Source organism: Astyanax mexicanus, chromosome 19, assembly GCF_023375975.1.
Source record: "Astyanax mexicanus isolate ESR-SI-001 chromosome 19, AstMex3_surface, whole genome shotgun sequence".
Taxonomy (NCBI): Eukaryota; Metazoa; Chordata; class Actinopteri; order Characiformes; family Acestrorhamphidae; genus Astyanax; species Astyanax mexicanus.
The window spans coordinates 10606763-10678851 of NC_064426.1; the positions used below are offsets into that span (position 1 = coordinate 10606763).

The 72089-nt window shown below is 38.0% G+C and overlaps 2 protein-coding genes and 1 long non-coding RNA gene across 3 annotated transcripts; 1 reads left to right on the forward strand and 2 right to left on the reverse strand.

Annotated features, from left to right (window-relative positions):
- The first annotated feature begins 16865 nt into the window (after positions 1-16865).
- Positions 16866-37313, forward strand: dlx4a (distal-less homeobox 4a). The gene is made up of 3 exons (XM_022666212.2): positions 16866-17296; positions 22664-22851; positions 36798-37313. The coding sequence occupies exons 1-3, from the start codon at positions 17053-17055 to the stop codon at positions 37047-37049; spliced, it is 684 nt and encodes a 227-aa protein (XP_022521933.1). The 5' UTR covers positions 16866-17052; the 3' UTR covers positions 37050-37313.
- Positions 37314-41852: 4539 nt separating this feature from the next.
- Positions 41853-48255, reverse strand: LOC111191379 (uncharacterized). The gene is made up of 2 exons (XM_022666226.2): positions 48096-48255; positions 41853-45876 (listed from the first exon to the last, which is right to left on the reverse strand). Exons 1-2 carry the CDS (start codon positions 48187-48189, stop codon positions 42083-42085), a joined length of 3888 nt encoding a protein of 1295 aa, XP_022521947.2. The 5' UTR covers positions 48190-48255; the 3' UTR covers positions 41853-42082.
- A 1016-nt stretch (positions 48256-49271) lies between these two features.
- Positions 49272-53703, reverse strand: LOC111191373 (uncharacterized). The gene is made up of 3 exons (XR_002649469.2): positions 53651-53703; positions 53510-53557; positions 49272-49670 (listed from the first exon to the last, which is right to left on the reverse strand). It is a non-coding gene; the product is annotated as an uncharacterized LOC111191373 (long non-coding RNA).
- Positions 53704-72089: the final 18386 nt, after the last annotated feature.

A 72089-nucleotide genomic window follows, 5' to 3' on the forward strand; every position in this document is an offset into this window, starting at 1 on the left:
AATTTCTAATAGTTCTGAGATCTTTTTAAAATAATGTTCTATACTCATTGCTATCTAGAACCTTCTTTTGACACCCTCTTTTAGTCTGCAGATGATGTGCTTCAGCTAATTCTAATTTTAGACATTTCATTTAGTAATAAATGTGAGGCGTCCTAAATGAATTTCTTTTACTTATAATTTATACATTTTGTTTAAAATACATTAGTTAATTGTATTTGTTGAGTTAAAGTACTTCCATCTTTCAATTTGTTTAAATTAAGATCAAATGTCTATATGTGTAAATATGTTTAAATGTAAAGGCGATTCTAAAATGTCATATATTGGATGTTTCTATGATGCCATATTTTAGATTTATTTATGGCACAATGCTCTCAGTCTTTGTAATATTGTCTTATTATATATATATACACATGTAATACTGTATATTACTTTTTATAAGTCATCCATTAAACAGCTGATAACTGAATACATTCACTCCATTAGCATATCTGGTGTATTCTAATGGTGTATACTATTAGCCGTAGCTAACACTTTTAATGAAGCTAAGCTAAATCATCTTAATTTCCTGAAGATACATACTATGAGATAAAGAAAAGTAAACACTCTCAATATTTTGTTATTAACTTAAAATATTGACTGAAAATAAAGTATTCGTTTAAAAACATAAATAAAAATAATTTACATAAACCATGATACATTCCTTAATGACTTGCCATTATGACTTGACTGTGCCATTAGCACTGATGCTAGGTATGTTTTGTCCTGTGCTTATGTTCAATGCTGTTACTCATTTAAGCCGTTCACAACAACAATATTACATTGTTAAAACATGTTTTTTACGTTAAAAACTGATATAAACCAAATTTTTCAAAATAAAAAAAATAAAAATAATAAAATCCTAATCATAGAATTACCTAACTCAGCCCTTCTGATGTTTTCGCTTCCTGGCATTTCTGATATTGTGTTCTCCGCTGATTCCTATCTGTGAAATGGACGGCCGGTGCTTGGTAGCTGAGCTTCCGTTGCAATTTACTGACCCCAGGGGACACCCAGGGCCTCAGCTTGGAAACAACTCCCATGTGTTCCTCTGAATAAATCCTTCTGAATAAAATACAAAACTGTGACACTGTTCAGAGAGACGGTTCCCTTTCATAACCAGGACCTTCTCCTGTCTGAAAAAGACGATTGTGTTCGGGTGAAATGGGAAACCGTGCTGAGGATAAACAGCCGAGGCGACCCACACAGCCAAGAAAGGGCAGTTAACACGCCTGCGATTTCAGGTCAATTTCAGGATTAAAGCGAAATTGTTCGGTTTGCGAAAGTCCCACTCTAAGGCCCAGGACGATTTCAAAAGCTGCATCTGAATACAGAACAGGTCCTAGTAGGAAAAAAAAGGTTTAAAAAATGATGGAAAAGTAAGAGATTTGTGTTGTATTGATTTAGTCATTCATGTGGATGACACTATAAATCATAGCCAGCCATGTGGCTGCGTGTACGTGTTTTTTGTTATTTTAGTCTGAGAAAGCTTAAAGCAAAGCAAAGCTCAAGGATAAGATAACCTCCGCCATGACACATCTGGCAACACTTCGCCGTAATTACTGCAAAACCCTGACGATCTGAGAAAAAATTCCAATGGCCTTTTTTTTTTAACTATGTTTGCCTTGTGTCTGAATTTTTGTAATTTGCTTTCTTTTGTCATCTGTTAGTCTACATTATCAGATCTTACTTTTTCAGAAAATGCTTACTAACATGATCATCCTGAGCTGTTCATCTCAAAAACCCTAAAATATTCAGACATATTGTTTCAGTTTATTTGGAATTTAAATACTGGTGATCTTGCTTTTGTTATGGATGTTGACATGTGCAATGATGCTTTAATAACTTCAAAAATGTTTTTATTAAAATGTCATCTAAAATCAGAAACCTCTGAGGAAGAAATGTTACATATTGCCTCTTTACTTGGTTACTTGGCTTAGCTTAGCAATAAAATCCTAGAGTACATTGGAATGTGCACTATTACTACAGTTTTGGGCACTTTTGGACAACTGTTAATATTTTTAGCAACTTCTAAAGCCTGGTATTTTGTAACATAAAAGAGAAAAAAAATTATATAGGGAAAGGTTTGTGCCTCTAACAGTCAGGACCAATGACTGTAGTAAACGTGGACAATGTGTTTCCATTTCCTTCAGTTCATTATTAGTGTCCGCCATGTTGTCAAATTTGCAACCAGTGTCTGTGCAGTAGAGGCCAGAGCCAAAGTCTGCATGTTTGGTACATCCGCCCTCTTCTCCCAGACAGACCAGCGGCCCTATTTTAGTGATCTAAAGTGCACTGGTCAATTGTGATTGAGCAGCTGGATTTAGAGTGTGTCAGTGTGTCTTTGGTATCATAAGGACGCAAAAAATGCACAAAAGGCGTGTACTAATTTTCTCAAATCATCATAGGTGTGTTTTGGGTTGCGTAGCGTAAAACAAAATAAAAAATCAGTGTGCTGGTTGACATTCCCTTTAAGAGTCAGGTGAGCTCTGACTTTGGTGCGTTTGTATCTTAACAGCGCAGTGCTTTGTTCTGTTTATTCTGTTTATTGTTGAGCTAAATGCATGGCGCACCTAGAGGACCTGTATGGACTGTTTTTAAGGTTCATTTCAGTCAGTGGAGCACCTGTGTTTTGGAATGGAAAAGGAATGTACAGCCCCTTAATGAAAGTGAGCTGTCATTCACTTTATTCCAAACGTTTCTTGATTTCTTACAATATTGCTGAATAACATTTTAAACACTAATCCTTGGGTAATTAAAAAACTGGCAAATATTAACACACTGAAAGCAAACTGTAGTTGTGTTAATCAATGTCTGGCCAGTTTAGAGGAGAAATGATCTGTTTTCTCACTGAAACTTATTAGGCTTAATAGAACTACACCTCACACTGCATCCAGCCAGCAGAGGAGCTAGGCATGTGGTGGATTCATGTTTGAGCTCTGTTGATTTGAGCTTTTTGAGTTATGTGCTTGCTGTCTACAGTCATTGGTCAGGATTTAGTTGCATCATCCCTTGTAGAAACCACAGCCAGCTGAAACGATTTGTAGCTTCAAATCTTTTAGTTCCTGTAGTTAAAAAAAAAGCAATTTTTTTAACATGTGTTTTGACATTTGCATTTGGGATTTGTTGATGTTCTTGGAATTCTATATTCACCCAATCACGGTACAGCATTTGCTACTTGCAGCAACAAAATTCAAAATCATGACCTTCATGCATCATTTTCCTAATTTAAACTCTACGCTTTATTAGACTCTCACAGTTAATATTTCCTTATTGGACACTTTTATTAAGAATATGTTTGTGTAAACAACGCTGCACAGTGGAAGAGTGGACCACCCTCCTAAACTTTCATGCAGGTTCCCTGGCAGTCCAGTGGGTTTTGCTTGTTTCCCCAGCATACCCACCGTTTTTTTGTCAGAGAGATTCTTTTGTCTCCAAGATCTTATCTCACTGGTCTGGACGTATAGACTTGCTCTGCTTTTTGAACAACAAATACTTTCACTTTCAGGTCTTTAAACAACAGCAAAGTTCCTATTTGACAATAAGATTTATAATTTGCTTTCTATTTTGCATAAGATTGCATCATTGAGGAGACAGATGCAACTCAAGTAAACAAATTATCATAAATAATGATTAGTTTTGGTGTTTGTTGCTGCACTCATACTTTTAGTAGACATATGCAATGCACATGCTTTATTTGCTTAAGAAAATATGTACTAGACTTCATACAACAGAATGGACTGCAATGTAATTTTCATATTTTTCTTGAAAAACTGTATATTGGTACTTAAGTAGTGCTCACTCCAGTCTTTTGCTTTCAAACTACAATACTAAAATGCTGTAAATAAATTGGCTATTGGGCATAAATCAGAAAGTACTGTTATGTACATTTATTGTTATGGTGTTATGATGTTACAAATATATTACTATATACCAGAACCAGACTGTGCGCTATTTCCCAAAAGATTCTTAAACCACTAAGAAATAACCTTAGATGGTCACACAAACTTGACACTGACTCTCTCTCTGTTCATGTTAAGATGTTCTTAATGTTAATTCCTTTAAGAAACTGGACTCAGAATTAGCTAAAGTTGAGTCCTAGTCAAAACTTGAAATAGATATTTTTGACAGGGACAGCATTCCTACTGGTTCCCATTTTTGATCCCAGCCTGACACTTTATGGTTTCAGTTTCAACCTGGATCTAGTCAATTGTGGTTCAGGTTTTGACTCAATCCTTCAGCTTTCTGGCTTAATTTTGACTCAAACTTAATCCTTATTGGTTGCAGTTTAAACTCAAGACTGATACTTTTTGTTTCCACTTTCAGTTTGAACTTTCTGGTCTTGTTTTAACTTTGTAGCTCTAGTTAAATCTTAGTGACACATTTTGAATGTCAAATCCTAGTTGAGAAAAAAAACACTTTCTAGTTTTATTTTTAACTAGGACTTTTTACTTTTGGCTTCTAGTTTAAAAGGGAATTTGATACATTTTGGACTGGTTTTGATTTAAACCTGTTTCTAGGATCAGTTTAGTCTTGACCATTTCTGTTTCCAGATTTGACTATAACCTAAACATTCTGATTTCATTTTGACTTAACTTGATCATTTCTGTGTTTACTTAGATGTTTGCAGTTTGTATTTTCCATTGTGACTTGTTTTGACTCCAATGACCTCTTTGCTCAGTGGACAGTAAATATGACATCCCTATTTCCAGAAAATTATAAAGCATTCTTTCCTGTTGTGAGAGCAGCAGATATTCAGTTCAGAGAGTTCAGCCGGGGCCACTGCTGTGCCAGATTGGCACCACCCTCCTCATGTTCTCCATGAGCCTGGGTGTCCTGCTGCCTGCGGTGACTTGCTGGTCCCCCGTGAAGCCCAGACGCCCACGGTGCACTGATTACAGAGAGTAATGAACCACAGCCACAGGAAGGGGCACCGCCAGTAGACCACCAGCTCCCATCTACCCCACACCCCCCACAACTCCCCAGAGAACTGGGCTAAAGCCACGCCACAGGTAAACATGCAGCGGGGCAACGTAGATTGGCATCTCCCAGACTCCACAGAGGGTCCAGTGCAGAGTCAGGGGGCAGATGTAGGCAGGGATGCACAAAGAGTCTGGGGCATCTTATCTCTGCAGGATTCATGCTGCCTATTTTAGACTCTACAAACGTGCTGGGTAACATCTGACTTCCAGTAAATGGTATTGTGTTTCTGTTTTTGTTGACATGAATTCTTGCACAATGTCCACAACGCACAGTGATTGTGGTTGGACGCTGCTCCAGATTTATAGCAGGTAGAAGTGTGTTAAAACTGTTTACTGAACAATTACTCCCTGGAGATCTCTGTTTAAGTAGAAACAGATATACTGTCCATCTTTATTTTCTGCAAACACTACCCCTACTTACACACTGCAAATATTTTCACTGAAACCCTGTGGAGTAGCTATAATAACAAACCCCTGTTTTTCATACCATAACTTTTACCTTCTTTTCTATAATTAAAATTCATGTCTCTCGAGATAGATCCGTCTTAATCCCTTAAGTGGTTTTCTTTGTACCTATTGTGCTATACTCAAGTGCCTCTGAAAGCAGATCTTTATAGAGAATGCCAATGGCAGATCACATTTATCTGACTTTTTCATTGGCAGTTGCCTTTTTTTGTTGTCATTTTCTTTGATATTAGAATTATAGGGGTTTTAATGGATATATCTTGTGCCACATTCCAATTCTTGGGTGGCAATCCAGTAAAAGCTCGTAAGAAAGAGGAGGAATATTTGGGCTCAAGCACTGTTGTGGCACACCTTATGGTAATACTATTCTAGTGGAACATATTGTGGTATTTACACAAAAACATTTTTGCTTTTTTATATAATTAAACAAATCTGACAATTTGAAATAAAATATGTTTCATATATGTTCATGTTCTTTTTTTAATGTTCAACATTTCCCTCTTCTGTGTCACTTGGAAATGATTTGTTACAATAATATGTATTTTTGATTTACGCACAATACCAAAAGTATACAACTGAAGGTATTTTTAGGAACAACAAGAATAGGCACTACAAAAGGTAAATAAATAAAATTATTTTATTTATAAAAGTATTTTAAATCAAGTTACCTATGAAATTGGTACTGAGCAATGTTTAAATTTACTTATAAATTACACCTTATGAAAAATACTCTCTTGGCACATTCTAATGAATTAAGAATTCCATTTAATTGAATATATTTTTTGTTCTTGAATGAACATACTGGAAACTGGATATTTGAGCAAATTCCTTAAGAAGAAAGAAACTTCCCTTCTAAAAACCTTTTCTTTAAAGTTCCTCAACGCACCTTAAGCAGTTCCTCTACAGTTTCAAATTGAAGATCCCCAAAACATTCTTCACAGGAACTTAAACTTTAACAATGTACAGCTGTACCTACTCTCTGCAAATGTCCATCATCTATCATAATTGTCTATAATTCATTTAAATTAGGCAGTTAGTGTATATGATGGCATTACATTAGATTTTATTGTGCTTGGCAACTTCATACTTGCTTGTAGTGATTAATATGCAATATTTAATCTGACTAACCGCTAAGATATATTGGTATAATTACTTCAGAGAATGGATCAGTTGTACAGAGGTTCTAGAGCTTAAATTAAATATTTTTTAGTATATATATCTTTTGTAGAGTTTATAATATAAGGTATGTGCTTGCCTCTTTAGGATTTACAGGTTGGGTAAAGAACTGGAGAACTGGTCCTGTGTTTGCCTCAGAGCTTCTGCCACTGAATGATGGATTTGAGGTACTTATTAATGCGTGGCATTTTTTTCTATATGAGCAGTTAAACAGGAGCAAAGCTTTTTGTACATTCTTGCCCCGTGCTTGCTATATCATACTGGACTGACCTAAATGGATTTGGATTTTGTACTCTGATATAAAATTTGATGAGTAAAACCTGCTCAAAACAAACCATTACACAATACAAACCTTTGTCATGAACATTTTATATGGTCACTATTTAGGGAATTTTGTAAGTAATTCTTAAATTATTTCATAGGACTATACATCCAGACCAAGAATATGTATTTTAGGAGTGTGGGGTTGCACTTTAAAGTCTATAGTTGAAGACTTGTCTGTGCTGCGAAAGATGCCCAAAAGCTTATTTGGCATGTTATCATTAGAAGAACCACTTTTAGTTCTTCACAGAAATTTCCTGTCGAAATGTTAATTTAAATCTATTACCAACTGTGGGTTATTTTTCTAGGACCGTATATACAAGTCACAGAATCTTGTATGAACCTTTATTTTTAGAAATTGGGGTTGATCCTCACAGTATATTCGGTTGCTTGCATGTCTTGCAAAATGTGCCAAAAAGGTATAGTTTTATTGCATAATGTCATAGAAAACCACTTTTGGTTCTACATATAAACCTTCAATGCATGGTAAATGAAAAGCATAAGTGTGAAGAACTAAGGCCTCTAGACCAATCTACTACCAACTGAGTTTTTTTCCCCTGTGACCACACATCCAAGCGAAGAACTCTTTGAACCTTCATTTTCGGAGTGTAGAGTTGTTCCTCAAAGTACAATTGGCAGTTTCTCTGCAGCACCAAAAAAAAGGTGCCAAAAAAGCTATTTGCCATAATGTCATAAAATAACCACTGTTGGCTTCCCACGTCTTTAAATGCTTGTTGTGTTGTGGTTTGGAATATACAAGTGTGAAGAATTAAAGCCTAAAAACTTCCATATATGGTAAAGCTTTCATACCAAGTGCCAATTCTATACCAATCTTCTATCGTTTGAGGCGTTTTCACCTTAGGACCATACATATGCTTGTCTGTTTAGCGCCAAATGCGCCCAAAGGTTATTTGTAACAATGTCATAGAAGAACCTCAATTACCTACAGCAATCAGATACCAGTTGAAGGACTGTACATCCAAGCCAAGAACGCTTCATTTGAAGAGTGTCGGTGAGACCAGTTGGAGGCTTTGCCCAAACATGGTCTCTTTAAAAACTGACCCCACCATATCATCCTCTGCCTTCTCCCTTCTTCCTCTCTCTCTATCTGAAAGCTGCCTCGGGCGAGGGTAGGCCTGCCAGAGCCTGCTCCCAGATGGCAGCATGAGGAAAAAGAGACGGGGAAAGAGAGAAGGAACGCCTCGGTGAGGTTCAAAGACAAGGCGAGTCCACGTCAACGCCTTTGAAGTTCCTGGCAGCCGCCAGACAGCAGGAGACAATCTGTCTCTCCAGAGAGCCACCCAGCCTCGGCAACCCTTAAACCGCCCTAAACCCTCGGGCTAGTCTTAATAAACACAAAAACACGTGTCAAGTTTTCTCATCAGGCTGGCAGGTAAAGACACCTGATGAGTAAGGAGGTCATGGAGTCAACCTTGAAATACGTGTCAAGTGTTCACTCTTTCATTTCTACTGTTTCACAACACTTTAAAGGCAATTGCTGTTCACAGTGAAAACACTATTTGCTCTTTTAATAAACCAGTGCATTATGTTAGGTGATGAAAGCTTGCAAGGTTTGCAAAGAGGGAATTAGTAGCTATTAGTAAGCACAGTGAAAGTTCTCACCGTGGTTTGACAATTTTTCATTCATTGCCTAAAACACTACAGAGCATTTGCTTATTCAAACATTATTCAAACATTATTTGAGAATATTAATCTTAATTAAATGTTTCTATTGAGGGATCTCATCATAGTAATGTTCTAGAGGACAACCTTTGGTTCCTTAAAGCAGCAGTTCTGAAATTGGTGTCCCTTGGATGTATACATAATATTTATATATTTTTTATCAGTCATATCCCCAAGATCCTTATAGGTGTCACCTGCCTTAAATGAAATACCGTATGTATCAAGCCCACTTGAAGAGATATTTGACACCTGAAGGTCTCCATCATAAGCAGCAGCACTTGGTGTCCACAATGAGAGTCTTGAATTTATAAATTACCATGTTTGAAAAGTAAACTTTACATAATGGAAAGTTTTTATACCAATTGGTGGGTTCTCTCTAGGACCTTTACATTATGTTACGCTGCTTTGGACATGAAAACACATCTCACTTACTTAAACTGCTATATGATTTTACACAAAACCAATATCTGTTCTTTAACAACATCAAATTGTATGAACCAACCAGTCAAGCCTGGTAGGAACGCCATTTTAGAGATTAATGCAGAACACTGATTATGACTTTTCAGTCACATTTGTTTATTAGTCCAACCTCAAGGAATGAGAGATCACTGACCACCAATATCAACTACAAACAGCATTTTCTATTTATTATATTTCCAGAAAATTTTAAGGAATAAAAAAGTAAGAACACATAGTTCTTCCAGGGAACACCACATGCTTCAGCTAATCAAAAGATCCTCATGGGTCAATCTATTTGCACCGATTATCTGCAAGATATCTTTTAATGGCATGTTGTAATTGAAAAGTAAGGTATTTCTGACATGCCCAAGCATATCAGGAAATGCTGCAAAATAGTATGTTGCTGAACATTTAAAAACAAACACAGTGAAAACAAAGTATACTTCTGTTTTTCGTATTTGCGTGATCTACTGTGTTCAGGGAACTCTCACATGTTAAAAAGTTATTTTTAATTTTTTAACTAAAAGCAAATTTTAGAGGCTTGTTTTTCAGCTGTCTGCAGGGCACCGGGTGCATCCAGGGATTTGTATGCCATGCACTTACATTTTTATACCATCTGTAAAGAGTTCCATGAACCCTTAAAAACCCTCTCTTGTCACATCTTGCAGTGTGTGGGTAACAAACATCGTTTGAAGGCCCACAGCTGATGACCAAACATGTCATACAGTCCAAGCCAAATGAACTGGCACCCATTTTTATTGAAACGCAGAACATCTGAAATCATTTGAAATGAGTAAAACATTTCGTCCCACACATTTTATTGGTATGATTTAGAATGTATGAAAAAGAAAATTACTTTTTTTTATCAAATTGAAATCTGAAGAATGTTTTTGGCACCCAAATCTAGTTCAAAGTCTTTGGAGTGAGTTTAATCCACCCCTTCACTGAAAATAAGTCTCACGTTTTAACTACATTTTGTTTTATCCAGTTTATTTTTATGAACCAAAATGCTGAAATTACTGTTGTATTAATTAATAAACACATATATGTGTTAAAGCTGTATAATAGCTGTGTGCTATATCTTAACACTCACTTCCTGTAGTTTGATTATTTGGTTTGCACTGCAGAAATGAATGAGAAGAACACCTGTTCAACTGTTTAGTGCATGCCTTGTGTTGCAGCCAGTGACACTAGGAACATTTGACTGGCAGAGGGTAATTTTGATTTAGTAAATTACCAGCAATCCTGTGTTTCAAACGTCGTTCTGTACATGTTGATTTCTTCATGTATTTTGGTTTTCTGTATTACCGGCCATTTCCTACAGCACTTTTAGAAATTTCAGCACCATGCTACTTGGACAGCACAACTATAAATAACATATAAATGGCAAGTGACTCTAAACAGGTTAAAATTCTTAACTTCAATGTCCCCCACTTTATTATTATACAGATCATATATATATGTATTTATAAAAAACTCTGTATTATAACTTATCATCACAACATCACACAGGTCTGCACTGAGAGTACACTCTATGGTAAGGTAATTGGTTGGATTTAAAGGATTACCTTTACTAGTAAAGCACATGCTTCTGAGTTTAGCCCCGGCATATTGAGGGATATTGGACTGCTTAACCCAGAATGATTATGTCTAGAACGTTTAATGATATTTCTCAAGACACTCTGATGAAGGCAGCAACCACATGCAGTCTTAGTTGCGTGATTGGTGTAATTACACCATCCTTAAAAATAAAAAGCCAATACTGCAATGTAATTTATGGCTTGCAAAATGAACGTTGCATCATAGTTGCACTTAATAAGTGTCTATATAGCACTGCAGCCGCTGCTTATTGCCTGGACCAAAAATCATTAAGAAACATATGGGTCTGTTATGGCTTTTTGATTGATAGCAGCTAAATTGAGAGATTTTGAAAGCATGTAAAATCTAATGGCACATGTTTTCTACAATGCAGTGTGCATTTTTGCAGAATTTCAGTTTAATGGAACAGTTGTTGAATGTATATAATGTGCTAGAAAACGTTATTTAGCTTATTTGAAAAATAAATAATTTATTGGGCCCAGTTACAGGTTAAACTTATTGAACCTACTGGTTTCATCACTCAGATTTGAACTGATCATTGCTGTTAATCCATGGCCAGACTTCATAAACACTCATTCATATATATTCATTTGTTTATTTATAAAGCTCTGGAAAAAAAGTTTAAGAGTACAGAAATCAATATTTGGTGGAATAACCCTGTTTTTTGTATCACAGTTTTCATGCATCTTGGCATGTTATCCTCCACCAGTCTTACACACTGCTTTTGGATAACTTTATGCCTTTACTCCTGGTGCAAAAATTTAAGCAGTTCAACTTGGTTTGATGACTGTGATCGTCCATCTTCCTCTTGATTATTTTCTAGAGGGTTTTAATTTGGTAAAATCAAAGAAAAACATCATCATTAAGTGGTCTCTTATTTTTTCCAGAGCTGTATATATGAATAAATGATTAATTATAATGAATGATTATAATATCATAAAATCTGAATTTTGTTTAATTTCATCACCTGAATTTCCTCTTAGTAAGTGGTGTGGCATGTTACATGCATGTCTTGTTCACAGATCAAACTTTTTGTGGTCATTCACCAAATGAGAAGGGGTTGATCCTTCAACATCCCCAACAGCTGCTCTACATCAGTTAATACATGTGTATCTGATGAATTGTGAATGTCAGAATAAAAATGGAATTAATTTATTATCTTCCTCATTTTCTTGCATGAGAACAGAGATGCTTAGAATCGACTGGCTCTACCGCTGTATAAATCATTGCCATATAAATGTTGTAATATCTGCAGTGAATAGAGCCTCCTGGATACATGTTCTGACATGTGAAAGGCTCTCAGCATAATCTGCAGATTATTTTGAAGACATTTCATACTGTTTCTGTTAGAGATCCAGTTTTGCTTTTTGAATATTCTTTCAGTTGGTGCCCCTTATGTTTTTCCAACTTTCCTTATATTATTTTTAAATTTGGCTTTTAAGAAGGAACGCCTCTTTTTTCTTGTTTTAGTTGTTTTAAGTTTAGCTTCTGGCAAATGACAGCACCCATACAAATCTCTCCTTGCCTAAGGGGGGGTTTTGCTGGGTCATACCTGAGAAGGTCCCACTGATACTCCAAGACGTGGAGTATCAGTGGGATGAAACATGATGAAAGACTGTAAAAGTTTACATAACATCATGTTCCTTAATTTTGTTCAAGTAAAAAATAGATTCTGCTACATTGCCAAAGTAAAGTTCACATAATAATTGTGTATACTCTAGAAATTGGACACTACACCCTGAAATTTGCAACAACTATTAAATGTTAAATGTGTTGTATAAAGATAATATATATAGAGATTCAGTTTTCTGATGCATAATAGATTTATGGCTATAGAATTATTACAGGATACCATACAGCATAGCTTTTGTTTCAGATGTAGAGAATCACTAAAATTAATGTTGGGAGGAGGAACATAAGTCAAGTCTCTCCAGAGGCTTTAGAGAGAGTGAATTTCGCTTCTGTTTGAAAGCTGAAGACACCTGAACTGCAGCCCAAAGTTCCCTCCTCTCTTGCACTTTTCTCACACATTATATATGGAGATGATAAGAACCAGAAAAATACTATATTAACTATCTTTAAAAATGTAGATGGATTGCACAGTTCCTAGAATGTTAGATTACATCCCTAGACTGAAAGAAAGAATGTTTATACTGAAGGTTGTTATGGTCACCCAAGTGGTTGCTTGGTTGTTGTTATGCAATTGCCATGGTATTCCTAGTAGTTGCTATGACGTACGATCTGAAATAACAATGATATTAATACAAAGATTCATAATCCTGCTATGCAAAAATAATCAACATGTGCTTAAAACATTAACATTAACAAAAGTAATGCACTTAATGTAATGCTTATTTATTGTTGTGACTTTGTATATGACTGCTAACCTATCAAACACCTTTCCCAACAGCTGTGCTACTTTATTAAAACTATGTCTTTTCTAATACTTCACTCTTTTCTATTTGTTGCTCTATAGTATCACCCCACCCTTTTTCATTGATTTATTATTTTAGAGACATGGTAATTAATCTGACTGTTTTTTGTTTTTCATGAACCTTCAGCTTCAAAGCTTATCATAATTCAAAGTCTTATTATAATGAATAAAAATACTTACTTTCTATAACAATAATCAACATAGTGGATTGAATGTTTTGCACAAGTTTAGATCTATCCGATTTTAATGCAGTATTAAACATTAAAAGTGCTTTTAAAAGCTCATAGAGCCATGCAACAGAACACCCCGTTTTGGTTATTTTAAAACTTTATCTAAAGGTTGATCACTTTCACATACAGCTCTGGAAACAAAATAAAAGACCACTTAATGTTAATGTTTCCCTACCAAATTGAAAGTTATCTAAAAGCAGTGTGTAAGACTGTTGGAGCAGAACATGTAAAAATGCAAGAAAACTGTGATTAAAAAACAGGGTTATTCCACCAAATATTGTTTTCTTTGCATTATTTGAGGTCTGAAAGCTCTGCATCTTTTTTGTTATTTCAGCTATTTCCCATTTTCTGCAAATAAATGCTTTAAATGACAATATTTTTATTTGGAATTTGGGAGAAAAGTTATCTGTAGTTTATAGAATAAAACAACAATTTTCATTTTACTCAAACATAAACCTATAAATAGCTAAATCAGAGGAACTGATTCAGAAACCGAAGTAGTCGCAAAAATGGTTATTTTTCTGTAGCACTGCTTAATGCATCATTTGAAACAAAATTTTAATTTATAAGTCTACTAGAACTGGAGAGTTTAAAAACTTAAAACACTTCTTCCCAAAGTCAATCATTCGAATCCTGTTTTTACGTTTAATATGCGTTTTTTAATTGACCAAATGGCGTAACAATGCGCTAAATGAGATCTATTGACTGCTCAATAATAACTAGGTATCGTATGATTGATTAGTTTAGTAAAGTAGAAGGTTAATGAATTCAGCAATAAATGTATTGATTGTCTATAGAAGAAGGTTGAACTGGACAGATGTTTTTTTTCAGAATTTAGGCAACTCAAAGCAAATTGTAATAAAAGAGTATAAAAAATTATCTTTATATCTGTACTGCTGCAAGTGTGTGCTATGCCTTTTGAAGGTTATTGAGCTCTAAATAAATTAATTTAGAAAGAAAGAAGGAAAGAAAGAAAGAAAGAAAGAAAGAAAGAAAGAAAGAAAGAAAGAAAGAAAGAAAGAAAGAAAGAAAGAATAGATAGATAGATATTAAGATACTGTTAGGTGGGAAATCTAGCTGCTTTTATAGGTTTTCCAAAGACTTTTTCATAAATACACTGCTAAAATCAAACGTGCTTTAAATGGTTCGTTGAGCGATGTCATAGAAGAACCCCTGCGGGTTCCGTGAAGGACCATATTTGTTATAGTGAAGATGTGTGAGTGATAATTACCTTTTAACCTTTATTTGAATTCAAAGTTATTTCTCCTTTCTTCTTATATAAAATTTATTTTATGAACATGTTTCGACTTGAAACTACAGGCGTTTATTGCCTTACAGTGCAACAAATAGAGCGCATTTAAATATACCTACAGTTTAAGAATATGTATTAGAATATTGCAATATATAAAAGCTTATAGTATTACAATACATTGTTATGTACGTTATTATTTTATCTGAACCACGTTTTAAGTGAATGCAAACGAACTGATGTTGTTACTGATTACAGAAAAATGATGTGTGTCTCATATTCTGGATGCATTCTATTAAATGATTTTCACGCAACACTAAATAGTAATAAAGGTATGCTGAAAAATAATGTAACATTTTATGAGACGCATCTATCAGTAAAATCTCGTTAGTTTTGTTATTTTGCAGGGCTGTAGGTTTTAGGGCGGACAGGCTCTAAACTCTGAAATGAAATAGTTAGTAGTTAGACATGGTTTAGAAAATCAGGAGAACACGCCCGTGCTGGATTTTTAAGACGATTAAGAACATCTATGTTCAGCATCTTCACAGAGGAACATGCGTGCGCTCGAGTAGGAGTGTGTCGCCGTTGAGTCTGCTCTGACTCCAGCAGTATTGTTTTTAAACCCCGTGTGTGTGCGAGCGCGCGCCTGTGTGTGTGTGTGTGATGACTCCAGGGCTTGACTTTGTTCAGCTCTATAATGTAGCTTACTCATAATTACAGTCTTACTCTCTCTCTCTCTCTCTCTCTCTCTCTCTCTCACACACACACACACACCCTCAATGTCTCCATCTTTCTGACTTATTGTTTCATAACACTTACATGTTCATTTTAAGTTACATTAATAAATAAATATATCGTCTGTTTTGACTGATTTATTTTCCATGTAATTGATAAGATATTAATCGAGGATGGTTCCCACACTGCTAAAGGCGCGTGTATTTCAGTTTTGGGCGTGTGTCGTTTTACCTGCAGAGGAATGCTGCACCCCTTCCACTTTTTCTTCTTCAGAAACAACCTGAGCTTTTCACACACAGAACATTCCTATTAATGATAGTGCAAAGAACGCAAGAAACTATCCAGAAGAAACAATTTTGGCTCCTTAAAAGTATTTTAAGTGAGCAGTTTCTTAGAAGAGCATTATCGTAAACAAAACGTCAACATTCAACGGTGTATAATATGAATTCAATATAATCTGTATTCATAGGAAAGTTCAGTTAGCAATGGTCATTGGATATACAGTAAATACATATACGCATTTCGTCGCTTTTACACAAAATCAAAATCTTCATTAAAGCAGAAAAAAAACCTTCTCCTCCTTACTTTCAATTGAAATCGTTATAAACGAATGTTTAACCGAATATTCCTCGTGATGCATTGTCTTATGGTTCATATGAAACCATAGGTTGTGTTTTCATAATAAATTCTTTACATCTTATTCCTTCACATAAACCTGATAACTACTCGCCACATGTAACATTATTCTTCTAAAATCATCACTCTGCTTGTGTCTCCGTTTTTGCTATTTTTCAAATGTAGGTGTATTCTTCTGTCTGTTGTATTCTTCGGGAACATTTTATCAGCCCATCTTTACATAGAGCAGCTTATATCAGAGAAAAAAAAGACAGTTAACAGTCATTTAAAACTCATGAACCTTCTTTTTAAAAAAATGTTTCAACTTTTGACTCCGTTTGTCCGTTTTATAATGAATGGATTAATCCAAATGCTCTAAAATAACTTGGACCAACATCCTTTGTGACTTTTTTTTTTAATTTGTAGAGTTTTTGGAATTTAACATTGAATGGGTTTGGTGCGTTGATGCTCTATAACTGGGTGACACAAAAGGTGCAGGGTCATAGAAAAAACATGTATGTATGGCATCGCAATAATAACGTTATTTGTGACGTTTATTAGTAAGAGTAGTTTCTAAAATTAACAATACAATTTTATATCTAAAAAATATGTTTCAAATCACTTGTTCTAAAGAAACAAATACAAAAATGACAAATATTTATTTCATAATAAAATGAATGCATACCTAAATTATTATGGCTTTACTCAACTTAAACTTTAAAAGTCGAGGCTGTTTTGTTGTTTAAGATTTGCTATTTTGGGGAATGCAGATTTTTTGCTTTTGCCTTGCTTTTCTTTCTTCTTTGTTCTCACTCAAACTGCGTGGGCGTGAAGTCAGTGCGTCAGTGCGCATGCGCGCTGTAAGGGCTGGCTCGTGCCGGGACTGTGTACTGATGTTCAGATGCACTCGCGCGCTCAGAGTGTGTGTGTGATTTGGACAGGAGAGCATGCAGCGTCCCCGGGATTATTAATCAGCATAATCGACCTTTTTATTGATCGGTGATGGAGACCCGTCCTTCTCCTGGCCGCGCGCTTCTCTGCGGGCGCTGATGGACCTCGTTCTGGAGGATGACCATGGCTTCTTTGGCCGACAGTCTGGTGACCTCTGACCCCGCCAAATCCGCCTTTCTGGAGTTCAGTCACGGTCACGGATACCCGGCTCGCGCGCAGCCTTACACGCACTATCCCGCCCACGCGCTGCACGAGCCCGCGGGTTCCAGCGCAGGGCACTACGGGTACCAGAGTGCGCCGCCCGCGCGTGCGTTCCTACCTCATGGAGGAGGCCTTGGGCACGCTGGGACAGGACATCCTGGTGAGTGTGGACGACTTACACGGAAGGACGAAACGCATTTGGTTCTCACTATAATACAATAAAAATGATATGATTTACTTTAAATTCAAAAAAACTAAATTTACTAGAAAGCACAGGTATCAAAAACTGTAAAATACTAGGTTTTCTATTTAGGACTTGGTTTACATAAATTATGTTTTAAATTATGTTTTAAATTATGTTTTATAACACTATGAAATAATAATTCGTTCGTTTTCTCGTTTTCTCGCTTAGCTGAGCAGAAGGTTGTTCTAGCAAAAGTGGTACGTTGTTTGTGAGTCATGTTCTGTTACTTAAATTTCAGTTTAACAAATCTCCAGTTACAGTCTCTAAAAAGTTGTCTAAGAATTTCTATTAATTTTTCATCTATTTTATTTTTCAGTTTGCTTGTATTAAATACACTTCAACGTTTAAATGCTCAGATGATTTGCTTAACAGCTGGCAGAATTGTACCAGGTTTGTCTGACCAATCATAACACGGTCCAAATAAAACCAGAAACTGGACGGTAGTGGTGAATAACTATTAAATGTCCATAAAGCTAGTTCTGCTGCAGCTCATTAGGTTTCAGATATCTTTTGTATGTTTGTGAAATTGAAGGTATTAATTCTATCCTAGCTTCTCTTCCGTTTGATAACTGTATTATCTTTAAAAGGGTTTTACACATCAATGGATCAGCCATAACATTAAAACTAGTTGTATACGATTGTATAGCCCCCACTATAGACCTCTGAAAATGTCCCGTTATGTGACGCCAAGTCGTTAGTAGCAGATCCTTTAATTTCTGTTTGTGAGGCGGGGACTCCATGGAGCACATCAGTGAGATCTGGGCCTCTCGCAGGTTCTCCGGTCGTCCTTTCTTGAAACATTTTTGGTAGGTTCTGACCCATTCGAATCGGCAGCTCACGCAATACCTGTCGTGCTGATGTTCTGACCCAGCCGAGCCATCACAATTTGGATTGTGTCAAAGTGTCGCAGATTATTAAACTTTATCATTTATCCAGATTTTTAACACATTAACTTCCAGTACTGAGTGTTTACTTGCTGCCTAATATGTAGATTGTTTTTCTTTACAGGGGCCACTGTAACCAGGTGTTATTCACTTCACCTGTCACTGGTTGTAATGTTATGGCTGATTGTTGTATATAAAACAATAAATATGATACACAAGCAGACACCTTCTTAAGGATTAATAAGGGTTTAATCTGTTTTAAACCCAAAACAATGGGGGAGAGTTCCTGTCCGGTTAAACGTTGTGCATGTTTTGGCAAACCTGCTGATCTGTCCATCAAAAAAAAAAAAAAAAAAACATACTCAACTACAGCTCCAGTGCTGTCAATCTCCTTTCAGCATACAGGTTCACCAGCGTCTTAAAAGTCTTGAGCTTCTTTGTCGACCAAATATCTGCTTTTTCTTTCGTTCTTAATGCTTATAAGCATTTACTAGAAATAAACCCACTGACAGGGCTTTCACAGTGGTAGGTTTAGATGTTTTTATTTAATCTTTTCATGTCCAAGAACTGCATTTAATAAAATACAGATTTTATAATGAAAATCATATAAGTGTAAATGTACATAACATGTATAGAAATAGATAATAGCGCCAGTGTTGTTTGCTATGTAAAAATACGCATTTTCAAGTAATTTTTAAGTGGACCAACTGACGTCAAGCACTAGGAGGATAGTCTACACACACACACACACACACATACACACACACACACAATATCATTCGATTCGATTTCAGCCCTTACTGTCACTTAAATGTCAGTTTATTCATATTTTACACATATATTTTTTGATTCATTAATGCTCGTAAACTATCGATAGCATTAGAATCTATTTAATTTAATTGTCATGATTTGCTAATTTATCGTATTCCGTGTTTTATTTATCATTGGTAGCAGAAGCTGCTTATACAGATAAAACCGCCCTTAAACACAAGATAACAACAGATTACACGCTTTTATGAAGATAATAAAAACTATAAAATCTATTTATCCCATCCTAACATTTTACGTACTTTTAGGCTACTATCACACCGAAGCAATTATGCACGTGAGTACAGTTGCTACAGGAACGCACTTTCTGGTCAGTATAAAGTAAAAATAAGAAAGCAAGTGATCGTGTGCAGCAATCTCTGAACGAATAGTCATTTTCACACCGTTACATTTTATTTAAATATTATTATATTTATTTTATTATTATTTATAAGAGGGATGAATAATGTAATAATATGTAATAAAGTGCTGACCTACTCAATGATCTGAATACAAAAGTTTAAAGTTCTGTCTGCAAAACCAGAGAACACAAGCCTGTTTAATACAGTCATTTTTACAAGTAGCTCTGCGACGGCAGTGCAGAACATGAACTATAAAGTGTTAAAAAAATGCTACTTACGTTTTAAACATTCAGCTTAAAAAAGGCACAGATAGAGAATTTTACGATTTTTTGAATCGGCTGGCTGAATCATGAATTTCTTCAGATGAAATGAGGCGCTTTTGGATGCGACAGTACCAACAACTATTTATAATTTAAGAAAAATAATTTTGGTTGAGTCATACTGGCAATGGACAGGGCGAAGTAAATCATCATGATAACCACCTGAGGCGCAGAAAAAAAACAAATCAAAAATAAAAAAAATGAGCAATCAGGAAAAAGTTGTAAAAAATGTGTTACTCTGGGAAGTGAGCTTGTCTGTTTTTATTTTTATTTTGAGAACAACAACAACAATAATAATAATAAATAAATAAATAATAATAATAATAATATAAACAGCAAATAAACTACATCAAAATGAAATAATCAAATACATAAACAATAATATTGTTTCGAAATACTGTTAGAAATTGGCTTGGTTGAACGTCTGGATTCTGGTCTGGATGATTTAATTTATTTTGAACGGGTTCAGTTTTTTACTGTATATCTTTTTCTTTTTTGTTATTCTTTTTTCGTTTTACTATTATTTTGTTTTCATTTTAGTATTATTGTTGTTATTATTTTAAGGAACGTTAAGCCGTTTGTTGTCTTAATGTTTTGACATCAATATTTCCATTAGTGTTTTGATTTCGAAAGATGTATATTACTATTAATATTACTCTGGCACATATTATTGAAGTTTAAATAAGTGAATGAATCTTCTTAACAAAACACATACATATTAACAATTATGTGTATTTTCTACATATTTTAGATACAATTGCTATTTAGTGTATTATATAAAGATATTAGGACAAAATAAAACATACGTAATTAATGTGCCATTATTACACCAGCCATATTTTATTTTTATATTTTTTTCGCATTGTGTTGAATTAGGTATACTACAATATTTTTGTCCTTCTAATCTACTCCTTTACATCGATGCACAAATGTGCTGACTCACGTTTATCGTTTATAGAATGTGAAAATCTATTATAATAATTTAACGTTAACATAAGACTATATCCAAAAGGATTAACCAAATAAATGTTCCCAATTTAGCACTACACGATCTAATGTTTAACAAAGCATGTGTGTGTCAATTTAAATTCATTTTATACCCAGAGGTTAATATTTTTTAACGTGAATATGGATTCCATGTATATGGCCTACAAATACTGATATCTTGATCTTTGTACCAAAAAAACTCAATTAAATTATTTTTGTTTTGTCCCTGCAATAGTGCTTCATATTTAAACTACGAAAGTATATATATGTAAGGGGTGTGTTCTGATTAGAAGCTAGAAATGAGGACGCTAGAAATGCTAACATTAACTCATCAGCGGCTTGCCCGTAAGTTTGTTGGCCCTTAAGTAAATGCTTTTAACGTTTCTAATAAAACAAACCTTTATTGTACAAACATTTGTTATATTGTAGTAATCTTTTAAAATAAAACAAACTAAAAAAACATTTGGAAAATATAAATCCCACTTAAGCTCTGTGTCTCTTTTTGGATTATGAGGAAACCAGCAAGCTTCTTATAGCTTTGTAGAATAGCTGTTAATGAATCAGCTCTTTTTTATTTTCTAACAGTATTTACAATAGCTTAAAGCAGATAAAGTACTAATAGCATTAGTTGATTAGTAGATTTGCAAGTTATAATTAACAAAATTGACAAAACTAAAAGCATTGATTTAACGCTGAACAAATTACTGCGTACACTTGTACTTTTAAAGCGGAAACATATGCAAATTTGAATTTTCTCAAATATGATATGAACTTAAAAGTATTACATACATATGCATTTAGTTGCACATTAAACATTCCTTGGTACTAGAAAAAATGAATGCAAATAAATAGTAGCAGGGTCCAGAAGCATCTATCACACGATATGTATAAAAAGCTAAAGATGAAAAAAAAGGCTTTTACATCAGGAAAATGATTCTAAACACACCTCAATATGAGTGTTTCATACGGGCTAAGTTGTAGTTTGACGCAGAAATAATGGATGGAAATCTCACAAGTACAACTACAGTATTTTTATTTTTAATTTAATTTTTTATTTTATTTATGTTTTGTGCCCTGATCCTTTTTTGCTATTTTAAAATTGTGACACATGGAAATAAACATATTTTTGCTCTTTTACTCACTTACCTACTCATAAAATAGATATTTTGGCCATATGTAGTCACACTTCTGCATGCCTTCTTTCTGTAATTGCTATCTTCATGCACCAAATATCATCCTTTCATTATTTTAAAACATCCGATTTCCTTACTATATGCTTTAAAACAATGACCAAAGGTCTGTGCATCCCTGGTCAAAAGGCATGCCTCTGCACATTATAATTTCCCTATGTTCATAATTTTGCATATAAGGGGGAGGTAAACTTAAATATCTTAATTTTATGTCTTAATTACTTTTTAATATATTAAATGATCTTGTGCAACAAAAAAAAAATGAAACTAGATTTACCCAATTGTGATCCTTCTGTCCCAAATTAAAATGTAGAAATAGTGTATACCTTTTTAATTGTTTTCCAGTAGAAGATTTGTTCACAATAATAATTATACAATAAACAAAACATCATATAAACTGAGATGTCTATTTCTTTACATATGGCTTGCATATCACCTAAGATGTTTAATATGACAATTTCATATGTATATTTAAGATTTTCTTTTTTTCTCTTTGATTACACAAAATGAACACAATTAAATAGAAACGTGTGTCAAAATGTTTCTATTAAAATAGTTTGTTAAATAGTTTTGTGAGATTTCATAACTAATTCATAAAAATGATTATAATTATGTTGGAAGGTTTATTAGCAAAAACATGTGTTAAGGATAGGATAGTACTTATCTGTTTTTGTAAGTGAGCTTTTTATGTTCTGTTGTGCTCTTGTTTAATGTGTGTTCTTCTGTCCTTTAGAGAAATCAGCAGTGATAGAGAATGGAGAGATCAGATTAAATGGAAAAGGAAAAAAGATCCGGAAGCCCAGAACCATTTACTCCAGCTTCCAGCTGCAGGCGCTCAACCAGCGCTTCCAGCAGACACAGTACCTCGCCCTGCCGGAGAGAGCAGACCTAGCAGCTAAACTGGGGCTAACGCAGACGCAGGTATACACACACACACACACACACACTTTTACCCTCTATGGAGAGTTTTGTGTTTAAAAAAATAAACAAACCTAAAAAAAATTCAAAGCAAATTCAGAAACACAACGTAACAACTACCCTTATGATTGTGCTATTGTGCAGTTGCTGCTTTATTATGCAGTTTTACACTAATTCAGCTAAGTGAAAATAATTTTCTCAGATGCGTGTTTACCAGTGAGCACTATAATGCACATTGAACCTACTGTATCTTATGGGTTTAATTACACTATGCAGAATTGATATGGTCCTCTCTCTTTCCTGTTCATTACTGGCCAGTTTCTGACCACAAGGTTGGTGCTGACCAGCCCCTGTACATCTTACACATTTATGCAAACTAATGAGCCAATCAGTTGGCAGCAGTATAGTGCATAAAAAAACAAGCAGATATGGACAAGCAGCTTCAGGTAATGTCCAACTCAAACATCAGCATGTTCAGAACTGTGATCTCAGTGAGAGTGGTATGCTTGTTGGTATAGATATTCTGCTTTGAGTATTTTCAGAACTGCTCATCTCCTGGGTTCTTAGATTTTTCCTAAATTGAAGGAAATGCAGAAATGTCTGAGATAATCTGTGGTATCTTGGATTTTGGAGAGGTGCACAGAAAGGGTAAGGTAGGATAAGAATTTGGTGTCTAAAGCTCAAATAAAATGTCCCCATAGTCCTAATCTGTCTTTTGTCAGTAGTCCAGGCTGATGGAGGTGCTATAATGCTATGGAGAAGTTATTTCGTTAAGAAAATGTGGGCCTGTTTACACTAATCAGCCATCACCAAAACGCCACAGACTATTTATATTCATATTGTTGCTGGCCATGTGCATACTTTCATGACCACAATTTACTTAACTTCTACCAGAAACTTTCAGCATCATGATGCACAACATCACAAAGCAATGAGTCAAACACGCCATCAAGAACCTCAGTGACTGGTCCATTTTTAGCTTTGCATGCCAGCAGTGCCAGGGTCAAGATTTTAAAACAGAGAGCCAGTGATTAGACTGCAGTAGAGGAGGGACATGACTGAAACTAGAAAGATTGAGGGCAAGTTGTGCCATTGCATTCTGGATCATTTTTTAAGGGTCTGGTGGAATTTTAGTAGTCAATGGGCGGCATCTGTGAAATGAAGGGGTAAAATAATCAGATTGTTGTAGTGGACAAATCTGGATGATCAAGTCAGCATGAGTAAAGAATGATAACTGGTCAGGGGTGAACAAACTAACTAAACTTAACAAAGATTTTTATATATAGACAGATCTGCACACTCTTTGTCTCACACTCAGTGTCTTGAAGGAGTTCCTGGAGGTGCTGAACATTAGTCGTTGTCCTTTTAAACGCTGTGAAGCTCCAGCTCATCCCAAATCACCATCTCAGTTGATCAGGTTTAGAGGGGATTAATGTGGAGAACACTTTTTTGTTTACTACATCATTTCATATGTGCCCCTAATTGTTTTATGCATTTTATATATATACAATAAAAAGAACTAAAGAAAACATTGCTTGAGAAATTGAGATCAAACTTTGAACTGGTACAGTATATATATACAGTTTGCCCAGATAAACATCCACAATGTCAGTTAAGAGAACCTGATGATTAGATATTACCTGCACATTCACCATAGATATTCTTTATGACACGTGTAGGTGGGATTAAAGACGCTGAGAGTGTGTATAGGGAGAGGCGTCCCATGCACTCCCAATGGCATGGAAATATATGTTGTTGTCCTGTAATTCCCAGACTGGTGGGATTTTTATATAAGTGCATGCATGGCACAGTTACAGAATGCAAAGACTTCAGAGACAGCAGCTTTGCAAAGACCGTGACCATCACAGTTGTCTGTAGGAATTAATTGATTGCATTTATTTCAGCATTAATGTCAAGATCTCTACCATCGCCTATTTGAAAGATTTGAATGATTTATCCGTGGGTTGAATTGTTACAGACAAGTGATGTCATTACTGTAGAATATAATACGATATATTATATTAGTGTGTTCACATAATGCTTTAGTTATGTAAGGGTTTTGGGAAACATTCTTTAATTAATGATCATCAGTACGAGTTAATGACCTTAAGTACGAGTTAACAAGGTTCTTTGCTTTACGAAGCTTTTGGGAAACCCACCACTGGTCATCTGATGCTTTGTGCTACTTTAGCTGTAGAAAAGAAGTAATCTGGTGTGCACTTTGATGTGAGACGCCTATTGCATGCAGTGATTAAAATATTGGAGATAATGGACAGGAGCGCCTGTATCTAAAGCTGCAGAGATAATGAATGATTGATCTGCTCTAGCACAGAAAATCGAGCCAAACAGTCTAAAAGTGGAGAGAGTGCGCATTTCTAGCAGAAAAACGGGCCAAAGAGTCTTAAAGTGGAGAGAGTGGGCATTTCTAGCGCAGAAAAACGGACCAAAGAGTCAAAAAGCGGAGCGGGTGCTCATTTCTAGCGCAGAAAAACGGGCCAAAGAGTCTAAAAGCGGAGAGGGTGCGCATTTCTAGCGCAGAAAAACGGGCCAAATAGTCTAAAAGCGGAGAGGGTGCGCATTTCTAGCGCAGAAAAACGGGCCAAAGAGTCTAAAAGTTCCCGTAATTAAGGAGTTTAATATTAAGAGACATCATGAAATTAAACATCAATTTGAAAAATCTTAGTTTACACAACACTGTCCAAGGTAAAGATATTAAGTCAAGTAAAATAGTGTGTAAATGAAATAATCAGGGAAAAAGTAATATTTAAAGTGGTATATTTCATTATTTGTTTTATTACAGAGTGTGGCCCATGACTTCAAATATATTTCTCCTTCTCCTTTCTCCTTCTGGCCCCAAACACCCCTGGTGTAGATTGTGTATAGAATGTAATTGTAATTGTCCTTGAGTGTCTTGAGTGTCAGAAAGGCGCTATATAAGTGTACTTGTAAGTAAGTAGATATAATAGTCTGTAATTTTTGATGTTCAATCTGTGTAGTGTTGGCTTATTAAATTGGTGACCACACAGTCTTGAACTTAGCTGGTACTTGACCTAATAACTAGAGGCTTTTAAAATGAGAGTGGCAAAAGGGAGAATGTGTTGAGTAAATATCTTGAATGGCTTGGAGGAAATGGGGTCTGTCAGACAGGCAGTTGTATTTTTAGATATTAGAAAATATAGGATAATATCTGTGGAAATCACACAGAGAGGTGGGGGGGTTGTGAATGGTGTTGACATTCTCCTTGAAGATGGTTGTAATAATTTTTCGAAATAGGCAAGTGGGTGATGGAGAAGGTGCACAAGTAGAGATTACAGTATTGGTGAAGCTGATGCAGTATTGGTAAAGGATACTTTTCTATTAAAAGAGGGAATGGTATGTTTGCTGGCCTGAACAAAGAAGGTTAACTAATCAGGAAACTGATAAAACAAAACTGCGGTAACACTTTATAATACTGTTCCATAGTTAATAAGTAACTAAGCAGGAACTAAGCAGTAACTAATTAATAGTGCTGCATTAACACCTAAATATTTTCTATTAACTACCAGGGAGTACTGAATAATTACTCAGTAGATAGTACTGAACTAATGATTATAGTAGTTCACTAATAACTCCACAATAATTACTGAGACTTACATATCTCCCAGAGAACTACTTACTAATTATGTCTCCTTTATAATAACTATTCATTCATTTCTGCTCAAATTAGTGCTGGGCGATAAAACGATATCGATAGTTATCGAGGAAACTATATATCGCGATAAGTCGGGGCGAGAAATTCGATAAACTAAATTTTCTATTTCCCGTTTAAGTAGCGTTGTGAAAAGGCGCAGCACGAGATCAGGCAGCACGCTGAACTGCTGCTCAGCCCAGTACAACCCCTCCCCTCCCCTCTCCACCATCCCCCTCCGCCCCACCCCCCGAGCCCCTCCACTCTGAACTCCTCACATAGCGGCTCCTTCTCTCCCATTTACTGGATAAACTTCATTTATACTATTCAGCGGCGCTACACTGGAAAACTCACCTTTTAAATATGAGGCATGCGTCTCCAAGATATTTAGAGAGGTGAGCTTGTTCAGATTTCTGAAGGCAGGTAAACGCTGCTCTGTTTGCTGCTAGTTAGATTAGCTTGTCTCCAGTTTAAAGTTAGCGATGTTTAGGTGTAAAAGGGATCTGTGCAATCTGTCATCATTAGCTAAGATGCTTTCACTGCTTTTTACATTCTAATAAACTAATGGGTAACGCACGTTAGCCGTGTTAATCCACGTTTCGTGTAAATTAAGGTTAACTTCAGCACGAGTGAGGGGTTAGTATATAAACACACAGAAAGGAAGCACTTTCCATCTTTTTTCCTAACTCTCACTGTTTCTGTTAGAAAACCCTGAGGGCAGCATTCTCCTCTGTCTTTGTGTTTTATAGTTTTTAACAGATAGAGAGTCTGTTATGCTGGATATTTTACTAAATACAGAAGATTATATAATCTGTCTAGCTGTATTTGAACTGAGCTAAACATTGCTGTTACTGAACTGGAGTTTTAAATACACTTAAGTAATGTAAGTCTAGTCTACTGAAAGCCAGTAATGTTAGTATAAATCTGTACTGCAGTAGAAGTGGATCATTTCAGAAACTTGACTTTATTCCTCCCACCTCCATTATAGGCCACTTTTTTTTTTAAATATTTAAATGTTAGCTTAATTTAAATGAAAAAAAAACTAAAGGCTCTTATTTAAAAAAAAACATAAGCAGTAAATTATCTAAAATTACAACAAATAGAAAATAGAAAAACAGTAAAACATATGTAATACATACTTTTTATATGACCAAAATTAAACTAGACTGAAATCTGACTAAAACTAATAATATCCGATAGACTAAAATGTAACTAAAACTATTATACATTTTAGTGAAAAGACTAAGACTGTATCAAAATCACCTGTCAAAATGAACACTGTGATATACTCTTGTATTTTGCTTTATGTAGTTGCCTGCATTCAGGGAGGGGAATGATCTTTTGATTAAATATAATTTTATAAAAATAAATAAAGTGTTATTGCAATTTAAATTAAACAGACATATAATGTAAAGGGTCTTACATATTTTTTAGTTTATATATTTGTCCCCTTTTTAAAATTAATTTAAAAGCTGTACCCACCTGGCAAGATGTTAACATCCTAGTGTCTGTCCACAAGGCTCTGAGCCTGCTAGTGATTTTGTCCATAACTCCCTTATTCTGTCACTTCTGAGTAAAAATAGAAACCTTTAAGTGTAACAGAAAGTGATTTGATTTATATCGTGATACATATCGATATCGGCTGATATGAAAAACTATATCGTAATAAGATTTTTTTCCATATCGCCCAGCCCTAGCTCAAATCAACATTAACTACTGAAAACCCTTACATCCCACCTGGGGAACTATAGATCTAAATCAGGCTTATTTGAGTTAAATGCATATTAATTGAAGGCATATTTGAATTAAGCAAGTGACACCATTTGTAGTAGTGGTAACCTTAATTACCTTATCCTCAGTTCCTTCCAAATATTAGCAACATAAAGTAAAATACTTCAGTGTGTATTACTCTGCTTAACCATCAATTTTTGGAAGAAAAAAAACAACATTATAACGTAATATTATTGCATAGAAGACATTGATGAAAGTTCTCCAGAAGGCATCTAAGACTATAAGAATGACTGTAAGACTGTAATAATGTAATAATCATTGCTTTAATACTAGGTATCAGCCTTATAAAAGTGCATCTTCAGCGTTTGCAGTCTCACAGAGATTTATTTTACTGCGCATTATTAGGGCAATTACGGTAATTTCACAGCGGACGCAGCTCTCCTGGTCCTTCGTGTAAATTCTCTGCTGTGCGCTGCTGCTGGAGGAGGATTAAGAGAGACTCTGCTGCTTTCATATTTCTGTATTTGATTGAAAATAAACTAGTAATCAAAATCTTTTCCAGCTTATTTTACCCCCGGATCAGAGGAGGATTCTTTCTGGGTTGTTAACCAGCTTTAGGATGTGTGTTAGCTAGCTAAGTTAGCTAAGTTGTGTGTGTAGTTAGCGTTAGCCAGCTAAGTTAGCTAGGTTATGTGTGTGTTAGTTAACTGGCTAAGTTAACTAGGTTATGTATGTGTTAGTTAACTGGCTAAGTTAACTAGGTTATGTATGTGTTTGTTAACTGGCTAAGTTAACTAGGTTATGTATGTGTTAGTTAACTGGCTAAGTTAACTAGGTTATGTATGTGTTTGTTAACTGGCTAAGTTAACTAGGTTATGTAAGTGTTTGTTAACTGGCTAAGTTAGCTAGGTTATGTGTGTGTTAGTTAACTAGATTAAATGTGTGTTAGTTAGCTAGGTTAAATGTGTGTTAATTAGCAAGCTAAGTAGCTAGGGGGAAATGTGTGTGTGTGTTAGCTAGGTTAATTGTGTTAGCTAGTTTAAATGTGTGTGTTAGTTAAATAGGTTAAATGTGTGTGTGTTAGTTAGCTAGGTTAAATGTGTGTTATTATTATTATTATTATTATTAATGTATATTTCACTTTATAATACTGTGACATGATCTGCAGTAACTCCTAAAGAAGAACACAGTAACTCCTCAGTAATTAATAATTAGTTAACATGTTTCTCACTTTTTAATACTGTGACATGATCTGCAGTAACTCCTAAAGAAGAACACAGTAACTCCTCAGTAATTAGTAATTAGTTACCATGTTTCTCACTTTATAATACTGTGGTATGATCTACAGTAACTACTAAAGAAGAACACAGTAACTCCTCAGTCATTAGTAATTAGTTACCATGTTTCTCACTTTATAATACTGTGACATGATCTGCAGTAACTCCTCAGTAATTAGTAATTAGTTAACATGTTTCTCACTTTATAATACTGTGGTATGATTTACAGTAACTCCTAAAGAAGAACACAGTAACTCCTCAGTAATTAGTAATTAGTTAACATGTTTCTCACTTTATAATACTGTGACATGATCTACAGTAGCTCCTAAAGAAGAACACAGTAACTCCTCAGTCATTAGTAATGGGTTACCATGTGCTGCTGTTAACTCCCGAAAAAAGAAGTCAGGGACCCCTTATTAATTATCTATGAAGAACACAGGGATGCCTAGTTCGTTATCTAACACAAATATTTATTCATTTAAACATGATTTCCCCCAGAATAAGGATATAGGACACAGCCTAGAGTAAAGCTGTATGTGAGCCATCACTTCTACTGAGCACATCTTCAGGAGGACTGAAGAAGAGCACAGGTTTAGAATAAACACCTGTAACACACTGACAGAACATTACAAAAATGGGGGTTATGCAGACTACTGCACATTTCAGTGTGTCTAACATTTGGAAGATATTGAGCATACTAAGGTAAGCTCAATGATAAGCGGTGTCACTGACTTTAATATCACCACTGATACAATAACCGCAGCAGCAGATAAACACACTGATAGAGGCTAGCGGTCCGGCGCTGTGGAATTACCGTAATTACCCTAATAATGGGCACTAAAAGTCTGTGAGACTGCAAGGCTAAAGATGAACGTTTATAAGGTTGGTGCTGAAAATTAAAGCAGTGACCATTAAAACAAAATTGAGTACAGTCAGTCTTAGAGTCTTCTGGAGAACATAAATAATGTCTACTATGTAATAATATTACGTTATAAAGTTGTTTTTTTTCTTTCAAAAATGGGGTTTAAGCAGATTACGACACACTGTAGTATTTTACTATATGTTGCTAATATTTGGAATATAATGATGATAAGGTAATTAAGGTTACTACTACTACAAATGGTGTCACTCAAATATGCCTTTAATATCACCACTGATATGAATAACTGTCTGTGTAGACTGATTTAGATCTATAGTTCCCCAGGTGGCATGTAAGGGTTTTCAGTAGTTAATGTTGATTTAAGCAGTAATTAATGAATAGTTATTATAAAGGAGACATAATTAGTAAGTAGTTCTCTGGGAGATATGTAAGTCTCAGTAATTATTGTGGAGTTATTAGTGAACTACTATAATCATTAGTTCAGTACTATCTACTGAGTAATTATTTAGTACTCCCTGGTAGTTAATAGAAAATATTTAGGTGTTAATGCAGCACTATTAATTAGTTACTGCTTAGTTACTGCTTAGTTACCTATTAACTATGGAACAGTATTATAAAGTGTTACCCAAAACTGCTAATAGCATTTTGCAGTGGGAGAAAAGATAATGAATTAAGATGACTTAAGCCAGGGACAGAGTGCAGGTAAATACTTATAAATGTATGGGCAGGAATAGCAGTGTGGAAGAGTGTGAAAGATAATTAATAGTATTTATCTATCTAATAGTAGTGGCCTAATTTAAATAAAATTGAAATAAAAAAGACAGCAATGGAGAAAGCTAGAACTAAAACAGCACTTTATATGATGGTTAATAAAAGACACTGTAGAAAAAAAGTTTTTATCATTATATAACTTTTGTGGTCCAGCTGACTAAAGCACTGTCACTCTAGTATGCTCAGTAGATAGATAGATAGATAGATAGATAGATAGATAGATAGATAGATAGATAGATAGATAGATAGATAGATAGATAGATAGATAGATAGATAGATAGATAGATACTTTATTGATCCCCGGGGGGAAATTCTTGGCATCCAGCAGCAGGTTACACAATACACAAAGTTAAAAAAGATAAAATATAAAATATAAAGATACATATAAATACAATCAAATAAGAAATAGAATATACAGTGTAAATGTACAGTCTTCGTGTGTGTGTGTGTAATGGAGATGGAGAATGGAGGTAGTGCAGTTGAACACAATAGACAGTGAACACCAGTTGATGTGCATAATGTGAGGATAACTGATGTCAGCCAAACAGAAAGTGCAAATACACAGTTATATAATAATTTAAATTAAATTAAGCAGTGCAAAAGATACGTAAACAGTGCAAAAGATACGTAAACAGTAGATGAATTAACTAGTGAATGAACTACTAGTGCAAAATATGGTAGAACTATAAAAAGTGTTCTAGGCATCAGCAAGTCTGAGAGTGTGTCCATAGCTGGGGGTGTGTCCATGGTGTGGCCAGAGTGGCCGGAATGAAAAAGTTTCACAGAGTCTTTAGTTTGCTGTGCTGAGAGGAGTTGAACAGTCTTATGGATTGAGGAACAAAAGACTTTCGGAGTCTGTCTGTGGAGCAGGACTGGGACAGCAGTCTGCCGCTGAATGAGCTCCTCTGCCTGGTGATGGTGCTGTGCAGAGGGTGGTGAACATTGTCCATGATGTTCAGCAGCTTACTGAGGGCTCTCCTCTCTGCCAGTGGTGTTAAGGACTCCAGCTCTAATCCCAGCACAGAACCAGCTTTCCTCACCAGCCTGTCCAGTCGTCCAGCATCCCTCTTGCTGATGCTGCCTCCCCAACACACAACAGTGTAAAAGAGGACGCTGGCTACCACAGACTGGTAGAACATCAGGAGGAGTTTCTGGCAGATGTTGAAAGCCCTGAGCCTTCTGAGGAAGTACAGTCTGCTCTGAGCCTTCCTGTAGAGGGAGTCAGTGTTCACTGACCAGTCCAGCCTGTCGTCCAGGTGCACACCAAGGTATTTGTAGGATTTGACCACCTCCACGTCGACCCCCTCGATGGAGATTGGCCGCTGAGCAGAGGGCCTGGACCTCCTGAAGTCTATGCACATCTCCTTGGTTTTGGAGATGTTCAGCTGCAGATGGTTCATCTTGCACCACATCACAAATTCCTCAACCAGGGTTCTGTACTCCCTCTCATCACCATTACGCACACACCCCACAATTGCAGTGTCGTCAGAGAACAGTCCCCTGTGGTGCTCCTGTGCTGCTGATCACTGTATCAGAGGAGCAGTCCCTGATCCTGACATGTTGTGGTCTCCCAGTAAGGTAGTCAGTGATCCAGGTGACCAGGTGCATATCCACCTCCATCTCCATCAGCTTGTCTCTCAGTAGTAGGGGCTGGATGGTGTTGAAGGCACTGGAGAAGTCGAAGAACATGACCCTCACAGCACCTCCCCCCTTGTCCAGATGAGAGTGAGCTCTGTGCAGGAGATAGAGGATGGCATCTTCCACTCCCACCTTTTCCCGGTACGCAAACTGCAGTGGGTCCTCAGCATGGTGGACCTGAGGTCTGAGTTGGTCCAGCAGCAGTCGCTCCATGGTCTTCATCACATGAGATGTCAAAGCAACAGGCCTGTAGTCATTCAGCTCCTTCGGGTGTGCCTTCTTGGGAACAGGAATGAGACAGGTTGTCTTCCACGTGGCAGGAACTCTCCCTATACGCAGACTCAGGTTAAAAACATGTTGGAGGGGCTCACCCAGTTGAACAGCACATGCCTTGAGCATTCTGGGGCACACTCTGTCCGGGCCAGCTGCCTTCCTGGGGTGAAGTCTCCTCAGCTGTCTCCTGACCTGGTCAGCAGTAAAGGTTGGTGGACTGGAGGAGATGATTTGTCTGCCAGTTGATAGTGTTGATGGTGGTGATGATGAAGATGGTGGAGGTGAGGGTGATGATGGTGCTGATGAAGATGGTGGAGGTGAGGGTGATTGTGCTGATGGTGATGAAGATGATGATGGAGGAGGTGAGGGTGGTGGTAGTGGTGGTGATGATGATGACGGTGATGATGTTGATGAAGATGGAGGTGAGGGTAATGGTGGTGGTGATGAAGATGGTGGAGTTGGAGTTGAAGGTGATGGAGATGGTGGTGATGATGGTAGAGGTGGAGAAGATGTTGGTGATGCTGCAGGAGGGTAGGAGGAGGGGGCAGCAGGAGCAGGACAGTCAAACCTGTTGTAAAAGTTGTTGAACTGGTTTGCTCTGTCCACACCGCCATCTACTGGGTTGCCGTTGTTGTTCTTGCACCCAGTGATGGTTTTCATTGCACCCCAGACTTCCTTCATGTTGTTGTCTTGCAGCTTTCTTTCCACCTTCTTCCTGTAAGACTCCTTGGCCTCTTTAAGACGTACCTTGAGTTCCCCCTGTACGCGCTTCAGCTCTACCAAGTTTCCGTCTTTGAACGCCCTCTTCTTTTGGTTGAGGAGGTCCTTGACGGAGCTGGTAATCCAGGGTTTGTTGTTTGGAAAGCAGCGTACAGTCTTTGTGGGAACAGCAACATCCATACAGAAATTCAAGTAGTCCGTAACACAGTGAGTCACCCCCTCAATGTCCTCACCATGTGGGTGCAGCAGCACGCTCCAGTCAGTGGTGTCATAGCAGTCCCTTAGGGCTTCTTCTGCTTCAGGAGACCAGACTCTGAATGAGCGTGTGGTAGTGGGCTGCCTCAGTACCAGTGGTTTGTACTGAGGCTGCAGGAACACCAGATTGTGATCTGATTTCCCCAGCGGTGGTAGTGGAATAGCCCTGTATGCATCCTTCACATTAGCATACAGCAAGTCTATGGTCCTGTTTTTCCTGGTGGGACAGTCCACAAACTGGAAAAAGGCAGGCAGGGTAGAGTCCAGCGTTACGTGATTAAAGTCACCAGTGATCACATAGAAGGCGTCAGGGTGCTGTGTCTGCAGCGCTGCGACGGTGGAGTGGATGACGTCACACGCCGCCTGCACGTCCGCTCTCGGCTGGATGTAAACACACACGAGGATCGCGTGAGAGAGCTCCCGCGGCATGTAATAAGGTCGGAGACTCACCGCTAACAGTTCAATATCCCGACAGCAGATCACCTCCTTCACGTACACATGTCCAGGGTTGCACCATCTGTTGTTAATAAACAGCGCGATTCCTCCACCTTTCCGCTTCCCGCAAAGCACCGGGTCCCGATCCGCCCTCACTGAAGAAAAGCCGGGTAGCTGCACGTTAGCATCCGGCGTGTCGGGGGTGAGCCAGGTCTCGGTGAAACACAGCATGCTACACTCCCTGTAGAGCTTCTGATTCTTCACCAGACAGGCTAGCTCGTCGGTTTTGTTGGTCAGTGAGTTAACATTCCCCATAACCACCGACGGAACTGAGGGTTTGTACCTCCAGCGCTGCTCCGACTTCTTAGCCTTTAGCTTAGCCTTTAGCATAGCGCCGGCCCTGCAACCTCGGTACCTCCTTCTCAGATCATCCGGTATTGTGTGGACAATGCCCCCACGTCCCGCGGGTCGGAGGGCTAGCAGTTCTTCCCGGGAATAAACACGGTATTCCTCGCTGCCCCGCATATTTACACCAAAAATATCCTTAGGATATAAATAAGATGCACACTAGACGTGTGTAGTAGCACAGAGACGATAAATAAACGTAAAAAAACTCAGAAAAACACACAAAGAGACGGAGCTACTGGAACAGGCAGCCACTCGCGTCGGCGCCGGAAGTAGTACGCAGTGATGCTGTATTATCAGCAGTTCAGAAAGAAGCAGTGTCTACATATGTGTCGGAGGAGGTGGAGACTTCTTAATGTCATGTCTGATATTTATGTGAATATGCAGATGTAGTATGTAAAGGTGGAATACATTTTTTTTAACTATTTTTTTTAGGGTTAGCTTTTTTTTTTTTTATTATATAAAATGTATTACCTGACCAACACTCACCCATCCACACACTCACCCCGTCAAGTGCACCACCACTTATGACATAACATAACTATGATAAAAGACAATAAGAAATAATAATACATCAATTCAATACAGAGTAATTGAAAAACAAGTTGGGAGGGAAGCTCAAATGAAGGCGGAGTGGAGCATTTACACTGAATCAAAATAAGACATCTAGCTAAAAGGGTACAAACGGCAGAAATACAATTTACTAATAGAAAGACACGACTAATAGAAGGGAAATGCAGCTAAAAATAGAATGCCAAAAAATAAATTAGAGCATGGCAAGAGAACATCAATCACAAAGTGGAATAACTATAACAGCAAGAATCATTTAACAATTAAATCATTAAATACCTTGGCTTAGCGAAATGGAACATTAAGAAACAAGAAACAGTGTTATGGTGTATTTGGGGGAGTTTAAATGACAGTATGCGTTAACTTTTAATTTTCTGCTTCAGTTTGGTTCATGTATTTTTACTGTGGTGCTGTCAAGGTTGTGGAGAGCTGTTGCACACCTCAATGGTTATGGTTCCTAGACTATTATTTCTTAAAAATCTAACCTTGAGAAAAATTATCACAAGTTTACTGGACTGCTGTCCCCGTCATTTTCTCAGTACATCTGCATTTTATTCTGGCAGTAGAGTTTGCTTCATCTTCTAATTTATATGGGCCACTAACACTAAGTGATGAAATTTGTGTATAGGGCAGTCTGGCTCTGCATATCAGGATGTGTATAAGAGAGTAGGGTGAAACAGATCCTCATGAGAATCAGATAGTTGAGTTACTAAATGGTATTTAATAAATTCTGCTTTCTGTACTGCAAACTGGCTATTCCAAAACCCTCACATCACCACAGTCTGAGACAGTAATCAACAAGGAGGAGTATATGAGGCTGCTGGTTATGTGGTTTCTCTGTAGGTGGTGTAAACAGAAACTAAAATGATGTATGAAGACACTGATACAAGATTGAGAGGTCATCATGTCTGTAATGATTACATACTAATTATACTAAGCCTTAAAATACTGAAAAACAGCACAGTTAAATCCATGAGTTCATGAGAAGTCAATAATTCTATGTTTTTATATGAAGCTGGATTTTACAAATAAATATTTATAGAGGAATCAAAAGCTTTTCTGGCTTTTCTGTTCTGCTCTACTGCCCATAAACGTCCCCAGCCCTGCAGGTTATTGATTGTTCCTTGTTTAAACCCACTTGACCTCTGGAAAAGCTTGTAAACTATTGGTCATTCATGTTTATTGTTAACTAGTTGCATCCAGTCTGACAGTAGTACTCCAGGACCAGGATTTTAAAATGCTGTTTTGAAAATAATCTTCTGATTAGGGCTTACTTCCACAGTGCTAATGAAGACGTATCTCTGCTAATCTCTGACTCTTTTTACAGGTGAAGATATGGTTTCAGAACAAACGGTCCAAATACAAAAAAATAATGAAACATGGCTCAGGTGGACATGAAGGAGAACACCTTCAAGCAGCTGCAGCTTCAGGAACTCAGTGTTCACCAGCCATGCCTCCATTATGGGACGTTTCAATGCCAAACAATGGTGCCCCCATCCACACTGGAGGATATATGAACTCTTTTGGGCACTGGTACCCAAGCCACCATCAGGACTCTGTTTGGCCTGAACTCAAATGATTTGTGGGATGAGCAAAACTCATTTAATTTTGATGACCACAGCACGATTCAACATTTTATCTACTCCAAGAGGCTCAGATAAGTACCAAAGATATTCTACACACAGGCTTCCCCTTGCAATTTCCCTTTACCATGAAGACTGATGATACAGAACTGTCCTCTTTCATATATGAGCTTTGGGATTACTCAAAAAGACTGTGGTGTGATGTTCTTCTGAATATGGATTTTCTAAAATGCATGTTTTGAATAAAATTCTGATTCTGAGTTATGTGATCATAGTTATTTATGTTTGTGGGTTATATATTTGTGTCTGCTGTTTTTTTTTTTTTCATTTTTGTTGCTGTAGGTTACATAAAAAAGTCATGAAGGGACCATTTCAAAGCATTTTTCTCATAGAATCATTAATCACACTTATCATAAAAAAATCCACCCAAAATTAATTGTTAGATTATTACTTTGGATAAAAAGATTGCAGTAAACAGGAAGTTACAGTGGCATGAAAAAGTTTGAGCACTCCAGATCATTTTCATGATTTTCTTTATAAATCATTGGTTGTTGGGATCAGCAATTTCAGTTAAACATATCATATAGCAGATGAACACAGTGATATATGTACAAGAATTCTTTAAACAAAATTAGGCAGGTGCATAAATGTAAGCTCCCCAACAGAACAATTACATCATATGTTTAGTAGATCCTCCTTTTGCAGAAATAACAGCCTCTAAACTCTTTCTATAGCTTCCGTTGAAAGTCTGGCTTCTGGTTGAAGTTATTTTGGATCATTCCTCTTTACAACACATCTCCAGTTCAGTCAGGTTTGATGGTTTCCGAGCATGAACAGCCCACTTTAAATCACACCACAGATTTTCAACAATATTCAGGTCTGGGATCTGATATGATCATTTTAGAACACTGTACTTGTTCTCTGCATGAATGCTTTAGTAGATTTTGAGCAGTGTTTAGTGTTTAGGGTCGTTGTCTTGTTGAAGTATCCAGCCCTGCGCAACTTCAACTTTCTCACTGATTCTTGAACATTGTTCTCAACTTCTCAAGAATCTGCTGATATTGATTGAAATCCATGAGACCCTCAACTTTAACAAGAAACCCAGTACCTGCACTGATACTGAATTTTAGATTCATCAGTCCACAGCACTTCATTCTAAAATGAAGCTTGCTTATCCAAGTGTACTTTAGCATACCTCAAGCGACTCTATTTGTGGCGTGTGCACAAAAAAGTCTTCTTCTGCATTACTCTCCCATACAGCCTCTCCTTGTGCAAAGTGAGCTGAGTTGCGCTGTGGGTTGACTAAAGGTTGGGATGGGTTGACTTCTCTTCTGATTATCTGAGATTTTTCTTGTTCTCCCACTTCAGGTCTAGACTAGAACTGTGTCTGTGGTTTTTCCATTTCCTCACTATGTTCCTCACAGTGTAAACTGAGAGCTAAAATCTCTGAAATAACTTTTCATATCCTTCCCTTAAAATTTTATGTAAAACAATCTTTGTTTTCGGGTCAGTTGAGAGTTGTGTTTTTAGGCTCCCGTGTTGCTGCTCTTCAGAGAAGATGCAAAAAGGAGAAAAACTTGCAATTGGCTCCTTAACCCTTTCTCATAATTGGATTCACCTGTGTATGTAGGTCAAGGGTCAATGAGCTTTCCAAAAAAATTGTTTTAATAATTAATACTAAATAAAATCAAATTAATAAAACAACAAGGGCTCCCAAATGTATGAACCTGTCTATTTTTTCCTAATGGTGTCCTTTGATAATCCATTTCATGCAGCTTGAATATTTACTCAGTTCCTGCAGATGTTGTGGTAGGCGTGTCCAGTAGCATTGTACACATTTTCAATCAGGGAGTGGTCTGGTAATGGAGGTGTGTGTGTGGCAGCAGTATGTGGATGAGCATTGTCCTGTAGGAAAGGTGCACCAGAGTGCATTCAGTAAAGGTTCACTGGATGCAGGACCTCATTAATGTAACGTTGGGCTGTCAAAGTGCCTGCAATGAAGATCAGAGGTGATCTTGCATCATGCAAAATTTAATCTCACAGCAATGACACCAGACCTCAATGGAATGTGTTGATCCTGGCACTGACCACAGTTTCTCCACACACTGATTCACAGGTCTTCTTCTGTCTGCCACGACTACCTATCAAGTTACAGTCCTGTCACTTGATTCCTTTTGTGTACAACTGTAAAGCATGTCGTCCTCTGTTTAAAAAACTGATTAAAATTGCCATTGGAAGGACACATTTCAGAGTAGTACAGACACGATCTGGGTGCATTTTAATTAACAGCTTAATATGAGGCTGTACTAAGAAATGTATATAGTTTTATTATGCTTGTATTTTTCTTGTCCCTCCTCTTCCTCCTGGTGGCAGTTCCTGAACCCATGAGAAGATTCATCAGTGAATACTGTGGAATGCAGACATTTGAGCAAAATGTCTCTTACTATACATAGTTGTTTTAGTAGAATACAAATTATACTCCAAAGGACATAAAAAAAGAAATAGCCAAATTCAACATTGCTGAGAAATTATTTAGCAAACCTATAATTTTACTTCTGCAAGCAAACAGTGATCCAAAATATACATTCATTGACAGTGTTGGATTGCAATGAATTCTTTTTGTTAACTTAAGTTTATTTTCTGTAAAGGTAATGATTTTATTATGCAGCTTTTCATTAATGTGAAGCCAAGTGTACCATATATGATAGATTTCATTTTTTATTTCTTCTACAACTCATTGAGGTATTATAGAATATAGTATTATCTTAAAAATATTCAATATAATAAAATAAAAATCTGAAATCAATGCAATAACAAGAATCAAATTAAATAAGTAACAATAATACAAAATATTAATTATTATAAAAAGTAATAATAATAAAAAATAATAATACTAAGACTACTACTACTACTACTACTACTACTACTACTACTACTAATAATAATAATAATACAGAATTAAATATATATATATATATATATATATATATATATATATATATATATATATATATATATATATATATATTATACACGTTTTCTGGCCCTGTTGGATTATCCATGCATTACATGCACCAGAAAATGCTAATTTGCAATTTGCTTGAGTAAAGTTTTAACAGCAATTTTGAACTGTAAAAAACTCAACCCTGATGTCAAATATGATACATAAAAGTCCTACATGCAAAGGGTTATTTCATTTCTTTTTGTTTTATTATTGTTCAGATGGTCAAATCAATTCTACAGGTTTAAAACAAAACTTTATAGCAATTATTTGATGGTTTGTTTTTAAATGGTTAATATATAGGCCATACACTCTGTCAATTGCCATCAATTGCTCCCAACAACAAATCTTAATTTAATTAATTTAATGAAAATATTAAAATATTATATTTATTTATTTATTTTTCGAAGACATTTTCCAAAATTACATATTTGTGATTGTGGGTATGTGTTTAAGTTATTATTTAAGAAATTAAAGTCAGGTGTTTTCAATCAATTAAAGTCTGCTCTTCACAACACGTGTGTGGAAGGCATATTGTATTAGGGCATGAACAAAAGAGATTTCTGAGGACCTCAGAAAAAGAGTTGTGGATGCTCATCAGGCTGGAAAAGGTAAAAAAAAAAACATTACTAAAGGGTTTAGACTCCACCAATCCACAGTCAGATTCAAATTTAAGACCACTTTTACCATTCCCAGGAGTGGTCGACCAACGAAGATCACTCCAAGAGCAAGACGTGTAATAGTTGGCAATGTCACACAAGACCCCAGGGGTACTTCTAAGAAACCATCAGGAGTATACTGAATAACAATGGTGTGCATGGCAGGTCTGCAGTTTGCTAAAGATCACATGGACAAGTCAGAAGGCTTTTGGAAGAATGTTTTGCGGGAGGATGAGACCAAAATATAACTTTTTGGATTAAATGAGAAGTTTGGAGAAAGAAAAACACGAAACATGAAACATGGTGGTGGTGGTGATAATATCATGGTTTGGGTTTTATTGCATCTGGGTCAGGACAAATTGTCTACTTTGATGGAACAATGAATTCTAAATTATATCAGAGAATTCTAAAGAAAATTTTCAGGGCATCTGTCCATGAAATGAATCTCAAGAGAAGTTGAGTCATGCAGCAAGACAATGACCCTAAGCGCACAAGCTGTTCTTTCAAAAAATGGTTCAAGAAGTATAAACTTAATGCTTTGGAATCACCAAGTCAAAGTCCTGACCTTAATGCAATGGAAATGTTGTGAAAGGACCTGAAGCAAGGAGTGAATGTGAGAAAACTCACCAACATTCCAGAGTTGAAGCTGTTCTGTGCGGAGGAATGGGCTAAAAATTTCTCAGAGCCAGAGTGCAGGACTGATCAACAGTTACCAAAAATGTTTAGATGCAAAGGAGGTCAAACCATATACTGAAGGTTGACATACTATTGTCACTCACAAATATTAATCTTGTAATATTATTACAAGATTAATATTTGTGAGTGACAATAGTATGTCAACCTTCAGTATATGGTTTGACCTCCTTTGCATCTAAACATTTTTGGTAACTGTTGATCAGTCCTGCATATATATATATATAGCTGTGGAACAAGGTTTTAAAAAAGTTCAAGGTGAGGAAACTGATGGGGAGTCAAAAACTGAATTTAAAAACAAGCTCAGTCATTTCATGCATTAGACTTTATTAATTAGTAAAGTAAACAGTAAAGTAATGGCAGAAGTAGCATAGTGGATAACAACATTGCCGTAGACTGATGTTTGATTCCCTAGTTAAATAAGCACACCACACTATAGCAGACCCAAACTACATTATTCTACCAGTATATTGAATCAAATGTAAGCCAATTTGACTGAGAGCTTTAAGTAAATGATAATAATGTAAGTAGTTTATAATAAAAAAACAAAAAAAATCAGAATATTAAAAAATATTGAAATCACTCAGTTGCAAAATGCAAAAAAATAAAAATAAAAAAGCACATTATCAATTTTCTAAATTTTTCACATCTGTTTCCCTACAGATCCGTCCACATTTTACTTAGATTTAGTTTCCTTTTTCCACTGTTGTACAACAGACTTCACGGTCTTAGCCTTCAATGTGACTGCCTGTAGTCTTTTCTCTCTTTCCTTTATGACGCCACGCTCTTCTTCAAGCAGATCCTCTCCTCTTGCAATCTTCTCCAAGATCAAAGATTCACGCTTCATTTTTTCCAATCCAGCAATGCGTTCTTCAAAGCCAGGCTTTTTCTCCTCTTTTTCTGTCTTAATTAATAATTCAAGATACTCTATTGTGGACAGGGAGGTTGCCTTTAGAGCGATCTCATTCAGCCTCTGAAGGCATTGGGAAGACAGTTTGATCAGTTTCCTCAGCTTGAACTCAATGACATGAAACGCAGACTCCAGTTCTCCCAGGATTTGCTTGTTGTTCATAAACTGTCCTTTTGCTTTCATGAAGTTCTCCTTCAGCTCCTTGACAGTTTTCTTCTCAATTTTTGTTTCATACGTCCACAAGGCTCTCTCCCTTGCATGAGAAGAATGATGGCAGAAGTTAGGACAGACAACGCAGTATCCATTATCATCCATTGCAGCACAAGTGCTTATACAATCACCTTCAGGGAGGAAGCAGTTTGAGTGACAGGTAAACAGACAGAAGTTGCAATTAAGGGCAGTGCAATTAACAGGACTTCTGTTTGCCTTAACAACTTCCACGTCCTGCTCAAAATTTTCATTTTCCTTCATGTTACTGCTCTCAGCTTCCAAGCACTTCTTAAAGTTTTGGATCTCATTCAGCTTGGAAAGTCCAGCAGTAATTTGTGGGGTCAGTCCGGCCATGGCTTTCTCCAGGCGTTCTCGCTCCTCCAATACCTCTTTTGTCAAAGTCAAATCCTTACTCTTAAGAACCTCATCAACAACATCAAAAAATCTCTTCATATTTTTGAAGGAGGAGTTCCAAACGATCTCCTTAAGCTTCCCATCATCAGCCTCTTCTTCCTCTTCATCATCACCTGAATTACTTTCTGGGTTATTTTTCTCTTTTTTCTGTGCATACACTGCTGAGTTGTTGAATTTGAAATGAGTGGGTAAGCCTTTCTTATTTTTTTGGCAGGGCAAGTCTGCAGCTTGTATGGCTCCTAAGACTGGGATGTCCTTGCCATCAGCAAATGTCACAAGTATCACTATGTTCTCTTTAATGTCTTTGCCGAAGATGGACAGGATTGAGTCAAAGATGTATTTCTGGTTGGCACTGAGACGGGCAAGAGATGCTTGAACAACAAAGCAGACAGCATCAATGTGGTCTATCCCCAAAGGACTGCAAAGGAAGCTCTTCACTTGCTCTGTGATCAGTTTATCATGAGCCATTCCACGTGTATCTCCAAACCCGGGAGTGTCCACAATGGTCACAGAGTATGGGACTTGGAATCCTGGCTGGTTGTACATCTCATATGATGTGACCTCAGATGTTTGACTTTCTGCCTGTGATCGATTGGTTACTTCATGAATCAATTTGAAGCGATGATGTTCCTCATACTTCACACCAAGTATGTAATTGGCCATGGCATTGACCAGGGTTGTTTTGCCAGCACCCGTAGACCCTAACATTAGAATCACTTTGTTTTTCCCTTCTTCCACTTTTTTTCCAAAGACGTACTGATTGAAATTCACGTTCTCTCCAAATTTCTTCTCCAGATTCAGCACATAAACGGAGGGATTGCCCTTGTTTAGGCGATGGGACTGCTCCAAAAATAGCTCACTCCTGGCCTTGGTCGATATTTTCTTCACTGATTTTTCAGACAGTTTAGTAGTTCTAAGCAAAGACTCGGGACTGGGAAGGCTCATTCCTGCATGGGCACAGCTGGCCAAAATTCTGATCTTATAAGCAGTGTCTTCCTTCAGCCCCTGGAGAGTGCATTCTCTGCTAGTGGTTCTAATGGATTTCAGCACTTCACCTCCCTGCTCTATTTCAGGTTGCTCTCGGAATTCCACCACATATTCAGTGACATGAACAGCCTCTCCTACAGAGGTAGGATTGTCCCATGTGATTGTAATTTTATCACTCTCCTCACATTTTGGTCTGGGTTGCCCAGGAGGAGCACAGGGGCGAGTTTTGTAGAGTTCGGTTGGAGAGCTACTAAGACTCATCCCTGGTCGACACACAGCCTTGCATTTGAAACGATATTCTCTATTGGGCTCCAACTGCTTAACAGTGATTCGGGCAGTCTTCCCCTCCGAGGTCATTTCAGCCCACTCTGAGCTTTGTGCTGACTGATATAAGACACAGTAAGACTCCACATTGTTGAAGCCATGGAGAGGGGGACTGATTTGCAAATGGATCCAGTCATGTTCAGCATTCAAGACTGTAGGTACAGCAGGCTTAGATGGGAGCTCAAACTCTGAGCTCAGGCAAGTTCCCCTCTCATAAACGTGAATTGACGAGGCTGTAATGTGACTGTCTGGGACAGATACAATGCAGAAATCAACATTTTCTCTTCCACAGTTGGCCATTTTGAAGTCCAAAAATCTTTGTATCATCTGTCTGGTAAGTGCAGTCACATCCTTGGAACAAAACCATTGCTCTGACTTTTTGGGAGAGCTGGGCTTATAAGGAAACTGTTCGGCCTCACTGTTTCTTGATTCATTTGTTAGATAGTTCTCCAAGTCCAAAAGGTAGGACTCTTCTTCTTTTAGAGACGTGAACGCAAAAGCCACTACATACTCATTGGTTGGCTTTAACACTACTTTGTCCAAATCTTTGCTGGATGACAGCACTGGAACTTCACTCATGATCTCTAAGTAGGATCTGATGACGTTCGTCTCTCGTTCTCGGTCATTTAGGTAAGCAGATATCAGGGTACTCTGGAATGGGGACCTTTCTTTTCTGCTCAGCAGTGCCACAAGCTCCTGTTCCTCTTTACCACCACCCCTTATAGCTGGGAGAAGCTTGCTGAGCTGTTTTTGGAACACAAGTTTGTACTCTGAACACAAGCCTTTGAATTTCCTCAGCTTTGCCCTCATTTCTGGAAACTGAATGGCCAGGTCAGCCTTCCTTAAGTCCTCACACTGCATACCAGCTTCATCCAGGTTTTCCAAGATTCGCTGAGCACGTCGCACCAGACTGACACTTATCTCTCTGACCAGCTGAGCGGCTGCCGAGTCCAGTTTCTTCAGTGGGTAGAGCCATACAGTCATGGGCACCGCGTGTTCTCCATTTTCTCCCAAAAGCTTCGGGAGTTGTGCGTACACCTTAATGGCATCTTGGTAGGAGACAGGATTGTTTTCTAGAGCAAAATCACCGTGGAAGGTACATGTGAACTTGCTTGTGCGCTGATTATCAGTCTCAGTCATATCCAGGGACGCCTGACCTTCGATTGACACCATAGGGATTTTTTTAATCGTTGCTTGTAAGTTTCCATGAATTTCTTGATGGCTCTCATTGGAAGAAACCTCTTGATCAAAAACGAAAAATGCCTGCGCACCGTACAGTAAAGCAGTGACAACATGTGTGGCAGAGCCCTCCTCAAACACATTACAGTGCTTGAGGTTTCCTGCCCCAAGATGCTCCATGGTGAGCTGCACAAACTTTGTGGTAGTCTTGTACTGCAGGGTGACTCGAGACTGCTGCATCGACTTCTTCTTATTACTTAAAAACGCTGCTGACCCTTTCACCTGCACTAACCCACTGAGAAAGCTAGCCTCAAGAGATGCAGCAACCTTTAGTGAATTTAATTTGTCTTCACAGGAATCCGATGCAATAATTTTGAAGTCGCTGTTGTGCTGGGATTGCATTTTTATATTCCTCTCCAGCATCTCTGAATCCCACAGTGTGATTCCTGTAGTAAAAAAAAAACATAATCAGATTAAAAATATCACAGAAATGTTGTATTTATATTAATTAGATAATTAATGTGCATCCTTAATATGGAAACAAAAATAAGTAATTTTAGTTGGGCTCCAAAGTGCTCCCATGATTTACTGTTTTATAGAGCCTAGTGACATATTAGTGGTTTTATTTAACACACACACACACACACACACACACACACATATATATATATATATATATATATATATATATATATATATATATATATATATATATATATATATATATATATATATACACATATAAACATAAAATTACTACTGCTGAGTTCAGAAGTGGATTTATTTATTTAAAATATGGATTAAATCTCATGACTAACTCTCACACTCAGTGTTTTATTTTTAATTATTTAATTTTTTTGTTAGTTTGTTGTTTGTTCACCATCAGTATATTCAGATAGTTTTAAGACATTTTTCTATGTTTTGTTGTTACTGCCCTACATTACAATGGATCAAATATTAATCTACAAAATATTCCAGAATTACTCTATTATTGGCATGCTCTATACACACAGGCTCTCACTAAACTCTATTACAAATCCTATAATATCTGTAATAATCACAGTTATACCTGTACTAAACCAGCTAGCTGAGGACATTATTAGAACTTTCAGTCATGTTTTTGAAAAGTTTTAGGAATGTGTGAAAGTAATCATGGTTTGCATCACAACATTATTTAAATGTTCTAGCATTTCAAGTTAAACAAATAGCTGAAAACATCTAAAATAATTTTCCTAAAATAAAAAAAAATATGAATACCACTCTTACAAAAAAAAAAAGGATATTCTGGGGTGCGTTTCTGATGATTTATTGTTTTATTTATTGTTTTAAAATGTATTAACAACTTTAGGAATGACAGTTTTGAGTCAAAATGAGTGATCTTCTACACAAATATATTAAGTAATATAATTCATTTTTTTACAACTTACCTTATTTTACACAAACAAATCCCAGAATTTCAGAACCATTTTTGCATGCATATTCATAATTATAATACATATGTGTTTCTTATGGTAAAAAGTCCTACAAATGCCAGAATAGTTTAAGCTATCAAATGAATTGTGCAATACTGGTTTAAAAAAATACAATATTACAAAATATGGATATTTTATATCCCAACATCATTAGAATATTTTTATATTTTAGCATTAGTTAATAGTTAGAGAAATCCTAATTGTGTTATGGATTACTTTTTTTAAAACTCTGTTTATTTTTATTTTCTGATTCATTAAAAACAAAGGTTTAAAAAAAGGTTTTAGACTTTTAGTTCATGTTAGTTTTCATGCCATAAACACTGATTAGTCTCCAAAAAGACTGATCTCTGACACACTTATACATTAAGTTAAATTATTTGTTTTTCATGTATTAATTTATTTGACACCAAAAAGCCGACTATTTTATAACCACTAAAATGGTCATTGCAGTAATTTTGATTTGAATGCTTATTCATACATTTCATATAATACAGATTCTTTTTTCATGTTTTTTTTTTATTATAATTTTTTTTTTCCCATTTTCTCCTCAATTTACATGGCCAATTTCCCAACCCACTCATTAGGACTCCCCCTATCACTAGTGATGCTCCAACACACCAGGAGGGTGAAGACTAACACATGCTTCCTCTGATACATGTAAACTCAGACTCCGCTTCTTTTCAAACTGCTGCTGATGCATCATCGCGCTCAGAGGAAAGCACAGCGAATCTGTTTCGATACATCAGCTCACAGACGCCTTGTTTGATCGACATCACCCTGTGAAGTCATGAGGGAAGAGTGCGCCGTCTATACACCTAGAGAGAGCAAGGCCAATTGTGCTCTCTCAGGGCTCTGGCATCTGAAGGCAAGCTACATGAACAGGATTGGAACCGGCGATCTCCTGATCATAGTGGCAGCGTATAGCACATTTGGGGTCCTTTTCTCATGTTAAATAGGCCCTAAAAATATCTGAAAGTTTTCAGCTATCAAATGAATTGTGCACTTCTGGTTTAAAAAAAAAACAATATTATCTGTTCCCAAATGTGTTTTTTTGGAAAACAAAAACAACAAAAAATATATGTCAAACTGTATATCATTAAAATAAAAGAATAATTATTAGCATTTTTCATTGTTAATTGTTTTTAGAATCCACAAAATAACCAAATGCATGTTCCATGTTCTCTTTTCTGTACCTGGAATTAGGGCATCTCTCCGGCAGTCGTACAGCATTCCCAACTGGAAAGGTCGGCCCAGAGCAGCTATTTCAATGGTTTCAGAGTCAGACATCTTTCTGGCCAAAGATCTGAAACACCAGATTGGTCAACATCAATTATTACCCTGAAGAAAATGGAATAAACAGTGCTGCAATCATGTAAAATCATCTACTAAGTTTCAACATTCGTTCTGCTTCGTCTGTTAAACGAGAACATTACACACATTTGTTACGACAAAAAGGTAGTGCGCAAAATACAACCTTAAATCAGAAAATGTTAAGTGAGTATGAACATTCGGACAATGAATTTTGATTGCAGTCATTATGAAACCAAGTAATTTCATATTTTGTCCACACAAATTAATTTACTTTAATATTTTACATCCTTTTCTTCTCTAAAGATCCTCTGCCCATCTATATACTGATAAGGTGTATCTAGTATGTGTAATGACATGTATTGGTACCTACATACATATTGCTACATTTGTTGTAATCCCTGAAAATTTCTTCAGGATCAATAAAAAACTTACAATTTATATTTATATTATATTTTCTACACAATCCGATCACACTAGCTACTTGTACTTCAGCCGAAGTCAGTAACAATGAATCCATGAAATATTGTGTGAATGAAAGTGTTTAACACAGTGCTTTTGGGAACAGTGACTTCTATATCACCCATGGTGGATTAAATTACTGCAGAAAGGATGCTGAGGTGAGTTTAAACAGGGTTCACTCGTTCATAAAAATTGCTAACGTTAGGTTAACTAGCTGGCTAGATCTTAAGGAGCTACCGTACTCTATCCACTACATTAAAATTGTTATATCATATAGAAAGTACCGATTTTACCGATTCTGAAAGTCCTCTCTGAAAGACTTCTTGGATATCAAGATCCTAACTTGACCTCCCTTTTCCCTTCTTAATTAAATGAAGAAAAATGAAGAAAACCATAAATTATTTTACTTGAGCTAGTGCTAGGTAACTGCTCACAGGAGCTCACAAAGAGCCAACCCTTTTCATCATGTTTGCAGGTAACTACAGAAGTCCATCCTTCCTCCATGGTGTTAGTCATTGGAACCACTACATGACACTTGCATGATTTTTTAAATGAATGTTTATTATGTTTTTACATTTTAATTTGACAGCTGTGCCGGTAGACGGATCTGATTCACAACTTATATACTTATATACATCACTCAACATTTAATCTAGATGCTCTACTTGTTCTGAAGCCTCTGTTTTTCCTTTCTTTCTATTTCTCTTTGCTGCTCTATCACTTTTCTTTTCTCCTCCTCTCTCTCCTTTTCTTTTTCTTCTTTCCTTGCTTTCTCATTTTTAATGTGCTGTAATTCATTTTCTGCTGCCTTTCGTCTTCTTTCTTCTTCTAATCGTCTCCTTTCTTCTTCTACTCGTCTCTTTTCTTCTTCAATTCTTTTCTTTTCTTCTTCATTTCTTTCCCACTCCAAATGACGCGCCCTGTCCGCTGATCCGTCATTACCCATTTTCACGGTTTCTATGATAGTTTCGAGGTATGCACTGCTCTCAGGAGATTATCTGTAGGAAAAAAGAAAACTTTGGGTTTAGAAAGCAATGGGTGGTATGTGAATTCCAATCGCAAATCCAATACAGTTTGGATGACATCTAAAATGTAAATAGACCTAAATAAAAACAAACTGCAATGATTTGCAAATCTCTTAGGCCCATATTCTCCTCACAATAAAGCATAGAACACATATCATAAGTTGAAAATGATACATTTCACCATTTTATTAAAAAAAAAATCTCATGGGCAGTGCCAGCACAAAGGGCACCCTGGAGGGCCTAAAGATTACCAGCATTTAATACTGACCACTGACATTGTTCATGTGCACATCAACTGTTCCGGATTCTCTGAATCTTTTAATTATATTATGTATTTTATATGGTAGGATATCCAACGCCTTCAAAATTTACAAGGAAATTTAGTTTTTAATTGTTACATGATTTTTAAATGTTTTTGGCAGGTTGGTGAACCTCTGTCTATTTGTTTTTAAGAGACTATAAATTATGTTAAAGTTTTTAATGAAATAGTGAAATGTCTCACATCTATTATGTTCTCTATAGAGACCCTGAAAAAGAAAATATCACCCTCGAGCTTCATTTTTCTCCTTTTCATGTGTTTTTTCTTCTCGAAAGTGGTCAACAGAAACCTCTAACCCTGGATTATTACTGTTATTATTTAAATAAACTCAAAGTTTGGCCTTTAGCATAGCTAGCTAACTCTCCTCCTGTCTGTTTTTGCTTTCTGAATCAGGCTGCTGCTAGTAGGCGGTCAGTTACAAAGTCTGCAGAAATCAACCAATATAATTTGCTGAGGGAGGTGACTCTGACCCCGCCCCCAAACTGTCAAATCCACCAATTTCAACACTCCAGCTAAAAAACTCCACTAGAGAGAAAAAAGAGCGATATTTTGATGTGCCTGTGAGAAGTAAATTTACACACACAACAGATTTTGTTTTTTACCTGGTGTTGCTGCGTCCCGATTTTTGACATAGTATCACAAACACTTCTACATGCATCCACCTTAATCTATGCTGTCCAGAAAACTGTCGCTCCTCTTAAATAAGAACAAATATCTCAAATTTATCAAACCAATCCTCTACAGTGTTTCAAAACAGGCTTCAAATGGCACTATGTGGTTTTACAGACAGAGCATTGCCTTTAGGACTGTGTTAAAAAAAAAAAAAAAATAATAATAATAATAATAATAATAGTCAATGACATTATGGTGCCATCTAAAGGCCACAGCGGGTAATGCAGCAGGCGTTTTTTAATTGTTATCTAATTTACAATTATTCTCGTAAAAAATATTCTGAGATTTCAAGCAATTTTTTTTCACCCATGTAAAATCCCACGTAAATTCTCAAGGATTCAAGGAGATTTTTTTCCCATTCGCATCATGTGTACATGAGGTGTAACAAAATTGTATTCCCATGGTCCAGTTTACACCAAAGAGCACTTTTAAAATAGATAATTATAAAGACAAAATAAGATAGAATAAAAAATACAATAATACAATAGATAAGATAAATACACAAAAATATTAGTAGGGAAATAGCAGCAAAACAAAGTCCAAAGTGCAAATTGCTATAGCAGCATGGATGATTTTGAAAGGACATCAGTAACATGTAAGTAACAATCCAGTATCCACACTGAACACCTAATATCTTGTGTTGGAAGCTGGCTGGATAAAGTTGTAAGTTGTAATCTTGGATCATACTTCAAATCTGCACTGAGCTCAGTGGATTTTCATATTGTCCTGGTGTGCCCAGATACCAGACAATAAGAGGTTTGTGCTATTGACTAGTTAAAGAAACTATTTCAGCACTTTTTTTACACACTACTGAATTAATAATCTGTATGGGTGTAGGTATGTATGCATCTATATTACAAATTAAAACGTATGTACCCAAACAAACAATAAATCACTGTGCACCTTGCATTTATATTCAATCATGAGTGCATGTACAATTCTACACACAACTTCACATTTGTGTAATCTAGCATTTATTGCACTGCCTCCTTGTTACCACACTTTTCTGCAGTAATACATTTAGCTATCTTTCTGAGAAACTCACCAAAGAAATCAGATTCCAGCACATTCAAGTCTGAGCAGTGGAATGTCTACTTCCCAGACATTTCAATCCAGAGTCTTGTTGAATTCCTGAACAAATGTAAAAGCAACTTGACAGTCCTCTTCTCAGCCAATAAAAAAAAAGCCACGGAAATGATTTATAGCTACATATGAAAGAAATACTAGTGATGTAAGCCCTGGTGGACTTGGTGTTTTCAGTGCCCTCTAGAGTCACAAAAAATAGACATAGTCCCCAATATTGGCTGCCCTGCTTGTGATGGGAAAAGTGAGTGAGTGCCTGCTAGTGTGCCGCTTCTTGCCACAAACTGTGATCGTGTGGCTATATTTATCAAGCTCACTATGTCTCTTAAACAAGCTGTGGCTGGGATGCCCTGTAAGTGTCCATCACATTGTTACAAACCATATTTTTGTGGTATCCAACCAGAGTAAATGTTGTAAATGAATACAAAAAAATAATTTCCGTTGTTAAATTTCACCACTGGTCATTAAACACATAATTAAAGACTGTAAGTAGTAGGACATGGCTAAGGCTGGAGTACAATTAAAGTATAACTATGACGGCACAATAAAACTAATCTATATAGATATGACTTCCCTATATAAACTGAAATACACTTACATTACAATACTTTCTAATAATGAACTTAATTATCTGCAGCCTGATTCTAATTTGACATGTTTTAAGTATTGGAACAGTTTTTGGGATTTTTACAATAAATCAAAAACCATTTACACTGGAATTGCCAATTTGCTATATTATAAACTCCAATGTGTGACTTAAAGTTTGCTAAATTGATTCAAATTGTCACTCTACTGTTACAACACAAACCAGGGATGGTTGTAATATTTAAAAAAAAATACATAATTAATCATAATTATCAATTAAATATTTAAAATAAAAAGTCTATTTATATTTTTTTGTATTGTGATTGTTTTTTCAAACAGGCCAAATGATTACTTTCTTTTCACACTACATGACAAAAAAGAGAGAAAGCCATCAAATGAGCATTCCCAAGGGGGGTGGACTCAGTAGTTTTCTAGTCAGCTAGTTTGCATAGGTTTATTTAGGCCTAATACATTGTTTTATTTATCTAAACTTGTCCTCATTCTATTTTTATATTAATGAACAAGAACTGCCCTGAGAAGAAAAACTCATATGAAGCAGCAGCTCGGGTAAAAAAAAAAGTTCTAAAGCTACGTTGCTGGTGTTCAAGCAATTGAAGAAAACAGTAAGCATTCCATTATCCAATGTATTTACATACAAATTAATTGATTTATGTTGATGAAGTTGATGATCTTTGTTTTTAAAATATCTAAGTAGAAGTCAGTAGTTACTGATTACCACACTTGGTTTAGGGATGATTGTAATAATGCGGTACAAGCGTCCCAGTATCACTATGCCATGATTTCACCTTGTGCACTATTCTGACTGCTAATTTGTCACATGTTAATTATAAAAAAAATAATTTTATAATAGTCTCATGAATTATTAATTATATGTTGTTATTCTGGAGGAGGGGTGCACTAAATGTCAAATGCGAACAGTTGATAATTTATAAAGCATCAGCTACAATATCGTGTTTTAAGTGTCTTAAAATACTGGAATGTCCTTTAATTTAAATTAGCACTGAGATACTAAAGACATTCAGAGTGTTTGAATGTAAATTCTGTTGTATTTCTATATATAAACGTATGTAATTATTTAATTATAGCCTGAAATTTGGCATGTTTTATACATCAAACTATAAAATGTACATACGGTGATGCAGCGTTGCTGGGGTTTCTTGGTTCTGCTGAAAAGGGAAATCTGAAAGAAAAAAAGCAACAAATTTAAAATTATTATTATTTTTGTTATTATAATACCACTTATGATGTAAACACCTATTATATGTTTTCTTACCTTTTAGACCATGCTTCACTTATTTCAGTCTGTGGCGTTGTGCTGTTCCTTCCAAAAACAGCATCCTTTTATAGTCTGCATTACACTTCTGCCACAGTCATCACATGACTGAAAACATGTTAACACATCTCTACTTAAGCTTCTTCCTGTGTACTGATCTAGCTCACTGCACTGCCCTTTACATTATATTTACAGTCAGGTCTAAAAGTAACTGGACAGTGACACTATGTTTATACATTTTTGGCCCTGAACACCACCTAAACAAATTACAGTTTTTTTTTTCTAATTGCTAACACAATAAAATGGACACTGACACACAGAGGATTTAACCTCTTCTCAAGTCTCTAAAACTATAAACACATTTTCTGCTTTACACACATTTAAAAGTGTGACAGACAATCAGTGTGTTCACAAAGAGTTATTGTAAATTAATAATTGTTAAACCTGTGTCTTTCATGCATTTTAAAATGTAACATGGCCTCTTGATTCCAAAACACACATAAAAAACTTTTGATAATGGTGTTTTGAATTCATTGCATCAGTGTGTATCTGATGTTCTGTAAGAGATAAGCATAGAAAAGCTATGTGTATTGTTTTGGTGAAAGGATTCCATTATGAGAAGACATGAAATGATTTGAGTGCAGTATTTCATTTGCAATATATTTGTGGTGTTTTGAAAAAGTATTTAACTGTACTGAATGTGCATTTAGACTTTTGCGAACTGAGCCAAGTTTCTGGGAAATGGGTTTAAAGGTTTGAGAAATAAACTGTAATAAAAATATACATGTAAAATAGTTCTGTGTGCAGTGAAAATAAATTATACATTACAAAACATGTATACAAAAGTATACATTAGCTCCAGAGAATCATATAGTGCTTATGCCTGATTGGTTGGTTTATAATTAAGCCCCTACACTGCTGTACATCTAAAAGAGAAGTTGGATCATGTGTGTGGTGTTTTGGAAGGTGAAGCCTTCCAAGAAACTCCATCAAGAGAAATGTGTTTAGTGTTTGTTAAAAAACTGTGTGTAGAATTCTGCTAAAAGTGTGAGGTTAAGAAAGCTGTGTAAGCATTTATAAAAGCAGTAACAAACCTAAATCTACTCTCATACTGGCAGACCACAGTCCATCAGAATGGGTGACCACACCTCTCCCACCCTCACACTTAGCACTAGATATCCACAAGGCTGTGTACTCTCAACCATGCTCTACAGTCATCATCAACATCACCAACAATGATGATGAGGAGCGTGCAGGGAGGAAGCAGAGCTCATTGCATAGTAGTGCACGGCCAACAACCTCTCTCTCAAATTCAGCAAAACCATGCAGGTGATTGTTGACTTTAGGCGGTGGGGAACAGAGTGCACTCATACCTGAGCATCGAGGAGACAATGGTGCTTCAAGTTCCTCTGTATCTAAAAGATTTTTCAATACAAATTAATTATTCCACCGAATTTGACCGCATGCAGATTTTTGCCTGGAGCTTTGCTTGAGGTGAGAACATGATCTGGTCTAGATCCGTCCCAGCTATCAAATATACTTCTATTTTACTGAGCTAAACTGCTGATAAGGTGCAGTTTAATCTGATATACTAGCAATATAATATACTGCTATGAACAAACACTGTCTCTGCTGCTTCATGCTGTATGTGCTTGCATATACATGCAAATCATTACATTCCGGTGTTCCAGTCACTTTAGGGCACAGGTGTACAGGCACCTGTACGGGCACAGGGTACCAAGCACCTAGGTATGCAGACTGCTTCTAGTGAAAGAATGCGTCACTCTTCCAGATGTGAAATTTCCTCACTACTAAATATTCTGTCAGTGATCAGTCAATCTGAAACTTCACATGGCCATTAGATGAACTCAAGAACAGTGTTCTTCAGAAAATAAAATACATAAAAACAAAGTATAAACATAAGTATAAAACCAGTATAAAAATCATTCTTATTACCAGGCAATAAGTTTATGTGTAGAGGGTAAAAGACACATGAAATCTAATCTGACCAATCATATTCATTTAACATGCATATCAATTTAACAGATCTCTAATCTGGGACCACATTTGAAAGTTACTTTTCATACAAGTAACTTGGTAATGCCTGATAATCCAAATATAGTCTCCCTGATCTTCACCAGACAAAAGATCTTAAACAGGCAAACACCATGAAGCTCTTGAATGATTACAGACTGAAATGTTTCAAACTGTGCTATTTCAAGGCATTTGGGGCCCCAAACAAAATGGACCCCACCACATACACCACCCCTCACCATCCCCCACGCAACCCCTTTGGACCACAGCAAAAACACATTTGCCAGTCACCACCACTCCCGGCACACCTCGCCCAAAGCCTTCAGGAACTACAGCGCAGACAGACTGTGCAAAATGTAATTAACACTTTACATCACTAAAATATTTTGACATTTCAAGAGTTGCAAAAATCACCATTATCCCATAACAACCAAAATGTAAAGCATGCAAATTAAAAATGCAAATTGTGTAGTAACTATAAAATAATATATACTTCAAAAATGTGCACAAAAACTAATAGTTACTATTAGTTATATATGTTTTGATATTTATAATTTATATTTATGTTTAGTACACTGACTTGCTACTTGTGGCATAACAGATTTAAGCATTCTGCTGTTTGAGAGTTAGACAAATGCACCTGATGCTGATTCTCACTTATTCTCTCTTACATCAGTTTTTTGAGGACTTTTGATGATTAAGGACAGTTTGGCCTGTAAAACAGCAACTATGGACAATAATATCCAAGCTACGCTGGGCAAACTACAGCTCCTCCACGCTGCGGCGTGACTCAGCCTTCAGCTCGCCAGCTGGCAGCTCTTCTGAGCAGACCGCAGCCAGCTATCCGGGAAAGCCCATCTACATAAACAAAGGTTGGTGCACAAACTGCGTGTTGGTAAACAGTCACTGCTCCGAGGTGACAGAACAGCTGACTGTGAAGTCAGAACAAGCATCCGGATGCATTCTACGTGGTAGCGGGGGATTTTTAATCACGTAGAACTGAAGAACACGCTGCCGAGGTTACAAGAACATCCCAACGCGAGGTAATAACACGCTGGACTGTGTTTACATCAACATGAGGGACACCAACCAACAGAGCCTTCCCCCGCCCCCACCTCGGACTTTCCGACCACATCTCCATCATGCTGGTCCCTGCATACCAACACCCCGTTACGACGCTCCAAACCCACACAGAAGACCATCACTGTGCTGCACGCTGTGCTGCAGGGCTGCTTTGGCTGCACAGGCTGGCAGGTCTTCAGTGATGCTGCTGAGTGTGAGGGGAGCTGGATCTGTAGGAATACACATCTGCTGTTCTCGGGTACATCATCAAGTGCGTGGAGGATGTCACTACCACCAAGACTGTGACTTGCTACCCGAAACAGAAGCCCTGGCTGCGTTCTCTGCTGAAAGCCAGGGATGCTGCCTTTAGGTCTGGAGACTCCGATGAACTCAGGAGGGCTAGAAGAGAGCAGACAGTTGGAGTTAAGAGGGCAAAAGCTGCATATGCTCAGAAAATCCAGGGACACTTTTCCTCCCAGGATCCACAGAGCATGTGGAGGGGCATCAAGTGCATCATGGACTACAAATCCAACATTGCACAAAGCTTGAGAATCCTGACACCCCCCCCCCCCCCCCCAGCACCAGACTCCCACACTCTCCAGGAGAGGAGCCCCACAGCATGACACCAGCAGAAGTAAGGAGGACGCTGAGGAGGATCAACCCCCGGAAAGCTGCTGGCTCGGACAACATCCCCGGACGGGTGCTGAGAGACTGCGCAGACCAGCTCTCGGACGTCCTGGCAGACATTTTTAATGCTTCCCTCATCCAGGCAGCTGTTCCCACTTGCCTGAAGACCACCACCATCATCCCGGTCCCCAAGAGCTCCGCAGTGACAGGTCTGAATGACTAACCCTAAACCTAACCCTAGCTCTTCCCTGTGCAACTGTGTCCTAGACTTCCTGTCCAACAGGCCGCGGTCTGTGAGGATTCACAACATCTCCTCCCTTAGAGGATTTGCGGTGGAAGTGGTCGACAGCTACAGGTACTTGGGTATGCACCTGAGCAGCAACCTCACCTGGAGCAACAACACTTCCACTCTGGTCAGGAAGGCACATCAGCGGCTCTACTTCCTCAGGAGGCTGAGACGAGCTGGACTAGGGAGCTTCATGTTGCTGCTACCTGTCTACTCTCCCTTATATTTTGATTTTTTTGTGTATTTATCTTATCTATTTTGTTATATTCTATTTGAATTGTATTCTTTTATTTTGTTATCTTATTTTAACTATATATCTATTATCCTTGAATCCTTGAATCCTTGGAAATAAAAAATGAAAACTTTGACTGACCGTAAAATAATTTTATTTTACTTTGCTCTTATTTAACTGAAATTTGCTTTTATATTTTTCATATTTGAATAACACTGAAGCACAATGCCACCGTTCTCTTGCGCCTTTTCATTACTAGTTTTCTCCAGTGCTATAAAGCTGGCATTACACCTCAGTCCTGGTCAAAATGTTTATACCGTTATAAAAAATAACGTTGGATCAAGTAAAGTTCAAACAGCAAAGCAATGTTATAAAACACACTATAACCACCATCTTTGTAAAGTTTATTAACATGTAAAGTTAATTAAATATGATTAAATATAAAGAATAGGTTGAGGTTTTGGTATGTTCTTTCCATGATATAAAGTGAAAATAATGTTAGTGAATCAGTATCTTTATCCATTCTAGTCTTAAAGACAATGAACAGCTGGCATATATGAATACTGCTGAACATGTTCCAGTCTGGTTATATGGTACTGCAAGTAACTACTGGGAGGGCCCCCCTTGAGGGGGATTCTGAAAACTTGTCACAGAATTTAAACAGCCTCTCACAGTTTATTGTTGCATTTAATACAAAATTAATCATTGTCTTGAGGCCCAGGCCAGCTCGGGGCCCCAAGCAGTTGTTTGGTTTGCCTGTCCTGTTGCAACGGGCCTGTTTTCAAACATGGGTTTTGAATTTTTTGCACTCGCACTTTTAAAAAAGGAAGAAAAGGAACATGAGGTGACTTTAAGCTCAGCAAAACATCTTCACGCCTGAATAGAGGCGTTACATATTCATCAGCTAAAAAGCATGCTTAGACTGGCTAAATAGACAGTGTAACTGACCACTGAGTTCTTCTGTTACAGCAACAGATAAATGACCTGAGTGCATTTATTAGATGTCTTTGCTATTGTAACGACGGGAAAAGTACACCTTGCATGGCTCTAAATGTGTGTGTTAATTACCTTAATTAATCATGGGAGTGTAACATGAAATAAACCATCAGTGTGTCTCTTGCCATTTCCTTTAAGAGACAGGTGCGCTCTTTGGCACAACTACCTGGACATGCCCAGCGCACCTCAGCAGAGGTGTGAAGGTTCGAGCAGGCCATTTTCGGGAACAGTATTGTTATTGTCTTCAGTATTCTGTTTATTGTTTATGTAAAAATTAGGTTTGCGCATCGCTGCGTATCCTTTTGTGTGCGTAACGAGTGGGTGTGTTGCCAAGATAGCAATGAGAATCTCACAGTTGGCATCTGCCTAGGAAACTTTTAGACAGTCACGCACTTGTGTTATCTATTGCCAAAACAAGAATTTTATTTGAACACACCACACTTCTAGACCACTGCACCCATTGGCATAGATATATTTACATGCTCTGTTGCTATTCAAACAATACAGACGATAGCCACTATAATAAATAAATAAATATCCGAAAAAGGAACAAAAAGAACATGAGGTGATTTTAAGCTCAGCACAGCACATCTTCATGCCTGAATAGAGGCGTTATATATTCATCAGCTAAAAAAGCATGCTTAGACTGGCTAAACAGACACTGAGTTCTTCTGTTTCAGCAACAGATAAAGTACCTGAGTGCATTTATAAGATGCAATGTTTACAAACATTTGGACATATATTCTGAATTAGCTGAAAATTTTAAACAATAGACCTTAAAAGAGATATCCCACCAAGTTTAACAGCTTCCTTCAGCCTTGGTTTTGTCACCCTTGGTGTTAATTGGTGGCAATTAAGCTATACAGATAACTGGCAATAAGTCAGTGGAACTGGCAATCTCTGTGGAGAAATTTTGGCTCACTCATCTTTAAGTGGAGCTGTGTATTATAGCTTAGTTTTGGGAGTTGATCCATGCCCTCACTCCTCCCACTTTCTTCCCTATTTAAACCGTCACTTCCTCTCTACCTGCTCGTTGAACGACTCCGCAATTGAACTGCCTCTCAGTTGATCAACCTCGCCTGCGGTGTTGACTCCCGCTCCTTGCCTGGTCCACGATGGTACTCCACCTCTGTCTCCTGCGGCTGGCGTCAAACCTCGCACGACCAGCTGTTCTCATCCACACATACTCCTCCACCACAAGGCTTTTAAACTACATGTACACCATGCGCATCATTCCACATTCCAGTCGTTCAATACCATCTTTCCACTTCAACTGCTTTCTGACTCCTCACCCTCTATGCTGTTATTCCAGTACACTCCCATACTTGAATAGGCTGGCAGCACTATTAATTATTCCCTACCTTTCTTTCCTTTGACCTCCACACTGCTTTCCTCATGCATCGGCTTATCCTCTGGCTTTCTCAAAGACTACAAGGTCGCACTTCCAACACTTCCGAAGCCTTTCACAGTCAGACCTCTTCCTAAATCTTTGCAGTGGTCGAAAGTTCTGATTTAACTTTTGGGGCTTCGGCTTCACGCTTTACAGCGAAGCTGCCCCGAACTCCACCCCAAATACTCTGAGTTCGCTCCCCCTCTTTTCTTCTTCTCTGCCCAGTCAAGGGTGTGGGTTAATACTTGCAAAGTGGAGCTATGTATTATAGCTTAGTTTTGGGAGTTAATCTACGCCCTCACTCCTCCCACTTCCTTTCCTATTTAAACCGCCACTTCCTCTGTACCTGCTCATTGAACAACCTCGCACCCACCTCCTCCCCATCTTCCTCCTTCTTTATTTTTATTATTTTTCCTCATGTTTCTCTTCGTGTGAGGGGGGGCTTCGGCTTCACACTTTACAGCGAAGCTGCCCCGAACTCCACCCCAAATTCTCTGAGTTCGTTCCTCCTCTTTTCTTCTTCTCTGCCCAGTCAAGGGCGTGGGTCAATACTAGCAAAAGAATGGTTTTAATTCCACTTTTAAGAAGTTTTCCTCTGGTTTCCTCTGTGGAATTGAGCTGCCAGCCTCTCATTGGCTGATCATTTGACCTTTAGTATTTGGAGTGTTCTCATTGGTTGTTTTGTAATCATTTGTGTTTTAAAAGCTGGAATGTTATCAACTTTTGTCTTTTAACCCTGATGAAGGCCTGAGTGCCGAAACAGGTTGGTTATTCTTGTATTGCTAATAAATCAGAAATTCTCCAGTCAACAAGTGCTGCTGGTTTTTACCATTTTTTCCACCACATTTGAAATGTTGTTTAAGATCATGCCACTGCATCTCACTCAGACTTAATCTAGGCCACTCCAAAATCTTCATTTTTTTTTTTAAGCCATTCAGAGGTGGACTTGTTTGTGTGCTTTGGGTCATTGTCCTGCTCCAGAACCCAAGTACACCTGAGCTTGAGGTCAAGAACAGATGGCCAGACATTCTTCTTCAGGATTGTCTGGTAAACAGCAGAATTCCTGATTCCATCTCTTACAGCAAGTTGTCCGGGCCCTGAAGCAGCAAAGCAGGCCCAGACCAACACACTACCACCACCATGTTTTACATTCACTATGTTTTTTTCTGAAATAATGTGTTAGTTTTATGCCACATGTAACAGGACACACACCTTTCAAAAAGTTCCACATTTGTCATTTCAGTCAAAAGAATATTTACCCAAAGTTCTGGGGATCATCAAGATGTTGTTTGGTAAATCTAAGACGGGTGGTTATGTTTCTTTTTGGTCAGCAGTGTTTTTTGCATTGGAATCATTTTCGCCCAGTCTCTTTCTTATTATTAAATCATTGACACTGACCTTAACACCTTAACTAAGACAAGTGAGACCTGCAGTTTTTTAGATGTTGTCCTGAGTTTTTGTGACCTCCTGGATGAGTTGATCATGCCCTTTTGGAATAATTTCAGTCGGCCGGCCACTCCTGGGAAGGTTCACCAGTGTTCCATGTTTTCTTCATTTGTGAATAATAGCTCTCGCTGTGGTCCGCTGGAGTCCCAAAGCTTTCGAAATGACTTTGCATGCTTTTCCAGACCAGCATTTCTCAACCTTTTTTCCATCATGGCACCCTTTAAAAGTATGCAAAATTTCAAGGCACCCCAATTTGCAATGTATTAAAAACAAATACTATGCATTAATCAGCAAACACAGCAAACACACACAATGTGTGATTATTAAGACATAGAGGGAGGTAATTGGGACAATTAGTGGGAAACCTGAGCTTGGGATGATGCACACAACCGCCCTATTCTGGCAGGAATTGATGAGAGACAGACACACACGGAGCTCCTGGTCCACAGCCTTCAGTCTTTCCCTGTACTTGTTCTTGATATAAGTTAGGCTTGAAAAGCTCAGTTCGCACAAATACATCGTAGAGAACGGTAGCAGAATTGCAACAGCACAACTTGAAACTACTGGATACTCTGACTCCAAAGATATCCAAAACCTGTCCAAATCCATGTCTTGAAATTTTATTTTTAATGTGCGATCCTTCCTGATTTCTGCCAGTTGTTCCTGTGCCAGCAGTGGCAAGTCTTTTGAGCTTTCTGTTGCACGTGAACTCCATGGGTCTCGGACCCAGTCAAACTGCTCAAAAGACTCAGATGAAAAGTATTCCGTAAATCTCACATCAAGCATTTTCAAGAGTTCTCTCCTACCAGGAACATTCTGAGCTCTTCTTTAAGTTCATGCAGTCGGCCCAACACTTTTCCCCACGAAAGCCAGCGGACGGCCGTGTGTAGCAACAAGCTATGGTGCTCTGCTCCCATTTCCTCGCACAGAATCGCAAATAGCCGAGTCTTTAACGGCCGCGCCTTGATGAAATTTACAATGTCTACCACTCTGTCCAGTACATCTGAAAGCTCTTTTGGTAGCGTCTTTGCAACTAGTGCTTCCCTATGAAGGAAGCAGTGAGTGCTCCGCACATTAGGGTTTTGTGCCTTGACCTTGCTTATAAAACCTTTTGTACTACCTGTCATGGCTGCTGCTCCATCTGTGCAGAGGCTGATACAGTTCTTCCAACTTAATCCTCCGTGTTCCAGATACTCAGGTGTCACACGATAAATCTCCTCTCCAGTTGTTTTAGTAGGCATTGATTTACAAAATAAAAAATTCTCTCTGTTATGGTCACCATCTACGAATTAAACATTTGCCAGGAGCTGAGCATGTCCGCTAATGTCCGTTGATTCATCAAATTTCCCACTAGATTAGATTTTTTCCAAAACCACATCTTCAATGTCTGCAGACATGTCATTGATTCGCCTTCCAATTGTACAGTCCGACAGTGGAACCTTTGCAATTACCTTCGCTGCCTGTGGACCTAGCATTTTGTCCACAATGGCTGTGCATGCTGGCAATATGACCGTCTCGGCAATCGTGTGTGGCTTTTTAGCCTTAGCTACGATCTCAGCCACTAGATAGCTAGCCTCCAGGGCTTTCTCTGACACTTTTGCACACTTCATAATCATTTGCTCTTGTTGGTTATGCTGACTTTTCAAATGTGTAAAATACTCTGCACCCTTGCTGGTTAGCGATGGGTGGTTGGTTGTCAGGTGTCTTTTGAGCTTGCTCGGAACCATTGCTTGGTTCGACAATTTCATACCACATACCAGACACAGAGGGAGAGGGCATACTGGATCCCTGGTGAAGACGAAGCCATATGACAAGTAGCTGTCGTCATACTGTCTTTTCTTGGTCTTGCTGCTGGCCTCTGCTACACTCACTGCTGAACTACCACTGGATGTAGATGTTGATGGCTCCGATTCAGAGTTATCTGATTCTGCAGACTTTCTTTTTAAAAAGAAAAAATGCTAGCTTGAGCGCTTCACACAACTCTCGCAGCGCATCGCGTGGGGGGAAAACTTTGTTTACGTGAGGCTACGTGCAATGTGTCCCAATTTAGGGGCCGCATACTTCGGAGGCTGTATTCGAAGGTAGATTATGTCACAGCTGCGCAGAAGTACACCGCCTACCTCTGTGGGTCGCAACCTTCAGAGTATGCTGCCTGTAAATTGGGACACACCCAGACACGCGCTGACTCCGGAAAGTAAATATGCGTGTGAGGCGCAATATTTTGACGGCACCCCCGATGAAGCCAGACAGGCACCCTGGTTGAGAAACGCTGTTCCAGACTATTCATTTCCAGTGTGTGAAATAGCTACAGCAGTCCAATTTCAAAATATCACAGAGAGTAGTCTGCAAGACACTCACCCCCCCCAGACGCCAAGCTTATTTGGGTTGCCAAATTCAGCAGGTTGAATCTACTACTCTTCACTTCACTGGAGCAGGAGCGGCTGGGACCGCATTCACTGGAGCAGGAGCGGCTGGGACCGCTTTCACTGGAGCAGGAGCGCTGGGACCGCTTTCACTGGAGCAGGAGCGGCTGGGACCGCTTTCACTGGAGCAGGAGCGCTGGGACCGCATTCACTGGAGCAGGAGCGGCTAGGACCGTATTCACTGGAGCAGGAGCGCTGGGACCGCTTTCACTGGAGCAGGAGCGCTGGGACCGCATTCACTGGAGCAGGAGCGGCTAGGACCGTATTCACTGGAGCAGGAGCGGCTGGGACCGCTTTCACTGGAGCAGGAGCGCTGGGACCGCTTTCACTGGAGCAGGAGCGGCTGGGACCGCTTTCACTGGAGCAGGAGCGCTGGGACCGCATTCACTGGAGCAGGAGCGGCTAGGACCGTATTCACTGGAGCAGGAGCGCTGGGACCGCTTTCACTGGAGCAGGAGAGGCTGGAACCGCATTCACTGGAGCAGGAGCGCTGGGACCGCTTTCACTTGAGCAGGAGCGTCTGGGACCGCATTCACTGGAGCAGGAGTGCTGAACCGCTTTCACTGGAGCAGGAGAGGCTGGGACCGCATTCACTGGAGCAGGAGCGGCTGGGACTGCTTTACTGGAGCAGGAGAGGCTGGAACAGCATTCACTGGAGCAGGAGAGGCTGGGACCGCATTCACTGGAGCAGGAGCGGCTGGGACTGCTTTACTGGAGCAGGAGAGGCTGGAACAGCATTCACTGGAGCAGGAGAGGCTGGAACCGCATTCACTGGAGCAGGAGCGCTGGGACCGCTTTCACTGGAGCAGGAGCGGCTGGGACCGCATTCACTGGAGCAGGAGCGGCTGGGACCGCATTCACTGGAGCAGGAGCGGCTGGGACCGCTTTCACTAGAGGAGGAGCGGAAACAGGAGCCAGGAAACAGGATAGCAGTAGCAGGGAGGACGTGGGGCGGACGTAAACGCAGGTAATATATATTTTACATAGACAATAAACAAACAAAAACTACACTCAAAACAAAATACATTTAGAGACTACTGTAATTTACATAGAATAAACTATAAAACAGAAAACAAAGAAACAGCAACCTGACGGCGTGAAACACACACACATAAGACCAGACAACCACATGCTCAAATACATGCTTAAATACACACAATGGAAATGGGAAACAGCTGGGATCACTGATGAGGGGGCAGAGCTACAAATTGAAACAGGTGGGAGCACTAAAGACATGGGCAGAGACAAGGGGAGAGCCATGTGTTCTGAGCACATGGCTTTGAACAAGGAATGGAAAGGAAAGGAATGGAAAGAACATGGAGGCTGACAAGGGACAGGACAAGGACGTGACAAGGAGATAGCAGGTATCAGCAGATACGGCAAATATTAAGCATAAACCTGTGCAAGTATTGTATTTAAGTTAGTTAGTTTCCAGGGGTGCAAAATGTACAGGATGTACAGTAAAGTGTCCAGGAGTGCAGATGTACAGGATGTACAGTAAGGTGACAAGTGTCCAGGGGTGCAAATAAACAGTATATACAGTAAAATGGAAAAAGAGTCCCAGGGTGTAGATGTACATAATACAAAGTGTTTTTCCAGTACAGATAAAAAAGTAAGGCTGTCATTAAGAGAGCACATATGAGACTCATTCCTCATCTGACCTCCCTCCACTGGGAGGAGTTGAAGCTCTCTGAACGAACAATCTTCTCAGTCTGTCTGTAGAGCAGCTCTGTGACAAGAACCTGCCACTGAAACTGCTCCTATGATCCATGATGAATTAATGTAATGGGTGACCATCATCATCAATGATGGAGAGTAGTTTGTGCAGTGTCTTCCTCTCTGCCACCGTTACCACAAATTCCAGCTCCACACCAACCAGGGACCCCGCCCGCCTGACCACCTTTTCCAGACGCATCTCGTCCCTCTTCTTCATGCTTCCTCCCCAGCACACCACAGAATAGAAAAGACAGCTGGACACCAGCTGGACTTTCCAGATGTTAAAAGACCCCAGCCTCCTCAGGAAGTAGAGCCAGCTCTGCCCCTTCCTGTACAGGATGTTAGTGTTGGCTGACCAGTCCAGCCTATCATCCAGATGCAGTCCGAGATATCTGTAGGTCTTCACCATCTCCACATCAACTCCCACAATAGATACTGGCTGTGTCGTTGGCCTGGCCCTGTGGAAGTCCACCACCATCTACTTGGTCTTGGAGGTGTTCAACAGCAGGCTGTTCCTATTGCACCACACCACAAAGTCTTTCACAAGGTGTCTGTACTCCTCCTCCTTTCCTCCCCGTATACAGGCCACAATGGCAGTGTCGTCCGAAAACTTGTACTGGAGTACTGGAGAGTTGTACTGGACATCTGAGGTGTAGAGTGTGAAAAGGAACGGGGAGAACACAGTCTCCTGTGGTGCTCCTGTGCTGCAGACCACAGTCTCTGATGTACAGTCCTTCAACCTGACATCCTGAGGTCTGTCAGTGAGGTAGTCTGTGACCAAATATGGATCCACCTGCATCCCCACCAGCTTGTCTTTCAGTAGGAGAGGCTGAATGGTGTTGAAAGCACAGGAAAAATCAAAGAACATGACTCTCACAGTGCTGCCTCCTCTGTCCAGATGAGAGTGGGTCCGGTGGAGAAAGTACAGTATGGCATCATCCATTCCCACTTTCTCACTGTAGGCGAATTGCAAGGGGTCCATTGCATGGGGTATGAGGTGGTGTAGAAGCAGATGTTCCAGGGTCTTCACGATATGTGATGTAAGAGCGACCGGCCTGAAATCATTGAGCTCACTGGGATGCGTCTTCTTGGGTACTGGAACCAGGCATGATGTCTTTCACAGAGTGGGGACCCTCCACAAACGCAGACTCAGGTTGAAGATGTGCTGCAGGGGAGCCCCCAGCTCAGCTGCACAAGACTTTAGTTGTCTGGGACACACTTTGTCCGGCTCAGCTGCCTTTCTTGGGTGGAGTCTGCTTAGTTCACCTCTAACTTGGTCAGCAGTGAAGGTGTGCAGAGGGGGAAGAGGAGGGGGGGTACAGTGGTGCTGGTGGTCAGGACAGCTGAGTGTGGAGAGAAGGGAGCGGGGGCTGAGTTGTTTGATGAGATGAGGGGGGTGTGGAGGAGGTGTAGGTTCTTGAACAGGGCAGTCAAACCGATTGTAGAAGGTGTTGAACTCATTGGCTCTCTCTACTTCACCATCTGCGGTACTGTCCATCCTCTGCTTACAGCCAGAGATTGTCTTCATTCCATTCCATACCGCCCTCATGCAATTTTCCTTCAGCTTCTGCTCCACCTTCTTCCTGTAGGACTCCTTGGCCTCTCACAAATTGACTTCGAACTCCCTCTGTACGCTCCAAAGCTCCTCCTGGTTGTTATCTTTAAAGGCCCTCTTCTTCTTGGTTAAAAGGCCTTTAACATTGCTGGGTATCCAGGGCTTGTTGTTAGCAAAGCAACGCACAGTTTTCACAGGAACAACAATGTCCATGCAAAAGTTCATGTAGTCCGTCATGCAATGTGTAGTCCCCTCAATGTCCTCACCGTATGGCTCCTGCAATACACTCAATTCAGTGGACTCAAAACAGTCCCTGAGAGCTGCTTCAGCACCAGGAGACCATTTACCAGACCAGTCTCTTTCCGCTCTTACGGTGGTGAAGCCGGGAGTATCCACGTTATCATCAGGAATGTTGCTGGTTAGCCAGGTTTCCGTGAAGCATAAAATGCTACACTCCCGATACAACCGCTGGTTACTAACCAGCGCCGCCAGTTTATCCGTATTGTTGGTCAGAGCGTTTATATTCCCCATCACCACGGAAGGAACAGATGGTTTAAACCTCCAGCGTTTCTCCATGCGCTTAGCCTTTAGCTTAGCTCCAGCTCTACACCCACGGTAGCGTCGGCCCAGCTCTGCCGGTATGTGATGCGTCTGGCTGGCGTGTTCCTTTGTTCGCAGCACCAGCAGCTCTTCCCTCGTGTAAACAAGGTTAGTTCCCCAGGCGCTCATGAAAATGGATTCCATGTCCATAAAACATACAAATAATCATTACACTAGTGATAAAAGCGTCTAAAACAAAGTAAAAGTAAGGAAAAAGGCTAGAAAAAGTACACAAAAGACAGAGCTGCTGGAAAGGCTGCCGCTCAATACGGCTCCGGAGGTTAAAAAAAAAAAAAAAAAAAAATATATATATATATATATATATATATATATATATATATATATATATATATATATATATATATATATATATATATATACACACATATCTATAAAGCTATATGTTAACCTTTGTTTCTCATCACCAGGTCACATTTTGAGAAAGTCAAATATATTATTTAATTACTAGTTTTCTCCAGCGCTATAAAGCTGGCATTACACCTCAGTCCTGGTCAAAATGTTTATACCGTTATAATAAATAGCGTTGGATCAAGTAAAGTTTAAACAGCAAAGCAATGTTATAAAACACACTATAACCACCATCTTTGTAAAGTTAATTAACATGTAAAGTTAATTAAATATTATTTACTGCAAGCAACTACTGGGAGGGCCCCCCTTGAGGGGGATTCTGAAAACTTGTCACAGAATTTAAACAGCCTCTCACAGTTTATTGTTGCATTTAATACAAAATTAATCATTGTCTTGAGGCCCAGGCCAGCTCAGGGCCCCAAGCAGTTGTTTGGTTTGCCTGTCCTGTTGCAACGGGCCTGTTTTCAAACATGGGTTTTGAATTTTTTGCACTCGCACTTTTAAAAAAGGAAGAAAAGGAACATGAGGTGACTTTAAGCTCAGCAAAACATCTTCACGCCTGAATAGAGGCGTTATATATTCATCAGCTAAAAAGCATGCTTAGACTGGCTAAATAGACAGTGTAACTGACCACTGAGTTCTTCTGTTACAGCAACAGATAAATGACCTGAGTGCATTTATTAGATGCAATGTTTACAAACATTTGGACATATATTCTGAATTAGCTGAAAAAAATTAAACAATAGACCTTTAAAGAGATATCCCACCAAGTTTAACACAGCTTCTTTCAGCCTTGGGTTTGTCACCCTTGGTGTTAATTGGTGGCAATTAAGCTATACAGATAACTGGCAATGAGTCTTTCACATCTCTCTGGAGAAATTTTGTCTCACTCATCTTTACAGAATGGTTTAAATCCAGCCACATTGGACACATTGTTTAAGATCATGCCACTGCATCTCAGTCAGACTTAGGTTAGGCCATTCCAAAATCTTAATTTTGTTTTTTTATGTAATTCAGAGGTGGATTGTTTGTTTGCTTTGGGTCATTGTCCTGCTGCAGAACCCAAGTACACCTGAGCTTGAGGTCACAAACAGATAGCTGGACATTCTCCTTCAGGATTGTCTGGAAAACAGCAGAATTCCTGCAAAGCAGCCCCAGACCATTACACTACCACCACCATGTTTTACATTCACTATGTTTTTTTTTTTTTTTCAGAAATTATGTGTTAGTTTTATGCCATATTTAACAGGACACACACCTTTCAAAAAGTTGCACATTTGTCATTTCAGTCAAAAGAATATTTACCCAAAGTTCTGGGGATCATCAAGATGTTTTTTGGTAAATCTAAGACAGGTAGTTGAGTTTCTTTTTGGTCAGCAGTGTTTTTTTGCATTGGAACCATTTCCATTTTCTTTCTTATTATTGAATCATTAACACTGACCTTAACTAAGACAAGTGAGACCTGCAGTTCTTTAGATGTTGTCCTGAGTTTTTGTGACCTCCTGTATGAGTTGTTCATGCCCTTTTGGAATAATTTCAGTCGGCCGGTCACTCCTGGGAAGGTTCACCAGTGTTCCATGTTTTCTTCATTTGTGAATAATAGCTCTCGCTGTGGTCCGCTGGAGCTTTAGAAATGACTTTGCATTCTTTCCCAGACTGATGGATGATTAATGACTTTGTTTTCTGATCTGTTCTTAATTTTTTTCAGATCGAAGCGAAATATGTTGCTTTTTGAGACTTTTTGTCAGATAGGTACTATTTAAGTGATTTCTTGATTCTACAGATCTGGTCCTATTGAACTCAGCTTTCAAAAAAGTTAATTTAGGGGGATCTGTATAACAGTATCTGTATAACAGCTCTGTATCTGCATAAAAGAGATGTGGCAGATCTAAATAACTACAGACTAATCTCAAAACTGCTGTGTATGTCCAACATTTTACAATCTCTAGTTAATAAGCAGCTCAAATTCCTATACGAAAACTCTATCCTGTCTAACTATCAATCTGGATTCAGAGAAAGATATAGCTCCATCTCTGCAACCACACTGGTTTTAAATGGTCTGTACACTGTACGCCTTAGACAGGAAAAAGTACTGTGCTGCATTTTTATTATCACAAAAGCATTTGATTCCGTTGATCTTCTACTATTTTCCTTATATAAAACAATAAATTCAATGAGCTAAGAATTACTTTTCGGGAAGGAAACATATAATAATAATAATCAGGGTTCAGTCCTGGCTCCAGTTTTATTTAAGATTTGTATGTGATCTTGCCGCCTCTACCCTAGAGTGCATAATACAGTTGAAACTAAAAGTTTACACACACTATATAAAAAGACACATATGAATATTGTTCTCACTGTCTGACATTACATCAGAAAAAAACTTTTCCTGTTTTAGGTCAATTAGAATTACCAAAATTATTTCTATTTGCCACATGCCAGAATAATGAGAGAGAGAGGCATTTTTATTACTTTCTGCACAGTCAAAAGTTTACATACACTAAGATGCACTATGCCTTTAAACAATTTAGGACAGCCCATATGATTATGTCATGTCTTTAGAAGCTTTTGATTATGCTTTTATGGTTCTTGACTAAGTAATAATAGTAATAATAATACTATTTATCATTATTATAATAATAACAATTATTATCACTCGTCTCAATAGGAGCATTAACAGAGTGAAGAAAGACCCGGCGCAAAGACTGATCTGCTGCTAAAATGCGCTTTCAGTATGAAACAGTTTTAAACAGTTTCCGCTTTTCTGCAGTTTTTGGTGGACAAATACTCCTGTTTCTCAGTTCCAAATTTAATCAGACTTCAAATGAAGCATACAAAAAGAAAAATGGACTTGAGTTGGAACTTGGGTTGGCAACATTCATTTTCTGGTTACATCACATATTTTAAGGTTGATGATGGAAAAACAACCTTTAAATAACCTTTATTATTTAACTTTGCCTAATATGTTTTGATTACTGCTGAAATTCTGACTTTAATTAACGTTCATTTAAAGGAATTGAATTGAAGGATGAATTAGGTGAAAGGTTCTTCACACAAATAATAATATTAATATTATTAATTATTATTTAATTTTCCCTTTCTATGCTGAACGACCACAATACGGGCCATACAAATAGAATATAAACAATATACACATATTTAATCTGAATAAAGTCTAATATAAATCATGCATATTAAACCATAACAAGAATCAACTAAAATCCGTGTGCAGAAATAGATAATTTCTGTAGTCAGAGATAACCATTGTTTCAATGCATTTAGCTAGTAATGTAAGAGTATGGCAATGGAGAACACACTGCACTGTGAAGTCACTGGCATGAATGGTCAGAACGTTTCCAGTATAAAAGTGCGGGAAAGAACGATAGACTTCAGTAGTTCACAGAACTTCTTCGTAGAGTCGCTCGTGCTCCGATATAGTAGGTAAAATGAGGAACTCAACCACCACCCTCTGGAGGTAGAAGATGGAACTGCTGCTAAAACTCAGACCAATTCTGATAACACTGCAGATTCTGAATCATTCTGAGTTTACCAGAACCAGTCCATCATATATATATATATATATATATATATATATATATATATATATATACACAGGTGAATCCAATTATGAGAAAGGGTTAAGGAGCCAATTGCAAGTTTTTCTCCTCTTTGTATCTTCTTTGAAGATTGGCAATTTCAGAAC

Excerpts from the sequence above, each read along its gene's own strand:
- dlx4a (XM_022666212.2), top strand. The coding sequence starts at position 17,053 with ATGACCATGGCTTCTTTGGCCGACAGTCTGGTGACCTCTGACCCCGCC. Across the intron at positions 17,297-22,663 it reads CGCTGGGACAGGACATCCTG|AGAAATCAGCAGTGATAGAG; the intron begins GTGAGTGTGGAC and ends TCTGTCCTTTAG. Across the intron at positions 22,852-36,797 it reads TGGGGCTAACGCAGACGCAG|GTGAAGATATGGTTTCAGAA; the intron begins GTATACACACAC and ends CTCTTTTTACAG.
- LOC111191379 (XM_022666226.2), bottom strand. The coding sequence starts at position 48,189 with ATGTCTGACTCTGAAACCATTGAAATAGCTGCTCTGGGCCGACCTTTC. Across the intron at positions 45,877-48,095 it reads GAGAGATGCCCTAATTCCAG|GAATCACACTGTGGGATTCA; the intron begins GTACAGAAAAGA and ends TTTTTACTACAG.